This window comes from Euprymna scolopes, chromosome 20 (genome assembly GCF_053919585.1).
Source record: "Euprymna scolopes isolate OS-2025 chromosome 20, ASM5391958v1, whole genome shotgun sequence".
Classification (NCBI taxonomy): domain Eukaryota; kingdom Metazoa; phylum Mollusca; class Cephalopoda; order Sepiida; family Sepiolidae; genus Euprymna; species Euprymna scolopes.
The window spans coordinates 112,292,702-112,364,790 of NC_136501.1; the positions used below are offsets into that span (position 1 = coordinate 112,292,702).

The window sequence follows — 72,089 nt, forward strand, 5'->3', positions numbered from 1 at the left end:
TGCTACGACCCCAAGCCTCATGACAGATACTGGATGCTTGGTGGTTGACACTCTCTTGTGGTTAGAGACATCATTCCCAAAGCTTACGACCCGGTCGTTTTGCCTGTTGAAGAGTGGATCGACAGTGAATGTTTTCTCATCGGAGAAAATAAGGATACGATTCCCGTGGCTCTTTAAGTCATTCAACAGGCGGGTGCTCCTCTCCAGACGTTTATGAATCATTGCAGCACTCAAGAGGGGTTTCTTGGAACGTCTTAGACTCTTTCCTCCCATGCTCTTGGCCACCCTGGACACTGTGGATACAGAAATCTTCATCTTTTGTGCCAGTCTTGTCATTTTTAGCTCAGGATCATTTTCAAAAGCTTTTTTTATGGTTCCACGCCTAATTTTTTGAGGCCTTCCTGATCGAGGTCTATCCTTGAGGGTCTCCGAGTTATTCAGACGTTGGGCAACACGGTAGACAGTCATTCTACTGATGTTTAGTAGCTTTGCAATGTCAGTTTGTTTGCGACCCGCGCGCAGCAAAACGGAGATTTCATTTCTTTTTCCTTCCATTGGGTTGTACTTATAATTTAGGATTTTCTCACGAGTCAATATTGTATCTGCAATATATAAGTATTAATTAGACGTACTCAAATGTTAGTTACAATCAATATTAATACATGAATTTATAAAAATAAAAATGTAACAGGACTTATTCAAAATCCGGTGTATATATATATATATATATATATATATATATATATATATATATATAATTATTTTTGATATATATTTATATAACTATTTTTAATATATGTGTGCCTCCTTCGATCAATGTCATCTCCTGCACTGATGATTGCATAAACAGGAACCCCTAGTGTATGTAGGTATACCAATAATTTGAAAGGTATGTTTAATTTAAAAGGTATGTTTAATTGAATAGTATGTTTAATGAGAGGTATGTTTAATTTGAAAGGTATGTTTAATGAGAGGTATGTTTAATTTGAAAGGTATTTTTAATTTGAAAGGTATTTTTAATTTGAAAGGTATGTTCAATGAGAGGTATGTTTAATTTGAAAGGTATGTATCATTTGAGAGGTATATTTTATGGAAGGTATGTTTAATTTGACAGGTATGTTTAATGAGAGGTATGTTTTATTTGAAATGTATGTTTAATGAGAGGTATGTTTAATTTGAAAGGTATGTTTAATGATAGGTATGTTTAATTTGAAAGGTATGTTTAATTTGAGAGGTATGTATAATGAAAGGTATGTTTAATTTGAAAGGTATGTTTCATTTGAGAGGTATGTTTTAGAAAAGGTATGTTTAATTTGAAAGGTATGTTTAATGAGAGGTATGTTTAATTTAAGATGTATGTTTAATGAAAGGTATGTTCAATTTGAGAGGTATGTTTTATGAAAGGTATGTTTAATTTGAAATGTATGTTTAATTTGAAAGGTATGTTTAATTTGAGAGGTATTTTTAATGAGAGGTATGTTTAATGAGAGGTATGTTTAATTTGAAAGGTATGTTTAATGATAGGTATGTTTTAGTTGAAAGGTATGTTTAATTTGAGAGGTATGTTTAATGAGAGGTATGTTTAATTTGAAAGGTATGTTTCATTTTAGAGGTATATTTTATGAAAGGTATGTTTAATTTGAAAGGTATGTTTAATGAGAGGTATTTTAATTGGAGATGTATGTTTACTGAGAGGTATGTTAAATTTTACAGGTATGCTTAATTTGAGAGGTATGTTTTATGAGAGGTATGTTTAATTTGAGAGGTATGTTTAGTGAGAGGTATGTTTAATTTGAAAGGTATGTTTCATTTGAGAGGTATGTTTTATGAAAGGTATGTTTAATTTGAGAGGTATGTTTAATGAGAGCTATGTTTAACTTAAGAGGCATGTTTAATGAGAGGTATGGTTAATTTGAAAGCTGTGTTTTATGAGAGTTATGTTTAATTTGAAGGGTATGTTTAATTTTTAAGGTATGTTTAATTTGAAAGGTATTTTAATAAGAGGTATGTGTAATGATAGGAATATTTAATGAAAGGTATGTTTAATTTGAGAGGTATGTTTAATGAGATGTATGGTTAATTTGAGAGGTATGTTTAATGAGAGGTATGTTTAATTTGAGAAGTATGTTTAATGAGAGGTATGTTTAATTGTAGAGGTATGTTTAATGAGAGGTATGTTTAATTTGAGAGGTATGTTTAATGAAAGGTATGTTTAATTTTAAAGGTATGTTTAATGAGAGGTATGCTAATTTGAAAGGAATCTTTAATTGTAAAGGTATGTGTAATTTGAAAGGTATGTTTAATGAGAGGTATGTTTAATTTGAAAGGTATGTTTTATGAGAGGTATGTTTAATTTGAAAGGTATGTATAATGATTGATATGTTTAATTTGAGAGGTATGTTTAATGAGAGGTATGTTTAATTTGAAAGGTGTGTTTACTGATAGGTATGTTTAATTTGAGAGATATGTTTTAAGCGAGGATGTTTGATTTGAAATGTATGTTTAATGAGAGGTATGTTTAATTTGAAAAGTATGTTTAATGAGAGGTATGTTTAATTTGAAAGGTATGTTTAATGATAGGTATGTTTAATTTGAAAGGTATGTTTAATGAGAGGGATGTTTAATTTTAAAAGTATGTTTAATGATAGGTACGTTTAATTTGAAAGACATGTTTAATGAAAGGTATGTTAATTTGAAAGACATGTTTAATTTGAGAGGTATGTTTAATGAGAGGTATGTTTAATTTGAGAGGTATGTTTAATGAGAGGTATGTTTAATTTTAAAGGTATGTTCAATTATAAAGGTATGTTTAATGAGAGGTATGTTTAATGAAAAGTATGTTTAATTTGTAAGGAATCTTTAATGAGAGGTATGTTTAATTTGAAAGGTATGGTTAATTTGAAAGGTAAGTTAAATGAGAGGTATGTTTAATTTGAGAGGTATGTTTAATGAGAGGTGTGTTTAATTTGAGAGGTATTTTTAAGGAGAGGTATGTTTCATTTGAGAGGTATGTTTAATGAGAGGTACGTTTGATTTGAGAGGTATGTTTAATGAGAGGTATGTTTAATTTAAGAGATATGTTTAATGAGAGGTATGTTTAATTTGAAAGGTATTTTTATTTGAAAGGTATGTTCAATGAGAGGTATGTTTAATTTGAAAGGTATGTATCATTGTAGAGGTATATTTTATGGAAGGTATGTTTAATTTGAAAGGTATGTTTAATGAGAGGTATGTTTTATTTGAAAGGTATGTTTAATGAGAGGTATGCTTAATTTGAAAGGTATGTTTAATGATAGGTATGTTTAATTTGAAAGGTATGTTTAATTTGAGAGGTATGTGTAATGAAAGGTATGTTTAATTTGAAAGGTATGTTTCATTTGAGAGGTATGTTTTATGAAAGGTATGTTTAATTTGAAAGGTATGTTTAATTAGAAGCATATTTAATTTGAAAGGTATGATTAATGATAGGAATGTTTTAGTTGAAAGGTATGTTTAATATGAGAGGTATGTTTAATGAGAGGTATGTTAAATTTAAAGGTATGTTTCATTTTAGAGATATATTTTATTAAATGGAATCTTTAATTTGAAAGGTATGTTTAATGAGAGGTATTTTAATTGGAGATGTATGTTTAATGAGAGGTATGTTTAATTTTACAGGTATGCTTAATTTGAGAGGTATGTTTTATGAGAGGTATGTTTAATTTGAGAGGTATTTTTAATTTGAGAGGTATGTTTAGTGAGAGGTATGTTTAATTTGAAAGGTATGTTTCATTTGAGAGGTATGTTTTAATTAAAGGTATGTTTAATTTGAGAGGTATGTTTAATTTAAGAGGTATGTTTAATGAGAGCTATGTTTAACTTAAGAGGTATGTTTAATGAGAGTTATGGTTAATTTGAAAGCTGTGTTTTATGAAAGGTATGTTTAATTTGAAAGGTATGTTTAATTTGAAAGGTATGTTTGATGAGAGGTATGTTTACTTTGAGAGGTATGTTTAATGAGAGCTATGTTTAACTTAAGAGGTATGTTTAATGAGAGGTATTGTTAATTTGAAAGCTGTGTTTTATGAGAGGTATGTTTAATTTGAAAGGTATGTTTAATTTGAAAGGTATGTTTATTTGAAAGGTATTTTAATAAGAGGTATGTTTAATAATAGGAATATTTAATGAAAGGAATGTTTAATTTGAGAGGTATGTTTAATAAGATGTATGGTTTATTTGAGGGGTAATTTTAATGAGAGGTATGTTTAATTTGAGAGGTATGTTTAATGAGAGGTATGTTTAATTTGAAAGGTATGTTTAATTAGAGGTACTTTTAATTTGAAAGGTATGTTTAATGAGAGGTATGTTTAGTTTTAGAGTTATGTAAAAGTTAATAGGTATGTTTAATGAGAGGTATGTTTAATTTGAAAGGAATGTTTAATTTGAAAGGTATGTTTTATGAGAGGTATGTTTAGTTTTAGAGTTATGTAAAAGTTAATAGGTATGTTTAATGAGAGGTATGTTTAATTTGAAAGGTATCTTTAATTTGAAAGGTATATTTAATGATAGGTATGTTTAATTAGAGGTATGTTTAATTTGAGAGGTATGTTTAATGAGAGGTATGTTTAATTTGAAAGGTGTGTTTACTGATAGGTATGTTTAATTTGAGAGATATGTTTTAAGCGAGGATGTTTTATTTGAAAGGTATGTTTAATGAGAGGTATGTTCAATTTTAAAAGTATGTTTAATGAGAGGTATGTTTAATTTGAAAGGTATGTTTAATGATAGGTATGTTTAATTTGAAAGGTATGTTTAATAAGAGGTATGTTTAATTTTAAAAGTATGTTTAATGATAGGTATGTTTAATTTGAAAGACATGTTTAATGAAAGGTATGTTAATTTGAAAGTTATGTTTAATTTGAGAGGTATGTTTAATGAGAGGTATGTTTAATTTGAGAGGTATGTTTAATGAGAGGTATGTTTAATTTCAAAGGTATGTTCAATTTGAAAGGTATGTTTAATGAGAGGTATGTTTAATGAAAAGTATGCTTAATTTGTAAGGAATCTTTAATGAGAGGTATGTTTAATTTGAAAGGTATGGTTAATTTGAAAGGTATGTTTAATGAGAGGTATGTTTAATTTAAGAGGTATGTTTAATGAGAGGTGTGTTTAATTTGAGAGGTATTTTTAAGGAGAGATATGTTTCATTTGAGAGGTATGTTTAATGAGAGGTATGTTTGATTTGAGAGGTATGTTTAATGAGAGGTATGTTTAATTTAAGAGGTATGTTTAATGAGAGATATGTTTAATTTGAAAGGTATGTTTAATTTGAAAGGTATGTTTAATGAGAGGTATGTTTAATTTGAGAGGTATGTTTAATGAGAGGTATGTTTAATTGGATAGGTATGTTTAATTAGAGGTATGTTTAATTTGAGAGATATGTTTAATGGGAGGTATGTTTAATTTGAAAGGTATGTTTAATTTAAAAGGTATGTTTAATGAGAGGTATGTTTAATTTGAAAGGTATGTTTAATTCTTACACCTTACATTACAATTTTGTATCGATATTTACCTCTGTCTTGTATCGCCAGAGGTTTACATTTGAAGCTAGTTGAGACTAGGGACATGATGGCGCTGCGCTGCGAAAGAAAACACAGCTGAAACACGTATGCACATATGTAGCCAACAATGTGTGTATGAATTAAGAAAAATTATACAATAATACAACTCTATTTGGTGTTGAGCACTATTTTATAATCATCGGAGCTTAATTGGATTAACATCTATGAAACCACGGCCATACACTCATTATATATATATATATATATATATATATATATATATATATATATATATATATATATATATATATATATATAAAGCTGAACGTCTGCGTTCGCGCCTGGTCCACAAAGTATGGAAATAAAAAAATTCAAAATTAAAATAAAACGTGTACAAATGTCTTTTATATAGATGTACATAATAATACTTCGATAAGTATGTTTTAACTTAAATAGAGATGGTATAATAAAATTGTTGTATCTGCGTTCGCGGCTCGCCTCCATAGAATGGAAAGAGGCACAAACTTTGATAAAGACTTTTTATATCTATCTGCGTAAGTATACTTTGATAATAATGTTTCAATTTGAAGGAATATAGTATAATAAAATTATGGGGTCTTCGTTCGCGCCTGAATGGAAATATGTCACAAAATTTAACAAGTTTTTTTTTTTTTTAATATAGATCCACAGAATATTGTGATAAGTGTTTCAGTGTGAACAGGTATGGTATAATAAATTATGGGGTTTATCTATTTTATTTTTACTTTCATCATATTTTGCTTTGGTTTTGATACCTCCAAATTAGAAGCTATCTCTTTATAACCCTTCCTTTTCATAACCTATCATCGATATATATAAAAGCGAAAATGTGTGTGTGTGTGTGCGTGTGTGTGTGTGTGTATATGCATGTTTGTATGTGTGTTTGCGTGTCCGCTGAAAACTTTCAACAGACACGCCGAAAATTCATAAACTCGGTAACATTTTGAAGCTCCATCCTTAGCACGAGAAATATCGAAAAATTGGCCAAATACGTTCATTTTTTCACCCCGAAATCGACAATTTTCGACGGGGAGGGGCAACAAAAACGGCCCTCTCGTGACGACGACCGGTTTTACACGTACATCAGATGACATCATGACTTGATTTACTTTAAATACTTGAAGAACTGACTAAATTTCGTGTACATCGCGTTAGCTCAGTTGGTTAGAGCGATGGGCCGTTATCTAAACGTTTTGGGTTCGAATCGTGGTCTGAGATGTCTTTTTTTTATCGATTTTTTAAATTTTAATATTGAAGCAGGGTTATTTAAGACATTTTTCACATAACGTTCGTAATGTACATGAAATTTAGTCAGTTTTTATAACTATTTTAAGTAAATCAGGTCATGACGTCATCTCACACATGCGTAGAACCGGTCGTCGTCACGAGGGGACCGTTTTTGTTGAACCCCCCCTGTCGAAAATTGTCGATTTCGGGGTGAAAAAATGAACGTTTTTTTGGCCAATTTTTCGATATTTTTCGAGCGAAGGATGGACCTTCAATATGATACCGAGTTTGTGAATTTTCGTCGTGTCCGTCGAAAGTTTTTAGCGGACACACAAACACACATACATACATACAAACAGACATACAAACATTTTCGCTTTTATATATATAGATTTCTGAATTAATACATTGATATATATATAACCATGTTATATATCATTTTGAAGCGTATTTTTCACTCTATCGAACCGTCTTATTTGCTACCGTTCTCAATCTCTTCATTCGTTTTTCTGCAGGTTTTTCGACAGCATGGACAGAATTCAAATCTGCACGATTTTCTTGTTCCAGTTCAAACTAGGCCGAAAAGCTGCCGAGACAGCTCATGATATCAATGATGCGTTTGACTCAGAAACCACTAACGAACGTGTGACACAATGGTAGTTCAAGAAATTTCGCAATGGTGACAAGAGCCTCGACGATTAAGACGGTCACGGCCGGCCGACTGCGGTTGATAACGAAGATTTGAGAGCCTTAATTGAAGCTGATCCTCGAAAACCCACACGGGAAGTTGCTGTTGAACTCGAGGTCCACACCTCAACAATCGATCGCCATTTAAAGCAAATATGGAAGTAAAAAAAGTTGGATAAATGGTGCCGCATGAATTGAACAATAATAAAAAAAATCGTCGTTTTGAGGTGTCTTCTATGCTCCTTCTGCGCAACAAAAACAACCCATTCCTCGAGCGGCTCTTCTAAGACAACCGGCAATGTTTGGCACAGTGGTTGGATGCTGGAGAAGCTATACAACACTTCCTGAAGCCGAAATTGCACTAAAAAAGGTTATGATGATTGTTTGGTGATCTGCGGCCGGTCTCATCCATCACGGCTTCTTGAATCTGCGTGAAATGATTGCGGTGAAGAAGTACTGCCAACAAATTGTACGTAATGTACTTGCAATAACCCTTATCCCTGAGTGGCTTCCGGGTCTTGATAAGTGGTGATCACTGTGTAAAAAAAAAAAAATTAAAAAAAAATTAACGAAATGCGCTAGAAGCTCCAACGTATGTGCCTGAGATTGATCAATATGAAGGCACCAATTCTCCTTCATGCCAATGCTCGCCCGCATGTTGCACAACTAATTCCGCAGAAACTGAACGAATTGGGCTACGAGACTCTGCCTCATCCTCCATATTTACCGGACCCCTTGCCACCCGGTTATCACATTTTCAAGCATCTCGGCAGCTTCCTGCGCGAAAAATGCTTCAAAAGTCGAGATGATGTCGAATCAGCCTTCGATGACTTCCTCGCTTCCAGAACTCCGGATTTTTATGCTAATAGGATAAATAAACGTGTTTCTTGTTGGCAAAAATGTGTCGATTCCAATGGTTTTTATTTCGATTAATAAAGTTTATTATGAAAGGCGTTTTGATCTTTTGCAACTGAACGTCAAACAACGATATTTTTGCACCAACCTAATACTTATGTTACCAGGCTGGTGGATGTTTTGTAACTATTCTTTACTTTCTCTAACAACTAATATACAAAAAATATATTGTAAAACTAACTTTAAAATGCTATTTTAAAAAATAACACGGTAGCAGAAGTACATAAAAGTGGCGCCAAAAAGTCCGCGCTCGTCATTTAAAAAAAAAGTTGAACGTCAAACAACGATATTTTTTGCACCAACCTAATATATATATATATATATATATATATATATATATATATATATATATATATATATATATATATATAAGAACAAGTATTAATAAGCCACTTTGAAAAAGAGTTAAAAACATATTTAATTTTAAAAAAGAAAGCACAAAATAAGTGGATAGTCCTTAATCCGCGGAGTTTCGAAGAAATACTTTCCTTCTCATCAGAGGTTAGGATTTAGCAAAATGCGGGATCTGATTTTGCTTGCAAAAGTATTTGATGAAGCTACATAGATCTTACTTGATAACAAATAGTTAAGCAGATGGAATACAGTGAAGAAAAAGGTGATTTCACGTGAATGGATAGCCTGGTGAAGGGTAAAATATCCAATCACGGTAAAATCTAAAAATCAAAATCCAAAAAAGTTAGTTAAGTATCCATTTCCACAAATAAAATCCAAGGGAATCGCGTAATTAGAAGATGGTCCAAAGTAATCCAAAAGACAGAAATCCGTGGAATAATTCACAAATGGGGACAAAGAAGAGATGTGCGTAGAAAAAAGAATTTAAATCGACTGTCAAGGCTGGGCTAATTTTGGGATAATGCTTATTATAATATCTATTTCCTATTTGGTTTTATCGAGCTTTTACATCTGGTTGAGATTACTTTATAAATATTAACTCTTCAATATTTATAATATACTTTAGCTTTGTCATCTTGGATTATTTTGGTATACTTAACTGTAATAATTATTTCGTTATATATATATATATATATATATATATATATATATATATATATATATATATATATATATATATATATATATACTAGTGGTAGGACGATTTTAATATTTTTCCAAATTCCAATACAACTACCGATTCTGGTCTAAATTCCCGATTCCGATTCTATTTAAATTTCTAAATAAAATGGATCTTTTGTTGTCGGGAGGAGCGAATTACCTCAAAACCCCATGTAAAATGTGTACATATTTTCGAAAATGTAAAAATACACTTATATGTGTGAACTAAAGACTTTAGTAGTTTGATTTTACCATTTCATCATTAATACGTATAGTGGGAGATTCATTTTTGAACAAAAACTAAAACAAAAAAAATAAAAAGACGATGAAAAGAATCGTTTGGGGTATCGGAAAACAGACACAGCATTTTCTCATTCTGATTCCAACCTTCAAAAGTTCCGATGTTTTCTATTCCCGATTACGATTCTGATTACTCGTCCCAAATTTTTAATTCTTATGGATTTTTTCTTATTCTAAAATAAAAAGTCATAAAATAATCTATAATATAAATCTCGCCTATCTGTTTAAATGTATGCATGTATGCATGTATGTATGTATGTATGTATGTATGTATATATGTATGTCTCGCAAAAACTTTCGACAAAGGCGACGGATTTTCACGAAATCAGTATCATTTTGAAGATCGACCCTTCGGACTACAAATATCTAAAAATTGTCCATAAACATTAATTCCTTCACCCTCAGCTGGGCAGTTTTCTACAAGGAGAGGTCGGTTTTTCCGCTAACATTTAAGCAAGTCATTCAACCCTCGCGTCCACGAAGATTTCGACCACCGGTGACGTCACAACCACGGTAGGCACATCAGTAAGACAGTTTGTTTTTTTTGTTGTTTTTTTTACCTCTTTTTTCTCTGGCGCGTTACGGGTTCGAGCCTGCTTACTACTCCTATCTTTTTTTTTTTTTTTTTTTTTTGCTCAACCAACACCCTTACACAAACCTCCACTTTTTTTTTCCGCCTTTGCGTCACGGGTTCGAGCCTGCCTGCCTACTACAACATTTTTTTTTGCTCAACACACACGTCCAAACACTCGAGCAAAGCCGGGCACCCAGGCTAATTTTAAATTATTCTGATTCGTAAATCTAAACATGGCCGCTATCGACAATCCTTTATTCGATTGGATATCTATTTGGACGGCGTGGTGGAGGGGAGATGTCTTTTCTATAAATATTTTTAATAAGTTTATATGTATAATTTCCTTCTTTATATTAACATTATTAGTTACATGTGTTCATACGTGTTTCAGTTGTGATTTCTTTCGCAATCCGGCGTCATCAAGTCACTAATCTCAACTGGTTTTAAATGCGAATCAATCCTAATTCTTACCCATATTACGATTTGTCTCGACATTTCCGTCCCTCCACCGCCAGGGGATGCAGCCTGCATTCCCAATTTAGTGGCTTTGTTACTAGATGGGCACATTTTGTCTCAAATCTAGCTCGCAAAATTTGATCTAAAGGCTAACATTTTTGCCACCCATAACACCTACAACGTTTTCAAATATGTATCTCATGAAATATGCTTATATATATATATATATATATATATATATATATATATATATATATATATATATGTGTGTGTGTGTGTGTGTGTGTGTGTGTGTGTGTGTGTGTGTGTGTGTGTGTGTTATGTCGTAACACAATAGTAAAAGAAGAAAATCAAGTCGAGGTTGGTTTAACAAACGACGTGTATTAACATCACATGTACAAAGGTAGGAATACGGGTATAACTGATAAGCGCTCAGCTAGACAGTAGAGTACTGTCGCTCCTTCTCACCGGTGTAGACATTACTGGCACTATATATATATATATATATATATATATATATATATATATATATATATATATATATATATATATATATATATATATATATATATATATATAGTGAGAACCGGTGTAATTTCCCTTATGCATAGAAAGGCCGGTATAACAATATATATATTTTTTTTACTTCGGAGTCAGAACTTATTAAGGTCAGAAGGCCACTCGAGGATAAGTGTTAATGAATGTAAGTATAGTAATCGTTAATGGTGTAAATTGAGTAGACTTTAATTATTTATTGGGACGGCTTAACAAAAATTTGTTTACATTCGATTTGAACGTTACCATGTTGTATTTAACAGTGAAGCAGGCCAGCGGAACAGTGTTCTAGAAAAGAAGCTTTGTTCATGGAATCTTCGTTTAGATATAGGCACGGGTAGACAGTTGGGGAAATCGTATATTGTGGTTATAGCTTGTTGAGTGTTTTTTTTTTGTTTTTTTTTTAACGTTTGGTATGGAGGAACCATAGATCGGAGTTCATTCTTCTTACAAATTATATTACGTTAATTGGTACAGAGCTGCTTTTCCCAAATACGGCATTGCGTGATTCAGCATTTTTTTTTTTTATTTAATAAATATTATAAAATAAACTGTTTTTCATATTTTTTTTTTTTTTACACAGTGATCACCACTTATCAAGGCCCGGAAGCCATTCAGTGATAAGGGTTAACCATAACACCTTAACAGTAAAAGCACACAAATGAACTATTTTAATAAAAGAGAAACACAAAAGGCTATCATTCATTAATAGCAGCCTGACTTTTCGACTTGTCTCGTTTGCCCCAAAGTGTATGACGTCATCTTTGATCGCAATGGCTTTCTTTTTACAATGGCCACGCCCTAGCACAGTGGGATAGGATTGGATTAGGAAAGAGAGGCCCAGTGGTGACTGTGCTGTGCAAAGATGTGTGCCCCACTTCTTACCGGGAGTATCAATGGAAGATATGAATGTCCCGTTAAAACGAGTATCCGTCTACATTCCAGTCCAAATAACAGACATTAATTCCATCGCAAAAAAAAGAAGAAGAAATCAGGAAGAGGTGTTGGTTCTGATGTAAAAAATAAAATTAAATAGAGAGAGAGAGAGAGAGAGAGAGAGAGAGAGAGAGAGAGAGGGGGGGGAGAGAGAGAGAGAGAATCAAATTGATGCAATGATCAGATAAAAATTCTGTTTGGAAACAATAAAAATAAAATTACAAAAAAAATTAAATAGATAAAAGGAAAATATCCGATAAAAAAAAAATGTAAGGAATTTTGGAATGACAAGAATCCCTATCTTGTTGCTGTTGTTGTTGTTGTTGTTTTTGTTGTTGTTGTTGTTGCTGCTGCTGCTATTGCTGCTGCTGCTGCTATTGCTGCTGCTGCTATTGCTGCTGCTGTTGTTTTATTGATCATCACATTCCGGCGGTCAATCGAACTTCCAACTTTCTACAGGTCGATGTTGGAGTCCGGGACAATGACGTCATCACCCTTCCCTTCTTATTCCCCCACCCCCTCTCTCTCTATCTCTCTCTTTCTCTTCTCAGTCTCTCTCCCGCGCTTTGTTGAATGTTTGTCCCTGTCTCTTCCTGTTTGTCTGTCATTCTTTTCTCTATCACACTCTTTCTGTCTATTTCTACATTTCTGTCTGTTTGTTTGTTTGTCCCTTCTTTTCTCTCTCTCTCTCTCTCTCTCTCTCTCTCTCTTTCTCTCTCTCTCTCTTTCTCCCCCTTGAATCACTGTCCATATCTCCTTTTGCTTGTCTGTTTATCCATTTTCCCTCTCTCCCCCCTCTCTTTGTTGGGTCATTGCCTCTATCACTTTTTTTGTTTGTCTGTTCCTCACCCTCTCTCTCTCTCTCTCTCTCTCTCTCTCTCTCTCTCTCTCTCTCTGTGGTATCACTATCCGTATCCTTTTTTTACATGGGGGGGGGGTCACCGCTTATCAAGGCCCAGAGGCCACTCGAGGATAAGGGTTAATAGGTATACATTAGTAATTGTGATTTTAGCGTAGTAAACATTAGTGGGAATTTTGTAACTTGGATTACTTAGGGGGACGGTTTATTAAGAATTTGTTCATGTTGGACTTGAAGACAATGAGATTGTAGTCAGCTGGAAAGCAGGCAAACGGTATAGAATTCCACAGACTAGCAGTTCTAAGAAATTCGCCCTATTCATGGAATCTACGTTTCTTTCGGTTCGTTTGCTGCCCCTTTCCCTGATGCACACTCTTTTTATCTGCCAATCTCTCTTTCTCTCTTTTTTCCCATATCTATCTGTTCCCCCCCCTCTCTCTCTCTCTCTCTCTCTCTCTCTCTCTCTCTCTCTCTCTCCTACCCTCCCTCGGTTTCTGTTTCTCACTTTCTTTTTTTTGTCTGTTTGCCTGCTCCCCTTTTTCTTTTCACACATTCTTTCAGTCTGCCAGTCTCTCTCTCTCTCTCTCTCTCTCTTCCTTTTTCTCTTTCTCTCTCTCTCTCTTACTATCTCTCTTCCTTTCTCTCTTTCTCTCTCTCTTTCTCTCTCTCTCTCTCTTATTTTTCTAAATCAACACATCCACTATCGCATTTTCGATAACCTAATTTTATATCTGAACCTTTGGAATAAATTTTAAAAAGTGCATTAAAAAAAATAGAAGCATTCAAAACTGTTGAGTCAATCGAATCCCAATCCTAACTCTAAGACAACATATTTGATTCTATTGCTGCCGATTGACATTGATCATCTCAATTTATTGAATAACAGATATGCTATCACCGGCCCGACGTTGTGTACGAAGCTCTCGCAAACAAACAAAGGAAAAACATTCGACACGAGTTATTTTTTTCCCCAGTTGAAAGAACAGACTTTTATCAACAGTCGTTTCATCAACAAACCACTGACACGTATTTACCAAGTCAGCGGCAATATGGTCGCATTTCTGCTTTTCGTCTCGGAGTCAATTAATAATTTCCAAGTCTATAGCTACAACCAGCTACATGTCTGCTTCTCGCTCCACGACACACAGACGCCTTACAATTTTTGTTTAAAATTCGGAGAACTAAAAAGACATGTATCTTGTTTAAAAGTTCCACTCGCACTGACACGCGCTTAAAAGTCCTCTATTTTGTCTCAAAGTTATATATATATATATATATATATATATATATATATATATATATATATATAGTAAGTTATAAAATATATATGGCAATTAAGCTACACAGAATATTCCGTGTTTCATCCACGCTATGATTCATAAGCCTGATGAATCATAGCGTGGACGAAACGCGGAATATTCCGTGTAGCTTAATTGTCATATATATTTTATAACTTACTACCTAGCTCTACCTAAGTATTGAGCACTGTTGAAGTAAATACTTAAAGTTAACGCATAAATTTATACTTTCGCATATTAATTTATGTGATTAAATTAAGTAATCATATATATATATATAGCTTACTCTCTATTTGTGCCTAAATCTAAGCGAATGTTCCTTGAGCAGAGTTTTTTCCTAATACTACTCGTCTGCAGAACACAATACCAAACAGTTACTTCCCGACTGACTATGACATGGTCGTTTTCAAGTCCAACGTGAACAGGTCTTTGGAGAGTCGTGCTCTAAAATAAATTATCAAATTTCCATTAACGTACCCATTAACACTTATCCTTGAGTGCCCTCCAGGCCTTAATATATATATATATGTGTGTGTGTGTGTGTGTGTGTGTGTGTGTGTGTGTGTGTGTGTGCGTGCGTGCGTGCGTGCGTATGTGTGTTAGCAGATGTGTTCGGCGTTACTTGGTATTAAACGTAACCTTAAATTTCTTTAAAAAATAAAAAGAAAGCATAAAAATAAACTAAGACATTTGCATGCAAGTATTATGTTTTTTTTTTTTCTAAACAGTTTACTTCTTGTAAGTAAAAGAAATATCCGAGCTGAGATTAAAAACCAAAACCTAACAACAGTGAGTCATGTACGATAACCATTAGGCCAGCTTGTCACGGACTTTAACAAGTGTTTTCAAACCTACTTCTTCTTAGCTTAAGGAATCTGTCATGTGAACAATTCGCGCATGCGCAGTGGTGAAACAATTGACAAGCATATCCGTCTCCATTCTTTTTCCATTCTGGCTCGAATTTCTTCTATTCCATCGTTGCAGAAAAGACCATGCCAGCATCCCACAGCCCCTCTAACCCTAACCCTAACCCTAACCCTTCAGCCACTCTAACCCTAACCCTAACCCTAACCCCCCCAGCCACTCTAACCCTAACCCTAACCCCCCAGCCACTCTAACCCTAACCCTAACCCCCCAGCCACTCTAACCCTAACCCTAACCCCCCAGCCGCTCTAACCCTAGCACGTACACTCCGACTGTCGCTCTTTCTCCAATTTTTGTTTGACAACTGTTTCACGAGGTTTGAAAACTCGTCTTAATAATCTTGGCAAGCTGGTCTAATGGTTATCGCACTTGACGCATTGTTTTTAGGTTTTCGTTTTAATCTCAGCTCGAGTATTTGTTGTTTTTGTTTTTTTTTACTTACAAGAAATGAACTGTTTAGAAAAAATATAATAATCGTATGCACCTGTCTCAGTTTCTTTCGGTTTATTTATTTATTTATTTTACTTAATCTTTTTTTAAAGGAATTTAACCTTACATTTAATACCGGGCAACGCCGGGTACACTTTATGTCCCTAACTCCCTACCTCCCTCCCTCTGTCTGTTTCTCTCTGTCTGTTTGTCTCTCTCTCTCTGTCTCTCTCTCTGTCTGCCTCTCTCTCTGTCTGACTCTCTCTCTCTCTCTCCCCCTCTCTCTCTCTCTCTCTCTCTCTCTCTCTCTCTCTCTCTCTCTCTCTCTCTCTGCATATATTCATGCATGCGTGAGTGCAAGCAGCCATGTGAGGAAATCAGCGTGACTACATATCCGTCTCCATTCCTTTGCCATTCTGGGTCGAATTCCTTCTATTCCATCGTTTCAGAAAATATCATACAAGCCCCCCCCCCGCCCTACCGACCATTCCGACTGTGGCTCTTTCTCAAACTTGTGCGCATGTATGTGTGTGCGCTCGTGCGGGTGAACCACATGCAAACAGGTATGCGCTCGTCAATGGAATATTCGTGCTACGTAATTTGCCTCCAGAATTCACTCCCTGTTCTCCCGACCGTGCAGCCAGGATGTTTTATGTCGACACATTTTAGCTGCCCAGACATTTTATGCAGACCATATTGTTCTTCTTCTGGGGTGCTGAGAAAAGGAGAAGGATTGGTCTGGCCTACAAAAAAATGCCTGAGCAGCTCCGTCGGCATGCCCCAATAGATGATTTGCAATAAACTAAAAATTTCTCAAAGAGAAACGCTAAAGGCTGGTGGACCTCCTAGAACTACACAGGACTAGCAATACACTGGAACCAACAAGAATGGTTTAGACTCTTAATTTGGTGACTGAAGGAAAACTGTTACTCGAGAAATTAATCTTTAGAACTGGTAAAAAAAGGAAAAAAAAAGTATTTTATTAAATTATTTCATTTTATTATTTTTTTTATTTATTTATTTATTTTCTTTTTTTTGTTGTTAATCAACATACATATACACACATACACACACATACACACATACACATACACACACATACACACATATTATTTATTTATTTATTTATTTATTTATTTATTTATTTTTGCTAATCAACATTCCATTTGGTGATTTCTTTTTAGTTTTAATCGAATCGCAAAAAAAAACAAAAAAAAACACGAATAGAAATCGAAATTCTTTCAGATTTAGCAACCCTCCCTCTGGCGGCCATATTTGTTCCACTGACTCATACACTGAACATGAAACGATATAGAATGGCCCGATTCCGACAGACGCCATTTAAAAACCATTATCGGCATTCGACGACACTTACGTTGTTAATGGAGTAACGGCACTCGTGGTATTGAAGAGAGAGAGAAAGAGAGAAAGAGAGAGAGAGAGAAAGAGAGAGACAGACAGACAGAGACATAGTTCTAGATTACGTATAGTCAACAAATATGTTATACTAGCAGATAGACCCGACGTTACCTGGGAACGAATGAGGCTCAACGAACGTTTCACCTTCTCATATTTTATTGTCATCGAAGTCGGTAAAATCGCCATTTTACAATCCTTTCCGCAGTTACTTCGTCCACAATACAGTGTCGTTTACATTGCACTGTAGAGAACCTACTGTTGATATCATGAAATAAGTTTCATATAATGGCTTGAATTAAAGTTTATAATGCAAATGTCAAATGTCGTGGTTCAATTGTTCTTTAAACAGAGACATTCATTTCGAACGTGCCCCGTCATATCAAAGAGCCTACTGTTGATTTTATATGCCTGGCCTTTTTACTTGTACGGTGATAATGGCATTGATTAAAGTCTAAAAAGCAAAAATCAAGTATCACGGTTAAATTGTGCTCTAGAAAGAGGCATTCATTTCGTATGCGCCCCTATCATATCAAAGGCCCCACTATATATTTTATATGCCATCCTTTTTGCCTGCGTGGTAATAAAACTTCTTGTGATGTTAGGCTGTATAAGGTGTTTACTTTAATCAAAATAACCTGTTCCTTCTTTCATCGGATATTTTCGATTATCGATTATCGATACTTATCGAAGATATTCCGATACCAAACCTATCCAAGAACACTACCAGGCACATAAAGTACATTTGTGTGAAATTTCAAAATAAAATCGGCCCAGCCGTTTAGGAGTCCATAGGGAACTCTCTATCTCTATCTCTATCTCTCTATCTCTCTCACACACACAAACACATACACATGGCCACACACATACACACACACACACACACACACATATATATATATACACATACACACACACACGCACACAAAGTTCTTTTAATATAATGGTAGAAATCGCTGACAGAGAAAGTCAGCGTTGCCCGGGAAATAAAGAAAATAAACAAAATGAGAACAGGTTGTCTAGAAATTGTTATTTAAGCCTGGGAGGGCAGACCTCCTTGCTGATACCCAGGCGGCGTACCTCAGTGCAACAGGTACTGGTGCAACTCCTGGGCCAGCACCTGCGAAGCTGATTGTCAAGAACGGATTTTTGTCCGGTACTTTCTACCCAAGTTCCCAAGAAGCAGCAAGAAGACTCATCCTCATAATTCCAAATAATAAAATGAGGCCAAGAGAGGAAAGCATAAGAAGAACATATGAAAATTTAGCTGTAAAAAGTCGTACCCGAAAAGTCGTACCCGAAAAAGTCGTACCCGAAAAAGTCGTACCCGAAAAGTCGTACCCGGAAAAGTCGTACCCGAAAAAGTCGTACCCGAAAAGTCGTACCCGAAAAAGTCGTACCCGAAAAAGTCGTACCCGAAAAGTCGTACCCGAAAAAGTCGTACCCGAAAAAGTCGTACTCGAAAAGTCGTACCCGGTAAAGTCGTGCCCGAAAAAGTCGTACCCGAAAAGTCGTACCTGAAAAAGTCGTACCCGAAAAAGTCGTACCCGAAAAAGTCGTACCCGAAAAGTCGTACCCGGAAAAGTCGTACCCGAAAAAGTCGTACCCGAAAAAGTCGTACCCGGAAAAGTCGTACCCGGAAAAGTCGTACCCGAAAAAGTCGTACCCGAAAAGTCGTACCCGAAAAAGTCGTACCCGAAAAGTCGTACCCGAAAAAGTCGTACCCGAAAAGTCGTACCCGAAAAAGTCGTACCCGGAAAAGTCGTACCCGAAAAAGTCGTACCCAGAAAACTCGTCCCTTTTTGCTAGGTAGGAAAATTGGTCCCTTATTGAATTAAAAAAAAATCGATTTTGCCCTTTTAAAAACAACAGTAAATAATTATAAATATATTTTTTTAAATATTATGTGGTCTGTAGTCTCGTTTTTGAACAAATTAAACGCTTTAAAATAAGTGAAACCACTAACAACTTAGCTAGTTAGGTAGAAAACGGACACTTAGAAAATCGATTTTATCTTTTTAAAACCAACAATAAACAAGTAAAATTTTTTTTTTTTTAAACATTATAAGGGGTATAGTCTCTTTTAAAACAATATCTCCTTCAAGAACAGTCATAAAATGTGTTTTTAATCGATATTTATTCAATGATGGACCAGTTTTCCTACTTAGCAAAAAGGAGGGAGTTTTCTGGGTACGAGTTTTCCTAAATTCAACCCTACATCATAGGGTTAATCGGGAGTATTGGGCTAACATTTACGCGACCCGCCTCGGGTGAAGTTTACTTTAACTACGTCACTGTATGTGAACTTACCCGGTCATTCAATGGACTCTGCGAACCATTATATAAACCGCTTGTTTAATACTCTCGTGGAAGAAGGGAGAAAATATCGCGATCTAACGCGAGACTACAAACTAACAGTTGGAAATACTTACAAGCTTTCTTTGTATTTATTTTCTTTGTGCAATATATTCTTTTCTCCATAAACCTGACGTTTGACCCTTTCCTCGTGTCACAACAGAAACTTTCATCTATTGCGTTTGTATTACTGTACACATAGATTCGAAAAAGTTGTCAAAAAACAAATACATAAAAAATAAATGTTATCAAAGGCAAGATAAGTTACTTTTCTACCTAACTGGATACATTTTTAGTGTTTTTATTTAATATAACATGTTTATGGTTATTCAGCTCGAAAAACTTACAGTGTTTGCTGATATATTTGAAAATTTAAAATGGCGCCGAACTCTCTGCTGAACACAGTAAGTTTGGGAAAATAAGTTAAAAATAAAAAAAACTATACAAAATACTGTTAAAACCCCACCGAATATATGCCAGCCTATGTCACGGTAACATATATTGAGTGAGTTTCTAACAGGATTTGTAATTTTCAAATACATTGGTAAACACTGTATGTTTTTCGAGCTGAATAAACATGTTACATTAAATAAAAACGCTAAAAAAATTATCCAGTTAGGTAGAAAAGTAACTTATCTTGCCTTTGATAACATTTATTTGTTATATATTTGCTTTTTAACAACTTTTTCGGATCTATGTGTATAGTAAAACAAACCTCATCTATCATATTGGCGGCACATAATCTTCACATTTCATGATTTGATCGTTAGCATTTATAAAGTAATCAGTTCCTCAAATGAAATAAGAGTTGTATCATGTCCTATTGGCCATACGGAACTTTGAATATTGAACGAAAAAAATTATATATAAATATATTTTTCATACATATATATGTGTGTGTAGAACTATATATGTATATATTAAAGAATTGTAGTCAAACATTTAAGGTATAAGCTCAATAGATATTGATTTTTAATTCCAGAGCACGTAGAATTAAATAATAGAATGGAAACTATAAAGTATATCTATATTTCTCAATAAAGCAGTTCATTTTTTTTTTTTTTTTACGACTGTTTCATCATCTGTCCAGACAAGCAAGGTATACAAACATATGCACAATCTTATCGGGATAATAACAAGAAATTCAAACGTTTCTCGTTTCTCATATTGGCGCTACATGATCTTCACGTTCGCGGATATTATCGTGGCGCAACACGAGAGAATTTATTTCGTCCAAATTCTGACGAGTTTTATTTTGCAAACGAACGTGAGGTTTGTCATTTGACCGACACAAGAATAAAATGTATCAGTGTCGTTTAACTACCACAAACAACAACAACAACAACAACAACAACAACAACAGCAGCAGCAACAAACCGCGATTTGTGTGGATACCTAATGCAGTCAATTGCGTTGGTTGACACAAATGGAGGAAAATAGGAACTCTCCTGCAAGTGGAGACTTGTTGAAGTTTTCTGATTTTAAAGCAGGATTTTTTAGACGAATGTGACGACTATAAATCTTAAAACCTTAAAATAGTCTGAGTAAGCTTAATGTTATCGAATTTGCGATAATAATTATACAACGCACGCACGCACATAAATACACACACACACACACACACATATATATATAGGGTGTCGAGGTGTGTTCAAAAGAAATCAATAAAGTGCTTGATCTCAAATGTGAGAGCTAAAATACAAATTGTCTATTTTAAACTATTTTAAAGACTTTGTACTCTCGATTTGTTTTCATTCGCAAGTCGTTTACGATTTGAATGGATTTTTAATGGCCTTTTAGATGATTAAAGGTCAATGAAACCATGAAATATGAAACATATAGTTTTTAAAATCAATAATTTGCATATATAGAAATATATGTGTGTGCATGTGTGTGCGCGCGCGCGTGCGTACACGTGTGTGTCTAAACACATTCCAATACTAATTGCATATATGAAGGGAGAGATATCAACGTATGCGTGTTTTTTATTTTGATTTTGTATGGGTATATGAGCACTAATGATGGCCTAACATAGGAAAAGACGAATGCCTACATGGTGAACTATATATATATATATATATATATATATATATATATATATATATATATATATATATATATATATATATATAAGTTTCAAGACTTTTTTGGACCTCCGACAAAAGGGGGCGTACACCTGTGAATTCACTCCTGTCCGTTCGTTCGTCTGTCCGCACTTTTCTCAATAACTACGCCTTGAAATTTTTTGAAAATTTGCACAAACATTAAACATGATATGAGTAAACTGTAATAGAACGGATTTTCCGGGAAAACACCGGTCGCCCCCACCCCATTATGCATTATCAATAAAAGTACCCCTACGAAAAAAATATGAAAAGTTATTGAAGGCACCTCGTGTATATATATATATATATATATATATATATATATATATATATATATATATATATATATATATATATATTAACTAGCAAAAGTACCCGTCGTTGACTGGGTTCAAAAACAGCCTACAGAAAATGGACTCTGATTTATGAAAGTATGATAGGTTATGAAAAGAAAGGGTTGTAAAGAGATAGCTTCGAATTCGGGGGTATCAAAATCAAAGCAAAATATGATGAAAGTAAAAATAAAATAGATAAACCCCATAATTTAATATACCATACCTGTTCACACTGAAACACTTATCACAATATTCTGTGGATCTATATTAAAAACCTTGTTAAACTTTGTGACATATTTCCATTCTATGGAGGTCAGGTGCGAACGAACACTCCATAATTTTGTTATACCATATTTCTTCAAACTGAAACATAATTATCAAAGTATACTTACACAGATAGATATGAAAAGTCTTTATTAAAGTTTGTGCCTCTTTCCATTCTCTGGAGGCCATGCGCGAACGCAGACCCCGCAATTTTATTATACCATCCCTATTTAAGTTAAAACATACTTATCAAAGTATTCTTATGTACATCTTTATCAAAAACACTTGTAGACGTTTTTTTTTTTTAATTTTGAATTTTTTTATTTCCATACTTTGTGGACCAGGCGCCATCGCAGACCCCACAATTTTTATGAACCATCGTTCTGCCAGATCAAACATACCCATTCCTGTGTCTCGATACATCTATCATTATATGTAATCAGTTTTTTTTAAATAGTCAATCATATAGGAGCCTATTCGTGACCAGACACACACACACACACACACACACATTCAGCTTTATATTATGGAAGATATATTAAATAAGATACGTATTATATACGTTTGAAGCCAAAACAAGGTATTGTTACAAAATAAATAGACATTTATTTTGTAACAATGCCTTGTTTTGGCTTCAAACGTATATAATACGTATCGTAATTCAAATTCAACCAGCGCTTCTAAGGAACAAAATCTTAACGTATATATATATATATATATATATATATATATATATATATATATATATATATATATATATATATATATATATATATATATATATTACAAAAGAAAAATGCAAGCATGAAAAGTTATATAGTTAAGCTTAAACCTGGAAAAGTAAAGGAATAGTTGTTAAAACTGGAAAAGAAAAGGACAGATTTTCTAGTAAAAAAAATAATAAATTTATAACTTAAAATATTGCAACATTAAGAATTGATTATATGATATTATGAATTGAATTTTAAAAAAATTCTTAATGTTGCAATAACTAGTCCTTTACTTTTCCATGTTTAAGCTTGACCATATTACTTTTCATGCTCGCATTTCTCTATTGTATTCATGATTTTTCCAGGCTTCCAATAAATGCGCTTGTTCTTTGTTTAATTTCAATCTTATTTTTTTCCTCCATAAACATAACATACACATATGTAATAAAAATGTACGGAACTCGTCTGCTTTCAATAAAATCCTCCCAATTATCTCCCTTTCATTCTTTCATTCTCTCTGTTTCACTTGTTACTTTTCTTTTCGCGAGAGCGGTTAATTAGTAGCAACAGTAGTGGTTGGTATGGAAGGCAGTCATAAAAAAACGTCGCTCACCTTCATACATATTTTTACAATTTTGAACACCAGCAAATTCATCATAACTTTTGTTTTACTGAACAAAAATTGAACAATAATTTTTCACAATATAGCTGAGAAGGTGATCTATAAACTGTAATAATTGTTTGAAATTTGGTCGAAAAATGAGTGAGCGGTGAAGCTTTAAAGCAGTTGTAAATGATTCAAACTGCCAATTAACTATATATTCAAACACGGTAGTGTTTAAATGATATATATAAACTTTTTAAAAATGACAGGTTAACAAGCCTATTAACTGTTTACTTAAATCACAAATGAAACATGTGTAACGCGATTTTTTTTTTTTTTTTTTTTTTTGCTGACAAAACGTTTTCGAATTTAATTACTTTCCCATACTCCCCATTACAAGAGAATGGATTGCAACAAATTTCATGTTCTTTAAAAAAAAACGAAAAACTGTTGCTAAAACTTTCCAAGAAATTTGTGAAGTGTATGGTGAGAATGCTATAGCAGAACCAACTATTCTGAAATGGTTTGCAAAATTCAAAACGGGAAACGTCAGTATTGAGATAGCACTTGCAGTGGAAAACCATTTAAAACCATTTAAAACTAATTAAAACTATTTAAAATCATTTAAAGCCATTAAAACCATTTAAAACCATTTAAAGGCATTAAAAACCATTAAAACTATTTAAAACTATTTAAAACAATTAAACCCCAATTAAAACAATTAACACCATTTTAAACCATTTAAAACCATTAAAACTATTTAAAACCACTAAAACCATTAAAACTATTTAAAACCATTTTAAATCATTTAAAACCATTAAAACCATTAAAAACCATTAAAACAATTTGAAACCATTAACATTATATAAAATTTGATATTGATTTTTTGGAGACAAAATTAAAAGAAAATTCAAATATCACAAGTTTTCAAAAGTACAGTTCATGATCAATTTCATTTAATAAATATTGCAAAGAAAGGAGAAAATTTAATATTTCTAGCTTCTTATATATATATATATATATATATACCGCGTGATAGAGGTTTAGGCTTCTTATACCGAGGTGCCGATTTCGAATCTCGCTAGATTCACCCACTCTGATGAGTCATGGACGACGAAACACGTGTCTGTGGATAATTATATTTAAAAAAAATAATTTAAAAAATTTTTTTTAAATAATATATATGCCGCTCCCCATTAAAGGGGGTACCAGATTGGTCAATGGGAAAATTATTCCCAACAAGCATTTAGGTAAAAATGCACTTTCGTATAAATACTTGAATTCATTCAAGAAAGTATCGCTAACAAAAACAAATAAAAACATCTACGTAAAAGTGATACATTTAGTAGTCCGGCGAGGTTAGCCGCGTGGTAGAGATTTAGGCTTCTTATCACGAGGTGCCGATTTCGAATCTCGCTAGATTCAGCCACTCTGATGAGTCGTGGACGACGAAACACGTATCAATGGATAATTATATTTTAAAAATAATATATATGCCGCTGCCGCTCCCTATTAAAGGGGGTACCAGATTGGTCAATGGGAAAATTATTCCCAACAAGCATTTAGGTAAAAATGCACTTTCGTATAAATACTTGAATTCATTCAAGAAAGTATCGCTAACAAAAACAAATAAAAACATCCATATATATATATATATATATATATATATATATATATATATATATTTATAATGAACAATAAGCAATGCATTTTAGTCCCCTTTTCGGAAACCATGCGGTTAAATCTACATATCCGCATAGTTTTCTAAAGTGGGGCGGGCTCCAAATGTATTCCCTCCCGTTCATTAAATAGTGCTTTTTCATCGTCTGAAGAGGTGCAGTTATTGAGAATATTTTCAAACGGCATAGTTTGAAATTGTCCGAAAGATCACGAAACGATTGTAATGTATTATGAAAATACACAACTTGTTGCTATCAATCCGATCTTTGTTGTCTTGATTTTGTGACAGCAATATATGAATGCTCGATTATAAAAACTGGTAATTTTGAAATTAAGTCATCTTATTTTCTGACTTAAATTTATTGGTATATAAACAATTATCGAATTTTAATTCATCTGAGCATATTAAAATTCAAGGTAATATATATATATATATATATATATATATATATATATAACTACTTAATTTACTCACATAAAATTAATATACGAAACTATAGATTCATGCGTAAACTTTAAGTATTTACTTCAAAAGTGCTCAATACATAGGTAGAGCTAGTTAGTAATTTATAAAATATATATGGCGATTAAGCTACACTGAATATTCCGCGTTTCATCAACTCTAGGACTCTTCAGGCTTATGCGCGAATTCTGTAGTTGTTTGTCGTTTTTATATGCGCATCTTCTATTGAGATTTTAGTTAGCCAATCAGCTTTCTAGTATCCACCGCGCCCTTCCTATCAGCCAATGAGAATGCACTTACCGGACAAAGGCCTATTTGACCTCTGGTTGACCTGTTCCTTTGTGTGTGCTCTATTTAGCCTGGATATTTTGTTTCTGGATCTGTTTTAAAACTAGGTTAGTGGGTTTATTTTTTTTTATTTTTTTTTTTACACAGTGATCACCACTTATCAAGGCCCGGAAGCCACTCAGGGATAAGGGTTATTGCAAGTATATTACGTTAGTGAGGAGATTTTATGAAGTGTTTGATTAGGGGGGGCGGTTCATGAGGAATTTGTTAACATTAGACTTGAAGACATCCAAGTTGTAGTCCGGAGGGAAGCAGGCAGACGGAACAGGGTTCCACAGGCGTGCAGTTCTAAGAAAGAAGCTTTGCTCATGAAATCCGCGTTTTGATTTAGGCACAGATATAGAGTGGGGAAAATTTTTCACAGTGGATTCAGCTAGACGGGTGTTTTTCGTGAAAGATTGGCGAGGGGGGACCAGGGATTGGAATTCAGACGAGCACCTGCCATGAAAATAACGATAAAACAAGGATAGGCTCGCAACGTCTCTTCTGTGGGAGAGGGGTTGCAGGGTAGAGAAAAGGGCATCCCCCACTAAACCACGAAGTCTATTTTGTACTCTGTCAAGGCATGATAGGCTGTTTTTGGCAGCTCCTGCCCAGATATGGCAACAGTACTCCATCCTTGGCCGTACTTGGCTTTTATATAGATAGAGAATTGCATCAGTAGTGAGATATCTTCTGGAGCGGTAGAAGGATCCCACCATCTTTCCAGCGACCTTGGCAACAGACTTGATGTACGTGTTCCATTTCAGATCAGGAGTAAAGGTCAAACCCAGAAGCTTGTCAAAACACGGGGCCTCACCCAGACGAGAGCCATCCATCACAATTGATGCCAGCTGGGGATCAGAGCGTTGATGATGTAAGGATAGGATTTTTTTTTAATGTTAGTTTATATATAAATATATATATATGTGTACATACATATATGCATATATATATACATATATATATACATACATATATGTGTGATCGTTTATGTATATTCATGTTTATTTAATTTATTTATTTGTTTATTTTCTATTGTTTTTGTTAGTTTTAAAGCTATTTTGTATCGCTACCTTAGAGTAAATTTTATCTTGTGAACACAGTTGTTTGCTATTTCTCTTCTATTAAACTGTAGGGATACAAAAAAAAATAAAAAAGGTGTCACTAAATAGAAGCTTTCCGTTATTTTTAACAATGTCTGCTTATATATATATATATATATATATATATATATATATATATATATATATATATATACATGATGATTGCAACGTCTTGTCAGACAAGTCCACTCCCTCAGACACTTAAAGTCCATGAGCCCAAAAATGACTTCCATTGCCACAGGACCACTTTAATAGACAAATGCCTGAGGGAGTATCTAAACACAGATGATGTTACAGAGTTTTAACTTTGTACGGCAGCTAAATCTCTCTCTTGGATCAAAATGTTGAGATCCAGCAACAAGGAAGAGCAAGATAGCCAGCAACAAGTTAAACTACAGACCAGCTCAATGCTCCGACTTTCTGTTTTTTTTTTTTAAATCAGAGATTTGCTTCTCCATTAGAAAGGTTGCCTTCACCACGGCTCACAGGAGCCCTCTCCACCCCAGCACACACATACACACACAAACACACACGGTGCTAGTTGGCCGTTCACCCTGAAAAAGGGTTCATTCGCACTTTGGAAGGTCTTGTTTTTGAACCTTCAGGGATACTACCCGCCCTCCTCACCAAACAAGTCTTAGTCGCCGGTGACCCGACCATGAGGCAGGTAGTACTGGGTTACATGGTACCAGTAGCATATGACATGACCTGACTATACATACATACATACATACATACATACATACATACATACATACATACAGTCCGCGCTTGTCATTTTTTCAAAAACCGCAAATTTAAATTAAATTAAATTTAATTTAAAGTAAACTTTCACTAAATATTCAAAATAAAATAGTAGTCGCGGTACAAATAAGATCTTTTTCAGTGTGGTTACCTCATACAGACTTTTAAGAGGAATAGTGCCCCTTCTCCAAGTGGTGATACATAAAATTTCTAGTGAAGACATAACCTCCTTGGCGGAAGTAAAAAAAACTAAAATGTGTGGTGATTATTCTAAATCCGTTTTAATGGAAATTTGTTCGGTCGGAAATAGAAAATGGCGGACGAAAATTGTCAAAAAATTTCAAAATATGTTTGATAAGTGGTAACACATCAAGTGTTGATTTTTTTTTTTTTTATCGGCCATAGTTTTTGTTCAAGTGGCAACCGCCGGGTGATATATGTCTGCCATGTACAATAAAACCAAACGACTGCTCGCCTCTCTCCACCCCCTCCTTCGGTTGACCTTTTCACAATAAATCTTTCGTTTATTCGCAGCTCGTCCTCATACTTTAAATTTGAGAACAAAAGCGAGAAAACTAATATAACGGGTTATAACAGAAATAAAATCGAAGTCACGTCATCATCATCATCATCATCATCATCATCGTCATCATTTCGGGGTAAATAACAGTACAGGGACGATAATTTAAAAAAAAAAAAAATTATTACATTTTCACCCCCAAACAAGGCACATTGCTACTTTGATGTACTAGGGGGCTACTATCAGAGACATAAGCTACAGGGGCACTATGTAGGGAGTTGGGCAGCAAGAGGTCGGTTCACGTTACACTTGAACTTCTGCGTGTCAGTACAGTTGGGGAAGCAGGAACCCGGAAGGGAATTCCAAGGTCTAGCGGTTCTGGGGAAGAAACTACTGGAGTATAAGGCTCTCTTACATCTAGGGATCTCTACCGTGAAGGGGTGGGATTTGGCTGCTTGGTGAGTTTGTCGGGGGTATTTACGTCGAGGAGGCACAAGTGTTTACAGTTCGTCGGAGCATTCATCGTTAAAGTACTTGTAGAACAGGCAGAGGGATGCAACATTTCGGCGATGGGACAGAGGCTGAAGCTTAGATGACAGTTCAGGACCTATCAGATTGGCGACTCTCTTTTGAACCTTGTCTAGGAGCGAGAGACTAGTAGCAGATGCACCAGCCCAAATATGACAACAATACTCCATACATGGGTGAATGGTGGCCTTATAGAGGTACAGGATACTTTCGGGCGTTAGTAGCTTTCTAGCACGGTAAAGAGAACCTACCTTCTTCGCAGTGGTCCTGACAATGCTTTCAATGTAATTGTTTCAACTCATGTTTCCTGTGAACGTTAGGCTGAGGAGTTTAAAAGATGTACTTTCAGATGCTATTGGTGGTAGAGAAGGTTTCTTGTAATTATTGAAGGAAACAAGTTTAGTCTTGGCAGCATTGAATGTGACAATCCATTTTTGTCCCCCATTCCACTACAGATCGGAGGTCATCCTCTAGTGTTTCTGCCATTTCTTTAGATATGTGTTCATTTGTTTTCCTGTCGTGTCTGTTATAGAACGTGGTGTCGTCAGCATACATAACCATCTCACAGACAATTTTGTCAGGGAAGTCATTTTTGAATATTAGGAATAATATAGGTCCAAGGATAGACCCATGAGGCACTTCCGCATTTATATCATATTGTTTATATGTACGACCGTCGAGGACAACCTGGATTTTTCTCTTATCTAAGAAGGATTTAATTATGTTAAGTATTCGTCCAGTGATACAGTATGATCTGATTTTCCTGAGAAAACTTTCATGCCATACTCTGTCAAAAGCCTTACATATATCTAGAGCTACCGCTCTACCCTCTCCTGCTTTGTCTAGTGAATGGTATATACGTTCAGAGATTACAGTTAGGATGTTTGCTGTGGAACGGGCTTGCCTAAATCCATATTGTTGGTCGGTCAGAAGTGTAGTATCTGTAAGGTGATGGACTAGAGCTTGGTTAATTATGGACTCAAATATTTTGGCGAAAAGTGGGAGAAGGCTAATGGGGCGATAATTTGATGGGTCAGTTCTTTCGCCAGAATTCTTGAATACTGGTACCACTGAAGCAGTTTTCCAGCAGGCAGGAAAGCAAGATTCATTAAGGCATTTGTTGTAAAGTTTGGCGATAACTGGAGCTACTTCGGCGGAGAACTTTTTTAGTAGCACAGCCGAGATGAGATCAGGTCCACATGCTTTTGAAGTGTGAAGATTTTTTTATGATAGCATGAAGGGGTGATTTTCAGATCGTCTAGTGTGGCGTCTGTCCGCAAAGGAAAGTCAGGGAGTGTTGTGGTTTGTAGGGTCCAGTGTGGAGTTTGAGGCAAACCGACTGGCAAGCATGTTAGCCTTCTCGGTTGCTGAACAAACAACCTCATGATTGTTGGATAGTGGGGGAATTGTTGATTGCCCATTATATACTACACTGTTGTAGATTTTCCAGAAAATGTTGCATTGTATAGTCTCTCTCTCTTTCTTTCTCTTCTTCCATCCCTCCATTCTCTCTCTCTCTTTCTCCTTCTCTTTCTCTCTCTCTCTCTCTTTTGTTTCTCTATTTTTTTCACGTTCCCTTTCCCTCCTTTAACTAGTAAAATCTCATATGATTCTGGAATTTTTATAGAATCTTTTTTTTTGGAATCATTCGGAATCTTTTGAAATTTTTTTTTTTAAGTATCACATTCATAAAAAAATCATTCAAATGCTCATGTTTAAAAGTACAAAAAGGTTTAGTATCGATGATTCGAATTTTCAAGAAAGCGTTTGAAATAAATTACATCTGAGTTTTCTGTTGTGGTTGTTATTGTTGCTGTTGTTGGTAGTTATTTGTTGAGGTTATTGCTGCTTCTGTTTGTTGCTATTATTATTATAAATTTTCTGCTGTTGTTTGTTGTCTGCTATATTTTGTTGTTGTTAGGCTGTGTTGTTTGATTGTTTGTTGTTTGTTGTTGTTTGTTGTTATTGTTGTTTTTTGTCGTGGTAGGTTCTTCTTTATTGTTTATTGTTGCTTGTTGTTTTTGTGGTTTGTTATTGTTATCCTTGTTTGATGTTGTTTGTTGTTATCGTTGTTGTTACTTAGGTTAAATATTTCCATATGAATCAGATTTATGGGGGTGAAAATGTTTGTTTTGCTGTTGTTTGTTGTTTGCTATATTGTGTTGTTGTTAGGCTGTGTTGCTTGATTGTTTGTTGTTTGTTGTTTGTTGTTGTTGTTGTTGCTTGTTGTGGTTTGTTATTGCTATCCTTATTTGATGTTGTTTGTTGGTGTTGTTTGTTGTTTGTTGGTGTTGTTAGTTGTTTGTTGGTGTTGTTTGTTAGTGTTGTTGTTGTTGTTGTTGTTGTTTGTTGTTTGTAGTTGTTGTTTGTTGCTTTTTGTTTGTTGTTGTTGTTGTTGTTTGTTGTCGTTGTTTGTTGTTTGTTGGTGTTGTTCGTTGTTTGTTGTTGTTTGTTGTTGTTGTTGTTGTTGTTGTTTGTTGTTTGTTGGTGTTGTTTGTTGTTTGCTGTTGTTGTTTGGTGTTGTTGTTTGGTGTTTGTTGTTTGTTGTTGTTGTCGTTGTTTGTTGTTTGTTGGTGTTGTTTATTGTGTTGTTGTTTGTTGTTTGTTGTTGTTGTTGTTGTTGTGTGTTTGTTGGTTGTTGTTTGTTGTTGTTGTTTGTTGTTTGTTGTTGTTGTTGTTGTTGTTGTTTGTTGTTGTTGTTTGTTGTTGTTGTTGTTTGTTGTTTGTTGTTGTTGTTTGTTTGTTGTTTGTTGTTGTTGTTTGTTGTTTGTTGTTGTTGTTTGTTGTTTGTTGTTGTTGTTTGTTGTTTTGTTGTTGTTGTTTGTTGTTTGTTGTTTGTTGTTTTGTTGTTGTTGTTGTTTGTTTGTTGTTTGTTGTTTGTTTTTGTTGTTTGTTGTTTGCTGTTGTTGTTTGCTGTTGTTGTTTGCTGTTTGTTGGTGTTGTTTGTTGTTTGTTGTTGTTGTTGTTGTTGTTGTTGTTGTTGTTGATACTTAGGTTAAATATTTCCATATGAGTTAGATTGATGGGGTTATCCTAAGTCGGGTGTTGTACAGTGAAATATTTGTTTAGCCAAATTTTTAGATCATTTTGATCATTGTAAAAATTTGTTGAAATTTTTCTGTGTCATTTGTAATTTTCCAAAAAAAATTTTATTTTCCAAAAATATTTGTAATTTTCCAAAATAATTTGTAATTTTCAAAAAAAATTGTAATTTTCCAAAAAAATTTGGAATTTTCCAAAAAAATTTGGAATTTTCAGGAATCATTTGGAATCTTCCAGAATAATTTGGAATCTTCCAAAATTATACAATTTCTTTTATTAATAATAGAGATCTCGTATGTGGTTGTCTGAATCCAAAACTATATTATTATATTAATAAATAATAGAGGATTTGGTATAAGCCGTTTTAAACCGAAACTGCTATTTTTCTTTCAATGCTCAATTAAAAAGTATAATAAGGTTCCGGTTCAGTCGTCATGAAATTTTCCTCCCTGCTTTAAAGAGACAGTATAGTATATGTTCTTATGATACCATAATTATTGTTGGAACTTCTATGATTATAGATTGATTCTTTTTGTCATTGTCTGTCTCTGTGTCTGTCTGTGTACATTTCCCTATGCAATAACTCTCTCAATTTTTAGTCTACAGACTCGAAATTTGATATACAGGGTACTGAGATTTGACAACATCTATGTGATCGGTTTTCGGCCAAAAATTTCGCTGTTAAGGCGTCAAAGTTCAACAATTTGACCTTTGAGAACTCTACCAAACTCCTCCGACAATTTTGGGTCTAAACACTTGAAAATTTAGATAAGATTCCTTGGACATGGATCTAACGTAATAACTTGATTTAAGTCCAACACGATAAATGTTAAGGAGTCATAATAGGGGTTTAATTTTTAAAAATTGACCGTTTTTTGTTCTTTTTGCTCAGCATACACCTCCAAACACCCGGGCAACACCGGGCCGAAATGCTAGTATATCTATAAAAGGGAACGTGTCTGTGTGTGTCTGTGTGTGTGTGTGTGTGTGTCTGTCTGTCTGTCTGTCTGTCTGTGTACATTTTCCTACGCAATAACTCTCTCAATTTTTAGTCTGCAGACTCGAAATTTGATATACAGGGTACTGAGATTTGGGAAAATCTATGTGATCGGGTTTCGGCCAGAAATTTGGCTGTTAAAGGGTAAAAAATCAACGATTTGACCTTTGAAAACTCTACCAAACTCCACCGACAATTTTAGGTCTAAACACTTAACATTTTAGATATAGATTCCTTGGGCATGGATCTAACTTAATAACTTGATTTGAGCCCAAAATAATAAATTATAAGGGGTCATAATAAGGGTCAAATTAAAAAAAAATTGACCGGTTTTTTTTTTTTGTTTTTTTTTTTTTTGCTCAGCATACACGTTGAAACACCCGGGACACGTCCGGCACCCATGCTAGTATATCTACAAAAGTGAACGGGTCTGTGTGTGTGTCTATGTGTCTGTCTGTCTGTGTACATTTTCCTCCGCAATAACTCTGTCAATAACTCCGACATAGATCTAACTTAATAACTTGATTTGCGCCCAAAACAATAAATTTTAAGGGGTCATGAAAGTGGTCAAAGTTTTAAAAGATTTGACCTCTGCGGTCTCTACCAAACTACTCAGACAATTTCTGGTCTAAATATTTGAAATTTGACATAAAGGGTATTCAGAGATAGGACAAGTGTTTTTATCGGTTTGGGTCGAAAATTTTCAGTTACCAATACATAAATGTATGTATGTATGTATGTATGTATGTATGTATGTTTGCATGTCTGTCTAAAACTTTCGACACAGGCGACGGATTTTACCAATATCAGTATCGTTTTAAAGATCGACCTTTCATACGACAAATATCGAAAAATTGGCTGAAAACATTAATATCTTCATCTTCAACTAGGCACTTGTCTATAGGGGAGTCGCTTTTTTCGCCCATATTTTTAAAAGATATCCTCTCCTTTCGATTGTCTAGCCTTAATTTAAACATAAGTCACATCAGGTTTGGCGGTGGTCGCAACCGCAAAGACGTCAGGGTTTTTTTTTCGTTCTTTTTTTTGTTGTTTTTTTTTGCTCAACATACACATCCAAACATCCGGGAAACGCCGTGTTGAAATGCTAGTCTATATATATACTAGCATGGGTGCCCGGCGTTGCCTGGGTGTTTGGAGGTGTATGCTAAAAAAAAAAAAAAAAAAAGAAACGGTAAATTTTTTTTAATTTGACCCCTATTATGACCTCTTAACATTTATTGTTTTGGGCTTAAATCAAGTTATTAAATTAGATCAATGTCCAAGGAACCTATATCTAAAATTTTAAGTGTTTAGACCAAAAATTGTCGGAAGAGTTTAGTAGAGTTCTCAAAGGTCAATTTGTTGAACTTTGACCCTTTAACAGCCTAACTTCTGGCTGAAACCCGATCACATAGATTTTCCCAAATCTTAGTACGCTGTATATCAAAGTTCGAGTCTGTAGACTAAAAATTGATAGTTATTACGTAGGGAAATGTACACAGACAGACACACAGACAGACAGACACACAGACACGTTCATTTTTATACATATACTAGAATTTTGGCCTGGCGTTGCCCGGGTGTTTGGAGGTGTATGCTGAGCAAAAAAAAAAAAAAAAAAGAAAAACGGTCAATTATTGCGTAGGGAAATGTACACAGACACACAAACACGTTCACTTTTATAGATATACTAGCATTTACGCCCGGCGTGGCCCGAGTGGTTGGAGGTGTATGTTGAGCAAAAAAGAAAGCGGTCAATTTTTTTTAACTTTGATCCCTATTATGACCATTTAACATTTATTGTTTAGGGCTAAAATCAAGTTATTAAGTTAGATCCATGTCTAAGTAACCTATATCTAAAATTTCAAGTGTTTAGACCCAAAATTGTCGGAGGAGTTTGGTAGAGTTCTCAAAGGTCAAATCGTTGAACTTTGACGCCTTAACAGCGAAATTTTTGGCCGAAAACCGATCATATTGATGTTGTCAAATCTCAGTAGCCTGTATATCAAATTTCGAGTCTGTAGACTAAAAATTGAGAGAGTTATTGCGTAGGGAAATGTACACAGACAGACACAAAGACAGACAATGAGAGGAAGAATCAATCTACAATCATTTTCTTGCCTTTCTGGTACCAAAGGTACTTGAGCTTTTAAGAATTTTTATTCTCATAAAATTTATATGCTAATTAACATTTTGCAGAATAGATCTTATAATCTTATTATTAAATTTACTTATATATGTTACTAGCATGGGTGCCCGGCGTTGTCCGGGTGTTTAGGGGTGTATGCTGAGCAAAAAAAAAAGGGGGTAATTTTTTAAACTTTGACCCCTTTTATGACCCCTGAAAATTTATTGTTTTGGCCTCAAATCAAGTTATTACGTTAGATCCATGTCCACGGAACCTATATCTAAAATTTCAAGGGTGTAGACCCAAAATTGTCGGAGGAGTTTGGTAGAGTTCTTAAAGGTCAAATCGTTGAAATTTGACCCCTTAACAGCCAAATTTCTGGCTGACACCCGTCACATCGATTTTCCCAAATCTCAGTACCCGGCATTTCAAATTTCGAGTCTATAGACTAAAAATTGAGAGAGTTATTGCGTAGGGAAATGTACACAGACAGACAGACACACAGACAGACAGACACGTTCACTTTTATAGATATATAGATAAATAGTAAGCGTATTGTTCGACATTTTATTATTTATTTTCCACTGGAGAGCCATGTATGTTACAGCTTCCCTGTTTTAAATCTCCGAAACAGCTACATGGTAGGCAGCTGAGGGTCCCCATTTTTTATTTAAACATTTTTATATATAGGGAGCTGCTTATTGCACATTAAACGGGGGGAAAACATCATTTTGATGTCCATTGTGCTTACAAAACACGAATAAAACTGCAGAATGTGTCCAGTGCGTATTAAATTGATGGCTGACATTCGTCTAAAAAGGCGTGTTAAAAAATTGAACCGTAAGATTTAATATTTTAAATAAACAAAATCACATTCAATTCAAAAAGAAGGTGGTGGTAGCATTGGCGAACCTATATTTTTATGTATGACATTAAAGATATTTTTGACAATTTAACTAGTTTGACAAGTTGGATTATCTAATCGCTCCAGTATACATCTTTTCTTTAACTTGGGAGTCACTAGGTGTGTCAGAATTTTGGGGGAATTTTGACACCCTTAACACAAAACTGCGAATAAAATATACAAAACTCGTAATTTCTCGTTTTAAAGTGGTTTGTTTAATTTTTTTATGGAATATACTTCCGAAATAAAATATTAATTTATTTGGAAAAATAATAGAAATAATATGTTTTATTTTTTAAAAAACAGTGTTTACAATGTGCCTGTGCGCGCTCATGCAGCCATTTTTTCTACGTAATGAAATGAATTGAAATTTACGAGTTAAATTTTTTTCAATTTAAAAATCTATCAAAATTTTTCTATTGATTCAATTTTTAAGATATTTTCAGGTTTAATGTGAAATATGCTTTTTTCAATAAATCGAATATAATATTCAAGACAAACGTTTTTTTTTAATTTAACCCCCTATTTTGAAATGTCTATTAAAATGAAAATAATTAATTTTCTCACCTCAGATTTATATATCACAAATTGAAGATAAAAGATCAATAAATAAAATAATCTAATTAAAACAAAAAAAAGAATAGTTTTGTGCAAATTTATCTGTAAAGTCGAAAGTTTAAAAGCTTTTTTTTAAAAAAAAAACACGTTGATTTAAAAAAACACGGTGATTTAAAAAAAAAAACATGTTGATTTAAAAAAACACACATTGATTTAAAAGAAAAAAAACACGTTGATTTTTTTAAACCACGTTGATGTAAAAAAAACACGTTGATTTTTTTTTAATCAACGTGGATTCTATTTTTTTAAACCATGTTGATTTAAAAAAAAACACGTTGTTTTTTAAACCACGTTGTTGTTTTTTTAAACACGTTGATTTAAAAAAAAAACACGTTGATTTTATTTTTTTAAACCGTGTTGATTTTTTTTAAACACGTTGATTTTTTTTAAACTACGTTGATTTTTATTTAAACCACGTTGATTTTTTTTTCAGTGAAATCTCATATTTTGAAAATATTGTCAAGTAAATATTAAGCACTTACTATAATTTTTTTCTATTTCATTCAGTGTTGTTTTATTTTAGATATTTAAAAAAAAAAATAATTCCATAAAGTAGAAATAAAATATTTTGAATCCAAAACTCATGTATTTCTTTAAGAGAATAAAAAAAAATGGAAAATTTATCGAGGAGTCTGTTTATAAAAGTTTAGAAAATTTATACTTATGAGTGAATGTGATCATTTTTTAAGTACAGTGACCTATATGATTAACTTTTGTTGACAGCAATAGAAATAGAAAGGGGAGATTAATTATGGCGCTTTTAGGCCACCGTAGTTCTCAACTGGAAGAAAGGGAGACCATCTGATATGACAATTTAAAGTCGCGGTATTTTTTTAATCCTTGCTTAAAAATTATTTTATTTAAAAGTACATGGAATATAAAATATAAATATGGATAAATTCTTAACAATGAAGAATGAAAGTACTCATTGATTAGTATTTTTATAGGTAAGTGATTTTTTGGAATTTATATATATTTATTATATTCGAAGTAAGTTAAAATTCGTTGATTTTCTTGAAATTTTTTTAAAGAAAACCGATTTAAAAAAAAAACATTGCCTATTTTGCTATTAAACCTGTTATTATTTTAAAATTTGGTCTTTGCTCGTTTATTGAAAAAAATTAGGGTTTAAATTACATTTTTCAAGTAGTTATAAGCTTCAAAAGATAATAAGTCTAATTATGCAAGTTTTTATCATGCATCTTTAATGGCGACTTCTGACACTGCTAGGGAGTCACCAGTTGTCAACGTCCGAAGACCACTCGAGGATAAAGGTTAATGATTGTAAGGCAGTAGTTAAGTAACCGTTAATGGTGTAAATTGAGTTGAATTTGATTATTTATAAGAACGGCTCAACAATAAATTGTTTACATTGGATTTGAAGACTGCTATGTTGTATTCAACCGAGAAGCAGATCGACGGAGCAATGTGCCACTGGCGGGCAGTTCTGAGTAGTAGCCTTTGTTCATTGAAATCTGTGTTTAGATTTAAGCACGGATATATAGTGCGGGGAATCGTATATAGCGGTTGTAGCTAGTCGAGTGTTTTTTGTGGAAGTTTGGCAAGGGGGCAACATAGATTGGGGTTCAGTTGAGCGCTTGCCATGAAAATAATGATAGAGCAACGTCTCTTCTGTGGAAAAGCGAAAGCGATATCATCTACTAGGTTTCAAAGCCAGTTTTGAACTCTATCAAGGCTGGCTAGGGTGCGCCGAGCAGCTCCTGCCCAGATGTGGCAACAGTACTCCATTTTAGGAGTATTGTTGCTCTTACTACTGATGCCATTCTCTACCCGCATAAAAGACAAATAAAATGGAGTACTATTGACACATCTGGGGAGGTTCTGCTCAAAGCCTTTTTTCTGCCTTGGCAGAGTATAAAACCGACTTTGAAATCTAGTAGACAACATCCGCTTCTCTACTCTACAACCGCTTTTTCACAGAAGAGACGTTACTAGTCTTTCTCTGCTCTATCCTTATTTTCATGGCAGGTGTTCGACGAAGCTTACAACCCGTAAAACATTCACAGCAAACATTTGACTAGCTACAATTACTAAAAGCAATTGCTTTTATTTTCTGTCTGCAACTAAAACTAAACAAAAAATTCATAAGAGACCTTTTTCATAGAACTGCACGTTCGTGGAACAAAATATTGCGGAGCTGCTTCCCAACTGACTATAACGTGGTCGTTTTCAAGTCCAGCATAATCAGGGTCTTGATAAGCCGCCCTCTAAAATGAATTAATTTACCAAATTTACACTATCACCAACCATAACCATCGGTACCCATTAATCCTTATTCTTGAGTTTTGATAAGCGGTGATTAAATGGTAACAAAATTATAAAACATATGTTTAAAAAAAACTGTACTTCATTTCATCGAACCCAGTTTCGATTCACATTTTGAGCCGTTTGTCGTTTATTCAATGAAATATGTCGCCATATTGGAAATAAGCCGATACTACTAGCGTATTTATTAATTTCAAAGTGTTTCCTATTTTATGCGTAATATTAACTTGATTTTAACTTTGATACATTCAGTATTGTCATAATCTACAATACTACTGATAGTAAGTACGGGATCTAATACTCATAGGGTTTTAGTTGGTATATATTAGAAGGGGTATTCGAATTACAATATATACGGACAGTATGATCTCTGTTATACCACCTTTCTTTCCCTTTGTATTCTCTTTTGCGAATTAACTATTCCCAACATTGATAATGCATTGTAAGAATTCATTCAATCAACCAATTATCATAGACAACTTTAACTGACCTTTTGTTGCCTTGTTGAATGTATTCTTGCATTTTCAAATGCTTGCTAAAATCATATATACACCTGACAATTCTTTTGTCGTTATTCTCAAAATCAACACACAGACGAATTTACCAACATAAAAAGTTTTATTTACAATTAAGCTTTTTGCTCATTGACAAAGAGAGAGAGAAAGAGACGTTTAGCTGTAGTGCACAACTAGCAGTATCAGAATTTTTGTAGGAATTTTTGACACCCCTAACACGAAACTGCGAATACAATATAAAAATCTCGTAATTTCTCTGTTAAAAGTGGGTTATTTATTTTCTTTATGGATTATACTTCCAAAATAAACTATTACAGTTGTTTTAAAAGTAATAAAAATATTTTTATTTTTTTTTTAAAACAGTAATGAATTTTCCGAACTCAATATTTTTCAATTTTTAAACTCAATATTTTTAAATTTTTAAATTTTAAAAATCTATCAAAATTTTTCTATTGATTCTATTTTTACGATATTTTCAGGGTCAATGTGAAATTTTATGTTCTTTCCAATAAACCGAATATAATATTTTAGACAAACGTTTTTTTTAAATTCACGCCCCCCCATTTTCACGCCCCCCCATTTTCACGCCCCCCCCCATTTTGAAATGTCTATTAAAAAGTAAATAATTATTTTATGTTTAATAGGTTTATATATCACAAATTGAAGAGAAAAGGTCAATAAATAATATATTCAAATTTAAAACAAAAAAAAAATCAGTTTTTTAGAAATTTACCTGTAAAGTCCGAAGTTTAAAACCTTATTTTATAAGAACACATTTTTTCTTTTTGTCTTTTTTTTTTTTTTAAATGAAACCTTGGTCCTTGCTCCTTTAATTGAAAAAAAAATTAGGGCTTGAATTACATTTTTCGAGGAGTTATAAGCTTAGAAAGATAGGGGGTCGAATAATTTACGCCTCTCATTTTGAAATGTCTATTAAAAAGTAAATAATTAATTTATGTTTAATAGGTTTATATATCACAAATTGAAGAGAAAAGGTCAATAAATAATATATTCAAATTTAAAACAAAAAAAAAAATCAGTTTTTTAGAAATTTACCTGTAAAGTCCGAAGTTTAAAACCTTTTTAAAAAAAAAAAAAACACATTGTTTTGTTTTGTTTTTTTTTTAAATAAAACCTTGGTCCTTACTCCTTTAATTGAAAAAAAAAATTAGGGCTTGAATTACATTTTTCGAGGAGTTATAAGCTTGGAAAGATGGGGTGGAATTATTCACTATTTTCACGAAATTTCTGACACTGCTAGTGCACAACAATAGATGTCAAAGATGTCAATCACTCTTGCTGGCTGTCAGTCTGTCTTTTCTCTTTCCTGTTGTTTATGTTATCTCTTACAGATAAAATTAAATATATACACCTGACAATTTTTTTTGTTGTTATTCTCAAAATCAACACAGATGAATTTATCAAGATAAAAGTTTTCTTTACAATTAAACTTTTGCTCATTGACAAAAAAAGAGACGTTTAGCTGTAAGGGTTGGTTTGTGTAGTGCACGATAACAGATAGATGTCAAAGGTATTAATCATGCTCGCTGGCTGTCAGTCTGCTCTTTTCTCTCTTCTGTTGTTTATCTCTTGTATAGGCATCAATTGACATTCTTGGAAATGTAAATCTTAAGATATTACATTCCTCTTTCTATTTTGCATTGCACAATTCATAACTCCTGACTTGGAATATAAACAGTTCCTTGTCTTCATGATAATTACATTTCATAGGACACAAGGATGTAGATAAAAATCCATCTGGAATGTGTGTGTATGCACACCTCTGCTTCATATGTGCATCGCCACGTCTCCATATCCAACATTTGAGCCGTCACTTGGAATTTTAACTTTGCCTGTTACACTGATTGACAATAGAAGAATCCATCAGCGAGAATCCATCAGCAAGATGGGCTGACTTCGCCCGGGTCCATAATATCGCCATACATGCATGTAGAGATTACGATAACACTTTCTAATATGTATTTCAATCCTTCCTTCCCTATTATTGAAAACAAATCTTTTGAAACCTGTATGGTGTACATACCTGTGACGGAAAGAAGATATCGTACACCAAAAATCACGTAATTTGATCAAGAAGTTTTATTTTTATAAAGAAAATCATTTTTTAGCGTATTTGAGTGTTTCCAATCTCCCCATGTTAAGAATGGCGTTCTAAAATCTTGAAAGTTTTAATTACGTGGAGAAATTGTTTTCAGCCTGTGTTCAAGATATCGTTGCTCTTCGCTTAACCACAAAATTTGATTTTCTTATTTAACAATAAAACTACTTGATCAATTTACGTGACTTTTGTAATATTTTCCCATCACGAGTAAGTACATAATACAGATTTTTCATATTTTTTAATATAGGTGGAATTCTGGATAAGCACCGCATTTTCTTGTACAGAGCGATATTTTCTTTACAATAGATACATCGAATACCTCCCTATAAAAACCTTTAATTACTTTAAAGAATCTAAAATTCGGGGAATATCAAATAACAAGCTGACAGCTCGGCGTTGCCCGGTCGTACAATATGCTTAAACATGATATTTTATTTTATGCAGATTGTGAATGTATTATTATAGAATCAATCCTCTATTGAATATTATATATTACGAATTACATAACTTTTGTAATATTTTTTCCATCACGAGTAAGTACATAAAATTAATAGTAATGATAATGCCATTTATCAAATTCTGTCTGTGTTTGTTTACTATATCACGTCAGCTGATATTTTGGCTTGACGATCTTAAAAATAGTCTTTTTTCTCTTACAGATAAAAAAAAGAAGAAATTTTACGGGGAGATATTTGACGTTACGTCAGACAACGTCACACGGAAAACGGAAAATATTCCAATATAAAAATTCTTTTTTATCTATAAGAGAAGAAAACCAGAGAGAAAAAAAAAGTCTCCTATGAAATTGAACATTTCCCAAATTATACCTGCATATTATCTGAACTCAAAAACATGCGCATTTTTTTCTCTCTCTAAAGTATGCATTACTTCTAGCTAGTCTAAAGTTAAGACGTAACCCTAAAGGTATTACTTCTTAACCAGTTTTTTTATAGCATATTTATTATGGGGTGGAGCTGGAATGCTCGAACATTCTAGCTAAAGGTAGATAAAGGCAAAAAGTATCAATGCATTAACATGGGAGGGGAGACTATCTTCAAGTAATATCCTAAACTGGGAATGGAGCAACGGACTTAGTAGATATTAATAAGTCCTTTTCACCTTTTTTTTTTCCATTTTTTTTTTTCAATGGAGAGTAGATAATACATGTGGATGTGTTATCGGTAGCTCCAGTAACTCTCGCTTCTCCTTTTTTGTCCTTCAGTCCTCATTTCCAATGAGTGATTTTTCTGACAAAGGGTGAAGAAAAAGCTGCTTTCCAGGTCGGTAGTACTTTGTGAACAGTAGCCTGAGATGTCATAAAATTTCTGTTTCTATGTCTATTCTTGTGGCCATGTCACTAGTAAGGGTGCTGGAGGTAAACGTTTAATCTGCGCTGACGTTATCCGCCTGATAGTCAGGGACCTGAACCTTGGATTAACCACTAAGGAGGCTGTCCTATCAGCAGATGCAAAGTACCAGGGTTGCTGTATTGCCATTTGGTGAATGGATTCTGGACCATACAGTAGTTTCTGGTATGGCCTCTTGATGCCATACTAGTGGGTAATTGTTACGGCTTTACCTTATCATGTGCTACAAAAAAAAAGAAAAAAAATTTTCTTGTCTTTTTTTCTCTTACTTTCCCTCTCTGTCCTGCTCCAACCAAGTCTATCGACATGTTCCAAAAATCCCAAAACCTCAACATAACAAATCTAAAAAAAAAAAAGACGAATAAACCTAGAACCCCATCCTCCAAGGTAGACCCCTACTACCAGGTCTCCTTCAACAAAATCAGGGGTCTACATTCCAACCTTCCAGAGGTTGAAACACAATTACAGGAGACAAAACCGGACATATTCTTTCTAAGTGAAACTGGCATAGGGCCAACCACTTCTCTAAACGAATTCATAATTAAAGGATACTCTAACTTAACATCTAAATCTGACCCCCAAGATCGCCATGGGCATGGAATATGTGCCTACACTAAAAAAGGCTTTCCATGTGGTAGGGATATCTCCAGAGAGACCCTAATTTACCTTATATGTGCTTCCGGGTTGCACTAGCTTACACCACTGCATTTATATTTGCCCTCTATCGCCCCCACAACAGTGAGGTTACTATCTTTAAGAGCATATCTGAGAAAATTGACCACATCCTGTCTGCTCATCCTTCGGCTAACATTCACATTTGCGGTGACTTCAATGTCCATAATGTGGAATGGCTAACCCACTCAAATAAAACCGATGATGAGGGGAGGTTCCATCATGATTTTGTTACTGCCTATGACCTCACTCAGATTGTTCACGAACCCACCCATGTGCCCGATACTACCAGTCAGTATGCAAGCCTTCTAGACCTTTTCCTCACAACTTCCCCTGAGCTACTCCGTTGTAGCAGTTAAGATAAAAATGAAATGTAATAAGTCTCTAGACGTATCTCTCCGCTGTACTGTATATCGATACTCTATGGCTGACTGGGATAGCTTCCGTACATTCATATCTGATCTACCCCTGCATTCCATGTTTAAAAAGGATGCGTCCTCTATAGTATCAGACCTGAGCGAGTAGTTAATTGTAGGCATAGACCGATTCATACCATCCAAAAATTCCAACAAAAACAAAAACCTAACAGCCAGCCATGGTTCTCCCCTGAATGTGCTGCTGCCATCGCACACAGAAATCACTTTTTCCATAGCTACCAACGTAATAGATGTACTGAGACTAAAGCTGCTTTCAGGACTGCCAGCAACAACTGTAAAAGAGTAATAAAAAATGCAAGAGAGCTATATGCTCAGTCCGTTAAATCCAAAGTAGCTGAGCAGTGGCGTGGTTCCCACCAGTTTTGGCAAATAGCAAACAGGATCCTGAACAGAAGCGTGTGTTCTATCCTAACTATCATCAATGGACCTAAGGTCATCTAGTCAGCATTAGACAAGGCCAAACTATTTGCCAAAAACTTTGCAGCTAATTCTATTCTATGCGACGAAGGCCATCAACTCCCTATATTTCCTCCTATAACAGACAACACACTATGCAACATACAAATATCTGTGCGTGAGGTCACCAAGCTAATCAAGAACCTTGATTCCAGTAAAGCAACTGGCTCTGACGGTATTCCAGTTAGAGTGATGAAAAAGCTCCAACCAGAACTTGCCCCCATACTTACAAAACTGTTTAAGCATTGCCTTAAGGAGAAGTGCTTTCCAACAACCTGGAAAACCTCATCAGTTTGCCCTGTATTTCAGAATTCAGGTGAAAAGTCATCTCCCTCTCAGTACAGACCAATAAGTCTCCTGCGTGTCATGAGTGTTGGAATCCATATTAAATAAAGAAGTAGTCAACCACCTCAGCAGAAACTACCTTCTTAGTGACATGCAATATGGTTTCCATTCTGCAAGATCTACAGCAGATGTGCTAACGGTTATATCTCACAGGATTAGTGAATCTCTTGACAAAGGCTTCCTTTCTAGGGCAATTGCTCTTGACATATCGAAGGCCTTCAATAAGGTATGGTATAAGAGCCTACTTTACAAGATTTTCACTTACGGGATCACTGATAATGTTTTCTCAATCATTAAATCATTTCTCTTCGATAGGTTCATAAGAGTAGTGGTTGGTGGGCAGAAATCAGAGGCCCACAGTATTAATGCTGGAGTCCCTCAGGGGTCCATCCTGGGCCCTACTCTCTTCCTTATCTACATCAATGATCTCCCTAAACACATACTTAAATCATTCATTAACATCTATGCTGATGACACGACCATCTATGGCAACACATCAAAGGCTGTAAATAACAAATTTTTTTCTGATTCTCTCTCCTCTGATCTTGAGCGCATTGTACAGTGGGGGAAGAGGTGGCTGGTTACATTTAATGCATCCAAAACCAAGCTTCTAACTTTACATCATCAACGCTCTGATCCCCATCTGGCATCAATTGAAACGGATGGCTATCGTCTTGGGGAGGCTCCATGTTTTGACAAGCTTCTGGGTTTGACCTTTACTCCTGATCTCAAATGGAACACGTACATCATGTCTGTTGCCAAGGACGTTGGGAAAATGGTGGGATCTTTCTAAGATATCTCACTACTGATGCAATTCTCTATCTGTATAAAAGTGATGACCTCCATGTAAAAAAAAAAAAACTATTTTTAGGATCGGATTTTTTCGATTTTCTATACTTATCGGATGAATTTCTGTACAAAACCTATCTAAGAACACTGCCAAACATATAAATTACCTTTGGATGAAATTTGGAAAATTTCTCAGCCGTTTTGGAACCAATAGGGAAGGAACTCACACGCACAAAGTGACTTTCATATAAGAGTAGAGATTTGCTACCTACATATTATTTGGATTCATCTTGAGTATGATTGTCACATTTCGGTCGATGTAACCTCCAACCTTCTCCACGTGTATCTTGTCGATCCTGGGAATCTGCATAGGACTTTACCCAATACTTTATCCACTAAGCCATGGGTTCTTGTGAAATTCATTTATAAGTTACACTCTTGTGGAGGTTGAAGGTTCAATCCTCAGTGTGGGCGACATTCGAAATGAATTGCGAATTACTGAGGATTTCTACCTAGTCATGGCCGACAGAACAAGAGCATGCTACATCCGGGCATTAAGTAAAGCGTTTCGTTCGAAATTTCGTGTATTAAGTAAGAAAAGTTCAAAATATTTATTCTTGTATTTTTTTTTTTTTTTTTTGTGAGGTTGAATTAATTCATTTCTTTTGCATCTATATTCCTCTGTCTGCATTGATATTTTTTCGTGTAGATTCCCGAGTTCGACAGAAAGATTCCTCAGTTCGATAAGATACGTTGGAAGAAGATCGGAGTTTACATCAACCGAAACGTTTTGAAAACAGAACTCAATCTACCTATCAATCTGGTCGGGCTACTTAGCCAGAGCAATCTCTCTCTCTCTCTCTCTCTCTCTCTCTCTCTCTCTCTCTCTCTCTCTAGACTTCCCTGTCTTCCACCAACTGCCTCAGATCTTCAGGATCACAGTTGGCGTCACGTGAAATGTGCTGGATCTAGTCGTCCTATGCTAGTGCGCCCGTGCCGTTGGGTCCACAGCAATTCATTTTTTATTAGCTCTTGTTTGCTCCTCTGGCAGTTACCGGCAAATCATAGATCTCTGATGGTAGTAGATATGGCAGGTAGGTTGCCATAAAGTTGCTGCTTCGTGGGATGATCTTGGCAAGATATATGTAACACTATTCGTAGCATACGGGTGTGCATGCCGTCTATCTATTTCTTTTTCTTTTTTTTTTTTTAAATCTTTTAGTGAATGTCCAGCACTCAATATGAGAACAGTAGTCCGAAGAACCCAAATAAGACGAACTCATTATTGTTTGAAGTAATTTGGGAGCAATATCGAAGCCCATCCACCTTTAAATAAATAGGCAGCGTAAATGAATAAAAATTACCTTAAACTGTGCGTAATTTGTTATGAAAGTAAGTTGATCCAATGAATTCAAACCAAATTCCATATTCGGCGTTCAAACTATTTTTTGGAGAATTATCCTTGCATTAATGAAACGAAAATTATTTTGACATTTCTTTGAAAGAGTTCTTTTTTTTCTTTTTACCAATTTAGAAATAATTTACAGCATTTACTTAGGAATGAATACTTTTCATAATTGATACGGGTTAGTAAAACTAAAACTACATGGAATGTTTGACCGGACGATTATAGTTGGCCGCTTACGTAATTATTGATTTGAAATGCTAGCATTTATTATGGTAGACATTCTTATGCGTTCACTAATAAGAAAGACATAATAAACCGAGGCGTTAATAAGAAAGGCATAACTAATCAAGAATAAGAAAAAAAAAAAGTGACTACTCGCATCGTGTTTCAAATTTAAACAAAAGTGAAAATATGATCCTAACCTTATATTATTTTAATTTTATTTAAACATCAGAAGTAAGACTTTAGTGCTGATGTCTTTATTTAGGACAACATTGTTGAAACTAAACGGAATGAGTTTAACAGTTGCGTTTTTATCAGCTTTTCCAGTGATTCATCTATAATATACATCTCACCTGTATGTTTAAATGTATGTATGTATGTATGTATGTATGTATGTCTCGCAAAAAACTTTTGACAGATGCGACGGATTTTCATGAGATCGATATCATTTTAAAGCTCAAATATCGAAACATTAACCAAAAAACATTAATTCCTTCACCCTGAGCTGGGTACTTTTCTATAGGGAGTAGTCGCTTTTTTCGCCGATATTTTCCAAAATTATCGCTTTTTTCGATTTTCTAGCCTTAATTTAAAACTACGTCACTTCCGGTTTGGCGATGGGCGCAACAACTAACGCGTCACGTTTATTTATTTATTTATTTTTTTTTTCACTTTCTTTTTCTCCTTCGCGGTATGGGTTCGAGCCTGCCTGCCTGTCTATTACCATTTTTATTATTATTATTATTATTATTATTATTATTATTATTATTATTATTATTATTATTATTATTATTATTATTATTTTTGCACTCGCAATTTTTCTTTCTATTTTTTTTTTTTTAACCAACACCCTTACACACATCTCCACTTTCTTTTCCGCCTTTCCGTCACGGGTTCGAGCCTGCCTGCCTACTACAACTTTTTTTATGTTCAACATACACCTACAAACACCCGAGCAACGCCGGGCACCCAGGTTAGTTCGCTAATAAAGGCCAATCTATATATCTATAGTGAGAATGTGTGTGTGTGTGTGTGTGTGTGTGTGTGTGTGTGTGTGTGTGTGTGTGTGTGTGTGTGTGTGTAGATACTTCTCAACCTATATATTCAACGGATTTTTTATCTACAGACATAAAATTTGGCATATAAGTTATTCAGGCGTGTGAAAAACTTTTAAATCCGTTTTCATCCGGAAAAAAAGTGCTGTTAAGGGGGTCACAATTGAAAAATTGGTACACGGGAGGGGGTCATCGGATTTTTATCTGTTTGTCAACTGTTTCACTAATGCGCACGCGTGTATCGTTCAAATGCCAGATTCCTTATGTTAGGAATAAGTAGGTTTGAAAACACTTTTCAAAGATTGTCTTGAGTTGGCTTAATGGTTATCGTACTGGACTCACTGTCTTAAGGTTTTGGTTTTGATCTCAGCTCGAATATTTTTCTTCGTGGACTGTTTAGAAAAAAAAAAACGTTGCACTCACATGCACATGTCTCCGTATTTTGTATGGGTATATATATATATATATATATATATATATATATATATATATATATATATATATATATATACCCATACAAAATACTCCTGGTGGGGTGTATATATATATATATATATATATATATATATATATATATATATATACTAGCAAAAGTACATATATATATATGTATATATATGTATATATGTATATATATATATATATATATATATATATATATAGTTTAACCCGAATAAAACAGACTTCTTATCATGTGCATACAACTCTCTTATATCCGAGTCGCCCTAATATCGGGGTTCTTATATCCGAATTACACTATATTAACACAGGCTCTAATTTGGGACCAGAAAAAAATCTCTCTTATGTCCGTTTTTCTTATTTCGGGTCTCTTATACCCGGGTTACACTATATATATATATATATATATATATATATATATATATATATATATATATATATATATATATTCTTATTTTTCTTTTGTTTCTCAAAGACGAATGTAAGAGGTGCATAATACAGATTATAAAAAAAAAAAAACCATAAACAAACCTAGTTCCAAAGTAAAAACAACATTAAAGTTTTCTAAACACAATTGATGTGATTAAATAATCAGTTGTTAACTATTCTGTACTTTCAAAAATACATTTTTAGTCATTCCATATTTCCATCTAACAATCTCCGTGATTTAATTCGTAATGAAGTTATATATTTGGATTTTACCGTCACTGGATTATTTATCTTCCACCAGACTATCCATTCATGTGTAATTACCTTTTTCTTCGCCATATTCCCTCTGCTTCACTTTTTTTGTTTTCAAGTAAGATCTTTGATTACTTGTTGTTTCATCAAATACTTTTGCATGCAAAATCCGATCCCGCATTTTGCTAATTCCTACCCTCTGATGAAAAGGAAAGTATTTCTTCGAAACTCCGCGGATTAAGGACTATCCACTTATCTAGTGTTTCCTTTTCAGATTAAATATGTTTTTAACTCATTTCAAAGTGTTTTTAACATGTTTTATTAACTGTTTGCTCGTATATATATATATATATATATATATATATATATATATATATATATATATATATATATATAAAAGTGAACGTGTCTGTGTGTGTGTCTGTCTGTGTCTGTCTGTCTGTCTGTCTGTGTACATTTCCCTACGCAATAACTCTGTCAATTTTAATTCTACACTCGAAATTTGATATACAGGGTACTGAGATTTGGAAACATCTTTGTGATTCGTTTTCGGCCAGAAATTTGGCAATTAAGGGGTCAAAGTTCAACGATTTGACCTTTGAGAACTCTACCAAACTCCTCTGACAATTTTGGGTCTAAACACTTGAAATTTTAGATATAGGTTCTTTTGACATGGATCTAACTTAATAACTGAATTTGAGCCCAAAACAATAAATGTTAAGGGGTAATAATAGGGGTCAAATTTTTAAAAATTAAACGTTTTTTCGATTTTTGTTTTGTTTTGGGTTTTTTTACTCAGCATACACCTTCAAACACTCGGGCAACGCCGGGCACCCATGCTAGTCTGTATATCTATAAAAGTGAACGTGTCTGTCAGTCTGTCTGTGTGTCTATGTACATTTTCCTTCGCAATAACTCTGTCAATTTTTAGTCTACAGACTCTAAATTTGATATACAGGGTACTGACATTTGGGAAAATCTATGTGATCGGGTTTCGGACAGAAATTTGGCTGTTAAGAGGTCAAAATTCAACGATTTGACTTTTGAGAACTCTACCAAACTCCTCCGACAATTTTGGGTCTAAACACTTGAAATTTTAGATATAGGTTCCTTGGATATGGATCTAATTTAATAACTTGATTAGAGCCCTAAACAATAAATCTTAAGGGGTCATAATAGGGGTCAAAGTTAAAAAATTGACCATTTCTTTTTTGCTTTTTGTTTTTGTTTTGCTCACCATACACCTCACACCCGGGCAACGCCGGGCACTCATGCTAGTATATATATATATATATATATATATATATATATATATATATATATATATATATATATATGCAACTTCTCTTGCAGTTTTCGGATTTGAATCATGTCAAATCCCACTTCATTTCCTTTCGACGGATTGATTATTGCTATTTCATCTGATGAGTTAAGGGCATAATAGATTCACTGATTGATACAATAATTACGTGATTGATTTTGTGCTACGAAACAGATACTGTCAAGAATTGTATAAGTCAACTGAATTAAAGGAATAAATTATAAGATGGTCAACATCAGGAATTTTGTGAATATAACTTTTTGTCATTTATTCCCCTTCTCTCTCTCTCTCTCTATATATATATATATATACATATATATATATATATATATATATATATATATATATATATATATATGTATATATATATATATATGTGTGATATATATGTGTGTGTGTGTGTGCGTGTGTGTGTGTGTGCATCTGATGAGAAGGAAACTCTATGGTCTACTGTATACTCTGTCTTCTGGCAACACTTGCACCGACAAAGCTTAGCAGTAATATCAAAAAGTGTGATTGGTTCTACACAAAGCCTTCACCACTATAAACACATCATATGTGTAGGTTTCTGAGCAACTTAGTTATTGTGGCGAGAACTCTTACGTTGAAATCAACGGGAGAGTCCAACATAAATAGGTGTGTGTGTGTGTGTGTGTGTGTGTGTGTGTGTGTGTGTGTGTGTGTGTGCACGCGCTCGCGCACGCGTGCACCGTAGCCGTTACTTTTTAATTGTGTCGTTAAACTTCAAAAACATCTCGGACCCGCACTGCTCTGTCGCAAAGGAATAAACAAACAAAGAAAAGAAAGAAATGAAAATCCTAGTCGGCATTTTTTTTTTAATGCAAATTAAATGTATTTGTTTTTAAAGCTGCTGCTGCTAATATTTTTGCTAGTCAGTTATTCTTCGGCTCGTGCTGATATTTTTATACGCACCCACACACGCTTCGTTAGATATCTTCCCTTTCAAAAAAAAAATTCTTTACAAGAATTTTAATTATACCTGCTTGAAGCAACAAAAGAAACAAGAAAAGAAAACTAAAAGTTCACACGAATAAAACAGTCATAATTAAATTATTTAAGTCCGCAATAAATAAATGGATAAATGAATTCAAAATAAGATTATCTTAGCGTGTAGTCTGTTTCTTTTCTGTGTGTGTGTGTGTGTGTGTGTGTGTGTGTGTGTGTGTATGTGTGTGTGTTTTTGGTTTTTTTTTGTATTTATTTATTGATTTTCAAAACAACGAATTTCATTATTTTCCAAAGTCTCTTCGCACACACATGTGCTTTTTTTTTTTTTAAGTCTTTGTCGTCTTTATCCCACGCCGGCGCCAAGCAGCATTTTCTCGCCCTCGATTCACACGTCCATGTTGCCCGATGCGCAACTTGCTTCTTTTTCGACCATGTGAAGTATTTTTTCTCTTTTTCTTGTGACGCAAGCAAGCGCACACTTGCTAATTTGCATACGTGCTTTTACGGCTGCTACTGCTAATATTTTCGCTAGCCAGCTGTTCTTCGGCTTCTGCTGATATTTTAACACACGCTCTGTTACACACACACACACACACACACACACACATATATATATATATGTATATATATGTATATATATATATGTGTATATATATATATATATATATGTTGCTTTGAAAAAAAGAAAAACCGAATGAATCGATAAAATGGTGATCAACGTTTCGTTCCTATTGCAGGGGGCATCTTCAGGAGATTAAATAGGGACGAAACGTTGATCACCATTTTATAAATTCATTCAGTTTTTCTTTTTTCAAAACAACATAACGTCAATCATCGCTTGTAATTTTATTTGTAAGTTTAGTTTCCTAGAAGTACATCCAATGAAACAACATGTGTCTACCAAAATAGTGCTCAATGAGTGAACAGAGCAGGTATATTAGTCTCACTTTCGACGGTAATTCTTGGCCTGAAGACGTAATCCCCCAACGTGGGTGATTACAGAAACATGTATGCACATATGTAGCCATTAATGTTTGTATAAATAACATTAATATATATATATATATATATATATATATATATATATATATATATATATATATATATATATATATATATATGTATGTATATATATATATATATAAGCCTGAAGAATCCTAGAGTGGATGAAACGCAGAATATTCAGTGTAGCTTAATCGTCATATATATTTTATAAATTACTAACTAGCTCTACCTACGCATTGAGCACTTTTGAAGTAAATACTTAAAGATTACGCATAAATTTATACTTTCGTATATTAATTTTATGTGAGTAAATGAAGTGGTTATATATATATATCTCCCACAGAAGAGACGTTGCGAGCCTATCCTTGTTTTATCGTTATTTCCATGGCAGGTACTGGTCTGAACTCCAATCTCTGGTCCCCCCCTCGCCAATCTTTCACGAAAAACCCCCGTCTAGCTGAATCCACTGAGAAAATTTTCCCCCACTCTTTATCTGTGCCTAAATCAAAACCTGGATTCCATGAACAAAGCTTCTTTCTTAGAACTGCACGCCTGTGGAACTCTGTTCCGTCTGCCTGCTTCCCACCTTACTACAACTTGGATGTCTTCAAGTCCAACGTTAACAAATTCCTAATGAACCGCCCCCTTAAGTAAACACTTCATCAAATCTCCACACTAACGTATTGTACTTGCAATAACCCTCATCCCTGAGTGTCTTCCGGGCCTTGATAAGTGGTGACCGTCGTTTAAATATATACATATATATATATATATATATATATATAGAGAGAGAGAGAGAGAGAGAGAGAGATAAAGTCATTTTGTGCGTATGTGCATCTGTGTGTGTGTGTGTGTGTGTGTATGTGTGTGTGTGTGTGCGTGCGTGTGTTCCTTCCTCATAAATTCCGAAACGGCTGAGCTATCTTTTGCAAATTTCACACAAAGCTAATTCATATGTCTGGCAATGTTCTTAGATAGGTTTTGTAAAGAAATTCACCTGATAAATATCGGAAATCGAAATAATCCGATCTAAAAATAGCTTTTCCTCTCTTGTATATAAAAAGAGTAATTTTTACAGGGAACATTTTACGTTATACCGGTTAAGGGAGAAAATAAAATTTCAGCAACTTATTTCTTCTTTTTAAAAAATAGCAGATTTATTATAATCTGGAGATATAGCATAGGTACCATTTAAAATTGCTGCACATCATTTCTCCGTTGGCATGTTTTAAAACTAAACATTAATCAGAAATGACTTTTTCAGGGCATTCATAGCCAAGCTGACGTAATATTGTAAACAAACACAGACGAAATTTTATGAACGACATTATCATTATTATTTTTTAAAATGTTTTTGAGAATTAGTCCACCGGGTAAATTATTCCTTGTAATATATGTCATAATTAACAAAGGATTGATTCTCTAATAAAACATACGCAATCTGCATAAATTAAAATATCATGGTTAAGCGTAATGTACGATCGGTTTACACTAATGAAGCAATCCTGGACTGTTGCCACCCCCGCACGGACTATGAAGTGGGGTTGGAATTTACGACGACCTAAATCCACGTACATCTAGCAAATTGTACGTGACGTTTATTATTATTATCCTAGAGGATTAGGGTTAGGGTCTGAGGTAGCCGATGGAAGACAGGGAAATCTGGAGAGTCCCATTGGTCCGGCCATGAAGTCCAACCAGATAGATAGTGTAGCTGCCGCTAATAGCCCCTTCTCCAGTCCTTTATTGACCAATTGTTGCCATCCTCTTATTTACTGCGGACTCAGGCGGTAGTGGGGAAAGGGGCAAAAAACTACTTCAGACCCCTTTTGACTGCCGACCCCGGAGAGACAACATGGTATGTGACACTCTCACTTCATTCCAAGAACTCACTAAATTTCCTTGTCAATTTGATATTGAAATGTATTCATTTTGTTTCATTTGTTCAATGCTATATTTTCCTTTTCAGTTTTCACGGTGTTCAATAAATTTATTAACATCAGTCGAGGCGTTTTCTTTTCCTTGAAGTGGTCGGCAGTTACAGATAGACTTAGAACATTGACTTTTATTACCAACGAATGAATGAATCTGTTAGTTTTCCGTATTATAATATATTCTATTTTATGATAAACAATATTGTGAGAGGATTGAACAAAATTAATCGAATAGACGTAATTCGATTTCTTAGAAGGACAGCTGAAGAATTGTTTTTTTTTTGTGTTTTGTTTTACATTGAGATTGACAACGACTATGTTTTAGTCAGCACGGATTAAATTTCAACCTTCTTCGGGTTTATCTCATAGAACTCGGAAATCTTTCTGCTAAACTCTAGACTCTGCATGAAATATTGAACTGAACTCTTTATTTAATCAATGGGGGTAGCATGCGTTCGTTCTGTCAGCCATGACTAGGTAGAAGTCCTAGTTAATTCACAATTGTATTGTATTTTGAGTGCTAATAATTAAAAATACCACTTCAAAGTTTAAAAAAAAACAAAAAAACTATCAAACTGTGTTATATGGATAGATTCTAACCCGGAAAACAGCGATTCCCGCCATTTCTGCCAGAAGCATCGTTCATGGAATGTCGGACCAAAGGACAAAATAATGGAAACGGAAGTTATACCACCGAATTAGTATATCATTTGTACAATGCGTGTACGTGTCGAAGTTGATAGGGACGTTGAATCTCTACGATTCCATGTGAGAATTGTCTGAAGACAGCGGTTTCAATCCTACCCAAAGCCGGCCAGAGGCTTACTTGGCCAAAAATGTGCTGAGACGACAACAACTATGAAAGGCAGTAATTGCTCATAATGCAGTTAGGAGAGTCGGAGTTTTTATCCCGTTCCGGTTATCACCTGACGAAGGCCAGAGGAATAGTTGCCCGAAACGTCGTGAAACAACTAAGAAAAGATGGGGATAACAGTCCGCACTAAATAAAATTAAATAAATAAAATTAAATAAATAAAATTAAATAAATTAAATTAAATAGCAAAGAAGTTCTAAGAAAAGTAAGGTGCCGTCACAGATGAATAAGAAGTCTCGGTTTTTTGTATTTTTTAGATTTTCAAACATCACTTCTCATCTTGCAGGAAGATTGCTTTATTGTCACGGATATTTGCACCACGTGCGTTTAATGGTGTCAAGTTGACCCATTTATTTTTTGTTTGTTTCAATATCCGAGGTGTGCGTTTACGGCAGACAGAGACTGTAAGAGAGAGAGAGAGAGAGAGAGAGAGAGAGAGAGAGAGAGAGAGAGAGAGAGAAAAGGCAGCAGGAAAACAGCGAAAGTCCAGACCAAAGTGTTTTCGTACACGAAAAAAGCATTCACTTTTTTTTTTTTTTTTTTTTTAAGCTGGGGTTTTTCTTTTATGGGGCCTTTATGAAAGAAAAGGTGTTTTTTTTATTATTATTATTCTTTGCTTTGTTTCGGCTGATGTAATCTCCGGTTTTTTTCTTTTGGATACGTCTTACCGAACACGCAAATGTCGAACTCGGTGATCTGTACTGAATTTCGAACTTCACTAAACTTTAAATCTACGTAGGTAGATTGTACTCGTTCTGACAGACTTTTTTGTATGGAAATCGCTCCGGACATGAAGTCTCTTGATGTGAGGAGCTAAAAAAAAATAGTATTCCTATGACAGATGTTAAATAAAATTGATTATGACCCAGAAAACAGCAATTCTTCTTTATTTGGGAGAAATATCGCTCAAGGAATGTAAGGCCTAAAGAACAAAATAATGGAAGCGGGAGTTATAAAGTTGCTGAAACTCAAAGTCTACTTTCTACTTAGCCGTTGTATGTCAGGACTCAATAAATATAAATATCTGTTAGAGAATACAAACGGAGAAAACAGTGCAATTAAATCGTAACCTGCGTCTGCGTCAATCATGGCTGCCAGTATAGACATAAACTTCGTCCAAGTTGGTATCTGGAGTCTCGCGACGTCCCCTTTTGCTAATTTTCTACTCGGGTGCATTCTAACCCTGGAAACTGAGTCAACACAGCAGTACAAAGATAATCGTGGGTTTGTAGATTGGTCTGGTTTGATTTGGTTTGGTTGTTTTACGGTATATCAACTTTTTCGGGTTATTTAATGCCGAATTCAGTTATTTTGGAAATAGTGTTTATGTTTCAAGTTCTGTATATCTTCAAATATTTATTTGTAGAGTTTGGTTTGTTTGTTTTTTTTTTTTTTTACGTCGTATCAACCCTTTTATGGTTATTTAATACCGAATCCGTTTATTTTGGAAATAGTATTCATGTTGCATCCAGTTATTTTGTAGAATATTTTTAGTTTTCAAGCCATTTGTATCTTTAATTGCTAGTTTGTAGTGTTCGGTTTGATTGTTTTATAGTGGATTTAATCGTTTTTGTTCCCTGCCCTGCAGAACATGAATGGGTTTTACAATGGGAAAGGGAAAAGGGTTACAGTATTAATGTTTGGTACATTTTAAATTAGGGAACCAGTCAGGAAGTGGGGGAGATAGAAAGAGGGAGGGGAAATGGGAAGAAGGAAAAAAGGGAAAAAGGTGGGTCCTTGTTTTTGGTTTTGGTGACCATAATTAAGCTTTGCAAAAGAAAGTAGAAAAACAAAAAGCATCGATGTTAAGTGGATTTCGTCTCAGGAAGCCAATATCTTAAGACAGCCTGATCTGGTAGCACCAGTCGATTTGTAGAAGTGTAGTTAAATAATACTTGTTTCGTACATTACTAAAGATTAAAATCCATAAATAAAATCAATAAAATATAAAAATAAATAGCGACGAACTTCAACAGCTTTTTAGCAAATTCTTTTTAACCTTTTAACGCTAAAAAGAATTGATTTTTAAAAAATTTGATTTTTTTTTTCAATGAAAATTCAATACATTGTTTTGTTTTCTGAATATTTGAAAATATAAATAAATTCACTTGCACATTTTTTACATTAAAAAACTTGCAGTATCTTCTCAACATGACTTTCTTTTAAAATTATAAAATAATATAGCTAATTTGAAACCGTAAACAGATAGCCATGTTTTTTGTTTTTTTTTTTTGTTTTTTTTTGCTTTAATTTTTGGAGAGGAATTTTTTAATGATTTTAAACTGATACAGAGCGACTACAAAGGGAGGTAATTTATGACGTGACCGTCTTGAGGAGCGATACTGCTCCCCATTGAGGAGGTTAAAATCCCCTAAAACCCTGAGTAAGGCCGGGTAAATATGCTGAGAGTGTCCATTAAGCATTGATTGAATCCGGACAGCGGCAGGTGGCCTATAAAAAGAGACGAGTTTATTGTGACAGATAGTTTTATTGTTTAAAACAATGACAGGAAATGTCAGAATAATGTTGCATGGAATCGGGCATTCGTCTGACCTGAGGAACTACCTGCTCAGACGTCCGGGCTCCCTGAGTGACAGGGGTTAACCTTTTGAGGGCGTGTGAGAGAGATTTCATTTTTGGTCCCAGATTCACAAACTACGGACGAATTGCTGAAATGCACACACGCAAATGAGTCGAGTATTTCTCGTTTGACGTGTTGTGTGTTGGTTGGCTGGGCGAATCGTCCGACCAACCGCGTTATCTTAGTATAAAAACGAATATCCGGGGCAAAAATAGACAGATTCAAGCCAGATCTCAAGAAAAACACACGCTCCCCTCCATCCATCCATCCATCCTGACCGCCATCGTAAAAACGAAGAATAAAATTTTTGGAGAATCTTGATGTTTTTGGCATAATCAAACTGAACGATGTATATATGTAAAAACTTTTTTGTAGTTAGAACCTCAGAGTCTGTTATTCTTTTCTGGCGAGCAGGCAAGCTAATTAATTTTCAGCAAAACCGACACGGAACTTGAGACGCTGAGAATCCATGTGAAGACCTCCTGGGAGAAGATGATCACGACCATTTTATTTTCGATGAGGTCAGAGGCTATCTGCTGACCTGAGCGGGAGACCCCTTTACAATTCGTTTCTGATTTGTTAATGTTTACGATGCTTTTTTTTCTTGTGACACTGGACATACGGACAAGTAAATTAATGTTTAGATTTATTGACATTTTTTTTTGTATATGAACGCATAGTAATAAGTATTACAGTTTTTAAATAAATAGTTGTCACCATGTAACAGAGCTCTTTTGAGTGCGTATGAAAATATCAGCAGCATCCGAAACATGGATGGCAAGCGATTGCATTAGCAGCAGGAGCAGCGTTTGCAAATTGACAAGTGTGCTCGGAATTGTGTCTGAAAACAAAAAAAGACAAAAAGGACGCCACGTGTGCGGAAAGAGAATCTTGTTGGGGTTGTTTGGTTTACCCCTTAATCTTAACCCTAACCCCTTTTGGAAACTGTGCTCCAACCGTCGGGGACCGCATGAGCCACGTTTTTTTTTCTTTCTGTGAGTTTGGCCGCAGCAGAAACTTTAGTTGTGGGTCTTTTGAGGCAATCTTTAATCATATGTCCCTGTGGCTGGCAATGCCAACAGTGGGGTCTCCTTTCATTTACCATAATTCCCAGGATCTAGTGTTTCAAATTTATGAATGCTGGGATAGCGTTGCACCCTGCTCGATCGACCGTCATCGTTATTCTGCAGTTTGATTTGCATGTTAAATTAAATTTAAAAAAAAAAGTTCTTCTAACTAAACTTTACTTGACACTCAAAATTCTAATAATTAATTCTACTGTATTCTGTAAGTTTAACCCTTTCCTGAAAACTAACAATCTGCCCTACTCCCCAAGCTGCCACTAATACGCATACATTACACACGACTTAGATGAGGGCCCTCAACTTTCAACCCTTAACCTTCGCATGCTGACCGATTGGAAGTCATGATCACTAAACATCCATTCATTTCTACCCCTAAGGAATTCACTAGTTTGTTCTTAACCAGGTAGATACTTACTAACTACAGTCTGTACTTAGATTTACAGCAATCTATATTACATAGCAATAGCTGTCTCTTCCTTAGCCTTACAATGTTAAATACAAAAACTGAACCGATACTCTGTAACGCAAAATACAATTTCCAGATTTTTAAACGAAAGCTGAATATATCTTTATTAAAAATGGAAACTTACCTAATACCCATAACCCCCATACATTCGTATCTACTGGAAATCTCCCATATATCTATTTACTGTATTATACATAATGTAGACGCCATAGCGTATAATTTACTTCCACCTGTACTGGATTGTACTTATCAAAAATGACGTTACTTGTATCTATTGAATATACATAACCCTTCTACCATCTAAAATATCCAGAGCTTGTACAACAATTTTTAGTTAATTCGTAATATTAAGCCATTCTGTAACGCATTATCCTATTCCTAAGCCAACATAAAAATAAAAGGAAGACAATTTTATTTTACTTTTAGTTTTTAATTATTTATTTATTTATTTTCTCAATTTTAAATTTAAAGAAAAAAAACATTAAGCCATATGAACTCCTTCAAACAGACCTGTTTGCAAATATAGCTGCTTCCACTGTATGAACTCTTACCCACTCCCTTCTCCAGTAACAAACAATGAAATAGCAATATGCCGTAAGCACTTTGAGGAGTATAATCTCTCAGTAGATATATAACCTTTATAAACTAACCCAGTAACAACACAAACCACCCTCGTGGGGTCGCAGAAATACCTGGATTAGGACCCAGGCGCGGGGCAAACCCTCTCGGTACTGATGGGCCCATAGATCTTCCCAGGTCATTCCTCTAGGGGAAGGAAAACTCTGAAGCTAAACCATAGGGGAGGAAGGACTCTCCAGTCTTGGATGACAACCTTCCTAGAGCTGGTGACTCAAATAAATTTCCGGTCTGCAAACCTAAACTGCTTAAGGAGTAGATAGGCACTGTCTATCCCCCGGCTTCCATATTCCTCCTTTGTCTATTAGCCAGGCGTAGAGGTCGAACCACTGGAAGTCGACAGAAAAACTCGGTGGTTGATCTTGTTTCCTGACTAGGGCAATGAACGCCATTTTTCCCCAATCCCGACACATCCCAACCCTTAAACTGGGCCCTTGAGAGTGCTTGAATACCGTAATGCCAGTGCAAGCAGATTGGGTTGATCATCATCTGATGGGTTGAGGGTGCCGGATAGACAGTTCCTGGCTGCTGTTCCCAACTGGTAGTACGGCGCCCTAACTCTTTGGTGGCGCTTACCCCTTACCCTGAGCACCCCTTACCTAAACTGAAACTCTTAAAAATAAAAATGACAGTACATTAAAAAATTACGCTAAAACCAGGCCAAAACTCAAACAAAAAAAAACCTGCCTTCTCCCTTGTGGGTTGCATTTACGAATATCCGTGGGCTTAGAACTAATTTAAATAATGTTGAAGCATTTCTCCTAACAAATACCCCGGATATCTTAGCACTAAGTGAGACTAACCTACATTCCTCCATCCCCTCTAACTACTTTAACATGCCTGGATACCTCCCACTCTGCCGTAAGGACTCTGACAGATATATGCATGGGCTTGGAGTCTACATTCGAAACCCCCTCCCCTTGACTAGAGTAATTACACTAGAATCGGACGATAAAGCCTTTATGTGCTTTAGACTTAACATGCAACATAACATTAGCTACTTTTATTTTCTCTACCGCTCTCCCTCGGCCCAGGACTGTACCCTAATAAACAGTCTCTGACAGCATAGATACAGCACTTTCCCTCGACACTAGCGCATAAGTGCATGTATTTGGTGACTTCAATATCCACCACAACAACTGGCTTTGATTTTCTACTTACACAAACGTAGCTAGTACCACAACACGTAACTTCTCTACATCTTATTCTCTATCACAGATGGTTACGTTTCCAACCCGTTTCCCAGACCAGCAAGAACAACATGCATCACTTCAGTTTCCGATGCCTGTGTAACGAATGCCCACAGCCCTCTTGATAACGCCGATCAGGCAGTGGTAATGGTTGAAATCGCCCTAAACTCTAGAACCAAAACTGAAGAGCCACTGCCCAAAACGACGAGATATTATAAAAAGGCTGCCTGAGAAGCCATCACGGACCTCATCATGGCAAAATATCTCTTCACTTCCTGCTGAACATTGCGCAAATGAGACCACTGAATGGTTCAAAGCGGCAATTGAAGCACATGTTCCCACACGCAAATTCTATAGCAAACCCCACTCTCCCCAATTGTTCACTTCAACTTGTGCAGCTACCTTAGTGCAAAGACAGCATGCGTACCGCAAATTTAACCGACACAAGTTCAGTTCAAACAGACAGAAGTACATAGAAGCCAGAAAGAGTTAAGAAAGAAATACCGACAGCTAAGAGAGAATTTACGGAAACCACCCAAAAACGCATCAAAGCACAGAAATTAGGAACCCGGGATTTCTGGAAATTCTACAACAGTGTAGTAAATAAATAGACAATCAACAATTCCCCCACTATCCAACAATCATGAGGTTGTTGGCTCAGAAACTGAGAAGGCTAACATGCTTGCCAGACGGTTTGCCTCCAACTCCACACTGGACTCTGCTAACCACCCTCTCCCTGACTTTCCTGTGCAGACAGATGCCACATAAGACGATCTGAAAATCACCCCTGCTCAGGTGCATGCTATCATAAGAAAGCTTGACACTGCAAAAGCATGTGGACCTGATCTCATCCCGGCTGTGCTATTAAAAAAGTGCGCCGCCGAAGTAGCTACAGTTCTCTCCAAACTTTACAACAAATGCCTTAATGAATCTTGCTTTCCTGCCTGCTAGAAAATTGCTTCTGTAGTGCCAGTTTTCAAGAATTCTGGCGGAAGGACTGACCCAGTACATTATCGTCCCATTAGCCTCCTCCCACTTTTCGCCAAAATATTTAAGACCATAATTAACCAAGCTCTAGTCCATCACCTTACAGATGCTACACCTCTGACTGACTAACAATATGGATTTAGGCTAGCCCATTCCACAGCAGACATCCTAACTGTAATCTCAGAACGTATATACGAGTCTCTGGGCAAAGTGGAAAGGGTAGAGCGGTACCTCTAAATATATCTGAAGCTTTTGACAGGGTATGGCATGAGGGTCTTCTCAAGAAAATCAGATCATTTTCAGAAAATATTTTATCCGGTTCTGAACACTTTTAAAGTAGATGTCATATTCATTAGTAGCGCTACAGTCACTAATAAAAATGTGCTGACGTCATTAACAAACTTATAAACAAACACGAACCTATTAAAATCATAAACACACTTCTGAAATTGAATCCTTGCTAAACAATCTAAAATTATGTAAGGAACTTCGTGATGATCCCGTCAAACAACTGTTGTCCGACGACACAGAAAACGCAACTCTACAAAACCTCGTGACTTCTGAAAGATTTACATCTTTTTTTTTACATGGGGTCACCACTTATCAAGGCTCGAAGGCCACTCAGGGATAAGGGTTATTGTATGTACAGTAATCAATGAGATAGTATTGTAGTAATCATTAGTATTGGGGTTTTTGATAGAGTGTCTTACTTAAAGGGGCGGTTTGTCAGGAATTTGTTTATGTTGGACTTGAAGACGTCCAAGTTGTGGTCAGGTGGGAAACAGGCAAGCGGCAGAGAGTTCCACTGGCGTGCAGTTCTAAGAAAGAAGCTTTGTTCATGGAATCTACGTTTGGATTTAGGCACAGATAAAGAGTGAGGAAAATTATTGACAATAGTTTCAGCCAGACGGGTGTTTCTCGTTAAAGATTGGCGGGGGGGACGAGGAATTGGAGCTCAGACGAGCACCTGCCATGCAAATAGCAATAAAACAAAGACAGACTCGCAACGTCTCTTCTGTGGGAGAGAGGTTGCAGGGAAGAGAAAAGGGCATCCCCCACTAAGCCACAAAGTTTATTTTGTACTCTGTCAAGGCAGGATAGGCTGTTTTTAGCAGCTCCTGCCCAGATGTGGCAGCAGTACTCCATCCTTGGACGTACTTGGCTTTAATACAGATAGAGAATTGCATCAGTAATGAGATATCTTCTGGAGCGGTAGAAGGATCCCACCATTTTCCCAACATCCATGGCAACAGATTTGATGTACGGGTTCCATTTAAGATCAGGAGTAAAGGTCAAACCCAGAAGCTTGTCAAAACATGGAGTCTCCCCAAGACGAGAGCCATCCATTTCAATTGATGCCAGATGGGGATCAGAGCGTTTACGATGTAAAGATAGAAGCTTGGTTTTGGATGAATTAAAAGTGACCAGCCACCTCTTCCCCCATTGTACCACATGCTCAAGATCAGAGGAGAGAGAATTAGAACTTGGCTGGCGGATATAGGCCTCTGTAGATTTTTCTTTTTTTTCTTTTTTGTCTCCATGCTCATGGGATGAAGCCGCAAAGGGATGACGTCATCCACTTAAACAAAGTTGAACAACAATGTGAATCAACTTCATGACGTATCACAAATTGATGAAATAGTCGAAAACAGAGATTCTTTATGACGTAATAAATACTGAAGTAACAAATAGATTACGTCACTATAAAATAGCTTGCTTAGACGACCATTGTGCGTTACTTGTCTGTCTGTCTCCGTGCACACTGGATGTGGTCACGAAGCGATGATATCATCTAATCAAAGTTGAACGATAACGAGAATTAAATAATGACATGTAACAACTAGATGCATCAATACTGAATGATCTTTTATGACGTCATAAATTATAAAAGTAGCAAAAAGATGACGAATCACCACACACACACACACACACACACACACACACACACACACATTTCCCGGGTGTTTGGAGGTGTTATAAATATATAAAATAAATAAACATGCATATACAAAAACTATCATTCATATATATATATATATATATATATATATATATATATATATATATATAAACTAATCTAGATTTCAAGACACTAGATATCCAGGCTAAATAGAACACACACAAAGAATCAGGTTAACCAGAGGTCAAATAGGCCTTTGTCCTATAAGTACATGTCCATTGGCTGATAGGAAGGGCGCGGTGGATACTAGAAAGCTTATTGGGTAACTAAAAATCTCAATAGAAGGTGCGCATATAAAAACGACAGACAACCACAAAATTCCTCATAAGCCTGAAGAATCCTAACGTGGATGAAACGCGGAATATTCAGTGTAGCTTAATCACCATATATATTTTATAAATTACTATATATATATATACATTGTAGTTTACATTGCACTGTAAAGAACCTACTGTTGATTTTATATAGCTTTATATATAAAATATTTTTATATTAAATATTTATATAAAAACAAAAAATATTTTTATATTAAATATTTATATAAAAACGATAAACAACCACAGAATTCGCGCATAAGCCTGAAGAGTCCTAGAGTGGATGAAACGCGGAATATTCAGTGTAGCTTAATCGCCATATATATTTTATAAATTACTATATATATATATATATATATATATATATATATATATATATATATATATACATATATATATATATATATATTTATATAAATTGATAATATTAGCCGGCCGCCCGGCGTTGTCCCGTCATAAAATACTCACAAATATTATATTTAAATTAATACAGAACTCGTATTTATTCTAATCAGAAATAACGTAAGTATTAAAAGTAACGTTAAATTCCTTTAAAAAAATAAAGTAAAAAAAAAAACAGAAACTGAGATATGTGCATGCGATGATTATGTTTTTTTTTTTTTCTAAACAGTTCCTTTCTTGTAAGTAAAATAAAAAAAAAATACTCGAACTGAGATCGAAACCAAAACCTAAAGACAATGTGTCAAGTACGATAACCATTGGGTCGGCTGGACACGTCCGCATGCGCATTCGTGAAAAGAGATAAAAATCTAACAACCCCCACGTACAATTTTTCACTTCTGACCCCTAAGCAGCACTTCCCCCCCCCCGAGAAAAACAGATTCAAAAGCTTTCTACATGTCCATATACCTTACCTATACATATATATACCTCTATAGATCAAAAATTCGTTGAGTATATAGGTTGAGAAGTGTCCTTTCACACACACACACACACACACACACACATTTTCACTTTTATAGTTACTAGCCTGGGTGCGCGGCGTTGCCCGGGTGTTCGGAAGTGTGTGTTGAGCAAAAAAAAAGAAGAATAAAGGCAAACAGACTCGAACCCGTACCGCGAAAGGAGGAAAAGAACATGACAAAAAAAAAAAACGTGACGTCTTTGCTGTTGCACTTATTGCCAAACAGGAAGTGATGAATGTTTAAATTAAGGCTTGTCAATCGAAAAGAGAGGATGACTTTCGAAAATATCGGCGAAAAAAGCGACCCCTTCCTGTAGAAAGTGTCCAGGTTTTTTAGCCAATTTTTCGATATTTGTCGTCCTAAGGATCAGGCTTCAAAATGATATCGATCTTGTGAAAATCCGTCGCCTCTGTCGAAAGTTTTAGGCAGACATACATGCATACATACATACATACATACATACATACATACATACATATATACATACGTACATACATACATACATACATACATATATACATACGTACATACATGATGATTGCAACATCTTGTCAGACGAGTGCCACTCCCTCAGACACTTAAAGTCCATAAGCCCAAATGCCTGAGGGAGTATCTATACACAGATGATGTTACAGAGTCTTAGCTTTGTACGACAGCTAAGTCTCTCTCTCTCTAAGTTCAAAATGTTGAGATCCAGCAACAAGCAAGAGCAAGATAGCCAGCATAAATCAAACTGCAGACCAGCTTAATGCGGGTACTGGTCTCCCGCTGCATACATACATACACACATACATACATACATACATGCATTAAATTGATAATATAATAAAGTTCCTATCTAACGTTACATTTTATCTTCTTATTCTCTCTCGGTTTCTCTGTCTGTCTGTCTCTCTCTCTCTCTCATTCTCTCACTCTCTCTCACTCTCTCCCTCTCTCTCTCTCTCTCTCTCTCTCTATATATATATATATATATATATATATATACATGCACGTCTTTGTTTTATCGTTATTTTCATGGAGAGTGGTCGACTGAGCTTCAATCTATGGCCCCCCTCGCCAAATTCTCACAAGAAACAACCGTCTAGCTGAAAACACTGTCAATAATTCCCCCACTCTTTATTTGTGCCTAAACCTAAACGTAGATTCCATGAACAAAGCTTCTTTCTTAGAACTGCACGCCTGTGGAATCGTCTTCCGTTTTCCTGCTTTCCAGCTGACTACAATATGGTTGTCTTCAAGTCCAATGTAAACAAGTTCTTGATGCGCCATTCCACATAAGTTAACAAATTTACATTACTAACGATTACTATATTGTCCAATTGACTACTGTACACTCTTAACCCTTATCCTCGAGTGGTCTCTTGGCCTTGGTAAGTGGTGATGCCTATGTAAAAAAAAAATATATGTATGTAGTCATCTACATAGAGTACTGCTTCGTTGTACCACAACTCATCAGTGCGGCTAGACTGGCAGCTCTCCCAAACCGCATATTGAACCTAGAACCACCGCATTAATAGCCGGGAGTTCTACCCATTGACCCGTGGGAGTGGCGACCGTAAATGAACTGGGACTTTATCATTTACTTATTGCGTACTCTTAGCTAATAGTTCAATAAAAGGTACTATAAAAAAAATCCATTAAAAACGAATGAGTAAACGGAAGTGAAGAGGAAACAGTAATTGTAAAGATGGCCATCTACTTTAGTCTTTGGTAACAATTATTTATCATTTCTGTTTGTTGTTGGAGGGTGGGTTCTTTTTACCCTTTTTTTTTTTTTTTTTTTTTGATATGTACATACTCACTAAATAATTTATGTCGATTACGGCAGTAACACTTACCAAAATATAATATTTTCGTGCTTGTTTCGAATTCAACCTAATTAACAAAAACAAAATTACAGAAAAATCTTTATGATGCACGAACCTGAACGATAATGTCATATTCCAAAAATCGGGTAGATTAAATAGTTTTTGGTTTAACTAAAAAAATCAAATTTTATTAGGAACCGAGAGATGCAGAGATCAAAATCAGTCATATAATTGCTACAATTAATAGTAAATCGACAAAAAATGTTCGGGTTTGTATTACTGTACACATAGATTCGAAAAAGTTGTCAAAAAACAAATATATAACAAATAAATGTTATCAAAGGCAATATAAGTTACTTTTCTACCTAACTGGATATATTTTTTGTGTTTTTATTCAATGTAACATGTTTATTCAGCTCGAAAAACATACAGTGTTTACCGATGTATTCGAAAATTCAAGATGGCGTCTCACACCCTCTTTAACACCGTAAGTTTGAAAAAGGTGTTATAAATAAAAACTATACAAAATACTATTAAAAACCCGCCGAATATATGTCAACCTATATCACAGTAACATGTATTGAGCGAGTTTTTAACAGTATTTTATCCGGTTTTTTATTTATAACATCTTTTCCCAAACTTACCGTGTTAAAGAGAGAATCAGACTCCATCTTGAATGTTCCAATACATCGGTAAACACTGTATGGTTTTCGAGCTAAATAAACATGTTACATTGAATAAAAACACGAAAAATATATCCAGTTAGGTAGAAAAGTAACTTATCTTGCCTTTGATAACATTTATTTGTTATATATTTGTTTTTTGACAACTTTTTCGAATCTATGTGTACAGTAATACAAACCCAAATGTTCTATCTACAGGATGACACACAAAAAAAACAGTTATCACCAAAAATCGAATAACTTCCAAAATATTTATTAAAATCGACACAAAATTTCAGTGACATTAGGTGAACACCTCCAAAGTTTGAATCCGACACTTCCAAAGTTTCAAGTCTGTACTAAAAAAAAAAAACAAAAAAAAAAAACACAGACTTGTTTGGGCTGCGGACTAAAGAATCTTTAACTACAACAACGTTATGGGGTGTTCTTGCTGATTTCAGTCGTCCAGTCGTCCACAGTCTTTACTATTGAGGTTGATCAAACCCATGGCATCTCGAAAGTCAAATTAAGTAGAACCCTTTTTCTCTGGTAAATCTGAAAACTAAAAAAAAATTGATTAATTATTTCAAAAGTTAGTCAAGTTTAAGTGATGACCATTTTTTGTGTCACCCTGTGTATATAAAAAATACTTGATAAATTTACGTGATTTTTGGAATGTGTTATTTTCTTTCCGTGACGTGTAGGTACATCATAAAAATATTTCTCGTTATTATTTATTTTATTTTATTTTATTCTATTTTACTTTATACATATATATATATATATATATATATATATATATATATATATATATATATATATATATATATATATCCCTCGAAAATGTGTTTCATGTTAAACAACTGATGATTCTTTAAATTAACTTTATTGTGAATTCGAGAAAGCAAGTTGATACAACGATTACAGATGATTAAATGACTTACTGACTAAATGGTTTTTCAACGAATGATAAAAAAATATATAAAATTGAATAAGTTTTTTTATATAGTTTAAAAGGCTAAAAAACTTCCAAGACGATATATATATATATATATATATATATATATATATATATATATATATATATATATATATATATATATATATATATATATATATATATATATAAAATATATATGGCGATTAAGCTACACTGAATATTCTGCGTTTCATCCACTGTAGGATTCGTCAGGCTTATGCGCATAAGCCTGACGAATCCTACAGTGGATGAAACGCAGAATATTCAGTGTAGCTTAATCGCCATATATATTTTATAAATTACTAACTAGCTCTACCTACGTATTGAGCACTTTTGAAGTTAATACTTACACATAAATCTATACTTTCGTATATTAAATTTGTGTGAGTAAATGAAGTAGTTATATATATATATATATATATATATATATATATATATATATATATATATATATATATATATTCTTATAATATATACCAATCCTTATTTAAGAAGCTCAATGTAATTACAGTGCAATATACTGAATAAATAACAAAAAACTATATTCCAAAAATTATGATGTTGACCATCTTATAATTTATTCCTTTAATTCAGCTGATATTTACAATTCTTGACAGTATCTGTTTCGTAACGCAAAATCAATCACTTAATTATTATATGAATCAGTGAATATATTATGCCCTTAATTCATCAGAAAAAAATAGCAACAATCAATCCATCAAAAGGAAATAAAGTGTGGTTTGACATGATTAAAATCCGAAAATTGGAAGAGAAGCTGCAAATACCTTTCATATGTTTTCGTTACGCTATTTATATACATGTGTGTGTGTGTGTGTGTGTGTGTGTGTGTGTGTGTGTGTGTGTGTGTGTGTGTGTGTGAAACTACTTGATCAATTTACGTAATTTTTGGAATATGATATTTTCGTTCAGTGACGAGTACGTACATCATAAAGATATTTCTGTTTTTTTTTCTTTCTTCTTTCTTTCTTTTCTTTCTTTTTTTATTTATTTATTTTTTTTGTAATTATGCTGATTTCTAGATGAACACCAATATTTTCTTCGTTTCAAAGAGTTTGTTTTACTGTACACATAAATTCGAAAAAGTTGTCACAAACAAATATAGAACAAATAAATGTTATTAAAGGCAAGATAAGTTACTTTTCTACCCAACTGGATATGTTTTTAGTGTTTATATTTAATGTAACATGTTTATTCAGCTCGAAAAACATACAGTATTTACCGATGTATTTGAAAATTCAAAATGTCGCCCGACTCTCTCTCTCGGAGACGGTAAGTTTGGAAAAAAGTTATAAATACAACAAACACTCAAAATACTGTTAAAACCCCGCCGAATATATGTCAGCCTATGTCACGGTAACATATATTGAGCGAGTTTCTAACAGTATTTTGTCTGTTTTTTTATTTATAACTCATTTTCCCAAACTTACCGCCTCAAAGAAAGAGTCGGCTGCCATTTTAAAATTTCCAATACATTGGTAAACACTGTATGTTTTTAGAGCTGAATAAACATGTTACATTAAATATAAATACTAAAAACATATCCAGTTAGGAAGAGAATTAACTTACCTTGCCTTTGATAACATTTATTTGTTATATATTTGGGGTTTGTATTACTGTACACATAGATTCGAAAAAGTTGTCAAAAAAACAAATATATATAACAAATAAATGTTCTCAAAAGCAAGATAAGTTACTTTTCTACCAAACTGGATATATTTTTCGTGTTTTTATTCAATGTAACGTGTTTATTCAGCTCAAAAAACATACATTGTTTACCGATGTATTGGAAAATTCAAAATGGCGCCCGACTCTCTCTTTAACACGGTAAGTTTGAGAAAAGGTGTTATAAATAATAAACTAGACAAAATACTATTAAAAAAACACCAAATATATGTCAACCTGTGTAACGGTAATATATATTGAGCGAGTTTCTAACAGTATTTTGTCTAGTTTTATATTTATAGGACCTTTTCCCAAACTTATGGTGTTAAAGAGAGAGTCGGACGCCATTTTGAATTTTCCAATACATCGGTAAACACCGTATGTTTTTCGAGCTGAATAAACATGTTACATTAAATATAAATACTGAAAACATATCCAGTTAGGTAGAAAATTAACTTATCTTGCCTTTGATAACATTTATTTGTTATATATTTGTTTTGTGACAACTTTTTCGAATCTATGTGTACAGTAATACAAACCCATTTCAAAAATTAAAATTTAAATTAAAAAGAAAAAATAATTTTTAAACAACCGTTTACATTACGATGTGTCGCTTTCGAACAAGCCCCATCTCTCGCCTTATATGGAAGTTTTCTTAGCTACGAGATAAAGTAAAGTTTTCAGAATAGCTTTGGTTCGAGAGAAAGAAAGAACTAAAATAATTGGTTTTTGGTTTGAGTCAGTTGAGGAAAAAAGACATGTTTATTTACTATAATGTTCTTTCTCCTTACTCAAGGGATTGGTTAGGGTTAGGGGGCTTAATCAAATATTAAATGCTTCCATAGACTTGTAACCTTGTTTCCCCATTGGCTGAGAATGCCGAATCTTATTTCCATATAGAGAATATACTTGAACCGGATCTGACAACAGAGAGTGAGCGGGCTGATGACGGGGTCATGAAGAGGTCACTAAACGCAGTTCGATGTTGATCGCTGTATGAAGTGACCAATGAATGAAATCACATTCAAAAAAAAAAAAAAAAAAAAAAGAACTTCGTGTTTGTTTTACTATACACATAGATTCAAAAAAAGTTGTAAATAAAAAATAAATAAATATATAACAAATAAATGTTTTCAAAGGCAAGATAAGTTACCTTTCTACCTAAGATAAGTTTTTAATGTTTTTATTTAATGTAAAACGTTTATTTGGTTCGAAAAGAAAGCTATTAACGCC

At 34.5% G+C, this 72,089-nt stretch overlaps 1 protein-coding gene across 1 annotated transcript in view; it reads right to left on the reverse strand.

Moving 5' to 3' along the window:
- The window catches only part of LOC145241635 (uncharacterized), an 867-nt gene extending 312 nt beyond the window's left edge, over positions 1-555 (reverse strand). Inside the window, exon 1 of the mRNA XM_080104716.1 lies at positions 1-555. This exon is cut by the window's left edge and continues 312 nt beyond it. Coding sequence (XP_079960842.1) covers positions 1-555 — 555 coding nt within the window.
- Between the last annotated feature and the right edge of the window lie 71,534 nt (positions 556-72,089).